Raw genomic sequence first — 60948 nt, forward strand, 5'->3', positions numbered from 1 at the left:
AAGAAAATAACATATAGGTCTAATAACAATGAAATAGTCATTGAATAAACTTTAAATCATACTCCATATTTCGACCGACTGGTGAACCCTTCTTACACACTTTATAATCACTAATGAACACTAACCACATGCAGAACGGACCAATAGTCGTTTTTTAAGTCACTCCTAATTAACGAACAGCTTTATGAAACGGCCCCCGATTCGGTTACTTCTCTCTCTCTTAATTACCCGCTCGTATGTTTTCTTGAACGGTTTTGAAGGGGGGGGGGGCGAATTGACTATATGCAAAAAAATCACAATCAGATGGTTATTTGTACGTTTTTCGAACACGGTTTATGAAGGGGGGGGGGGTCACCCCAGCCCCACCGGTTCTGCTGGCCCTGCAAGAGAATAACCAGTCTATTGTCTTATAAACGAACATTTTGAGGGCTACTATCAGATAAGGTGATTATGTCACCAGTTAGTAAAGGGCACCACAAAATTAAAAAAAAGGGGTTTGAGTCCGTTCCCCTATATTACTGGGCTTCTGAGAAGAACAGAGCCATTATATCAGTGGCTGTGAATAGAGTGATTCATCCGTATCTTTGTATTTATATATTCATATTAATACCTTGTGCAAAGTATTTTGTTGTGATAGGGTAAATAAAACCAAACTAAACCAATCAAATCTTGTCCGACACTCAATTTGGTTTCCGACAAAGCCATTCAACAACTCATGCCCTTCTTCTATTTTGGATAAAGTTTGCCGTGCAATTGACAATTCATTTAATTCTTGTGTAAGAACCTAGTTTGCCCAAAAGAATAAAAGTTTTAACGGTCCAAAATATTGGAACGCCCTCCATAATGAACTATTATATTCCTACCCTCAATATAATTATGCCTTTCGACAAAAGCTAAAATACCATCTACCCAAAGACTATTAGTATGAACACATTTGGGGATCTTTATACACTGTAAAAAATGAAGAGCTAATTTAGCACTTACAGTGCTTGTAAAGTGACTGCACTACAAGTGTTGATTTTCTAGTTTAAATTTTAAAATCAGCACTCGTAGTGCAGTCCTTATAAGCAATTAAGTGCTAAATTAGCACTTCATTTTTTTTACAGTGTATTAGTTATAGCCCATAGAGGTATACATCTCTATGTTATAGCCCTATTCCATTCGCTTTACTGGATTATCTTTAATTCAATTAAATGTTTTATTTGCTTATTGCTCCTTTATTATCATTGCACATGGAAGTTACGCCCTGCATGGCGCAGGGATCTTTGATCGGACGGGAGTTTAAAATGGGGTCTTTGGGTGGTACTCCTTTTTGAGCACCCCCCCCCCCCTTGTCGTCCCTTCCGCTCAGTGCTCCCTGATGCCATTGACCATTGATCTCCATTATTATGTACTCTTAAAATAATTACTTGCATAGCTCTTTCAGGTTTCACTTCAAATTTTTACACTTGACTCGTGTATCCCCCCTTTTTTCACAGTTTTTTGTTTACTTTTTATTTATTCCCCTATTTTTCATGTCATATTGATTTTTATGGGACTCTCACTGCACACTCATAGGAGCCTTCAACCAACAAGCTTTGTTTTTACTTTTTGCTCCCTCATTATCCACATCTCTCATTTCTTTCTTTGTCATTATTTTAGAACCAATTACAAGAATACTTTCTAGTATTTGTTTCTATTATTATATAATTATGTATGCATTTCATATTTTACGATACTTATTAAGGCTTAACTATGAAAATTTGCATTAGATAATACTATTGTTTGTATTGAGTTATTGGTGTTTGAAAATGTGAAATGTTGATATGAATAAACCTTGAATCTTGTAAGGGGCTTTTCTCATTTCATGCACATTGCCCTGTTTATTTTCTTATTCACCTTTTCTCCGTTTCTTAGCATATTTTTTTGGATCGTATAATGTCCGCTTATAAATAAAACAAAATAACTAACATCGAACAAAAAAACGGATCATTTACTTCCATGAACAAATGAATTTGATGGTTTTCTTTAGGAATGAGATACAAGATGAATACACGTGGAACGCCTCTGGCAGTCTCGCCTATATTACGCAATTTGATTAGCAGCAGTGCTTCCTTTGAACAGCTAATGTATAAATATTCACAGAAGAAAACGCTAACATGATAATATAATATTATGTCCATTGACAAAAAATGACCTTTGACCATGATTATGGGACCTAAGACATGTGCAAAACAATCAGTCATACTTGATTAACCTTAATGTCCATTGACAAAAAATGACCTTTGACCATGATCATGGGACCTAAGACATGTGCAAAACAATCAGTCATACTTGATTACCCTTAAGTCGATGTTTCATGAGATAGATCCACAAACCTTCAGCACATACTCCCAACACGGCCAGAGTTTATTCACCTTTGAAAACTTTTAAAGTTACATGTATGATGACAATTCCACAAAGACCCCCAATATTACCAAAGTTTGACTCTAAATGACCTTTGACCTTGGTCATGTGACCTGAAACTCGCACAGGATGTTGAAGGATACTTGATTGCTCTTTTGTCCAAGTTTCATAAACTAGATCCATAAAATTTCAAAGTTATGACATTTCCTCAAATACCCCTAACATGGCCAAAGTTCATTGACCCTAAATGACCTTTGACTTTGGTCATGTGACCTGAAAATCGCACATGATATTCAGTAATGCTGATTACCTTTTATGTCCAAATTTCATGAAAAGGTCCATATACTACAGAAGGTATGACTTTAAAAAAACCTAACCTTAGTTTAAAGGTATTGTTTAACTTTGTGAGCAGCTGATTTAAAAAATTCTCAAACCAAGATGAAACATGTGTACAAGTGCATGTATTAAAACTAACAAACCCTGAAAACAACCATTATTGAGAATGAAAAGCTAAAACTACAAGGCAAACCCCGATTTTGTAAATAAGCGTCTTATAGACACCTAAATAGTACACATAAGTGTATGGGATGAAATTAAGATGGTGTTTCCGGTCACTTTATATTTCAATTTTTGAAGCACTAAATAATTATTTTCGAACGCAATTTTTTCTGGGCTTCATTTTTGTAACACATCACAGACACAGGTGACAAGTGTGACCTTCTAGCTCAGATTTTTTAAAAGTCAAAGCAATGTTAACCAATCACTTTAAGATTTCAATGTTGACGACGCGGCCCCTGCAGGCGGAAAAACGGCGCCGAATAGTCTCACAATACTATATGATGGCAAAATCTCAATTTCTCTACAAAAAAAAAATAAAGTGAAAGTGATTTTATTTCAGTGGTGGATATATCATCAGATATACCAGTTTATCCACTTCTATCTCGTGGGGCGTTGTGGCCCAGTGGATAAGTCTTCTGACTTTGAAACAGAGGGTCGTGGGTTCGAATCCTAGCCATGGCGTAATTTCCCTCAGCAAGAAATGTATCCCCATTGTGCTGCACTCAACCCAGGTGAGGTGAATGGGTACCCGGCAGGATTAATTTTCTTGAATGCATGAGCGCTGAGAGGCAGCTCGAGCTAAAGCCGGGGTAGTAATAAGAACAACGCGCCTCGGAATAGAATATTTCTAGATAGATGGCGCTATATAAATGCCTATTATTATTATCTAGAAAATACTTATCATATTCCAAATTCATACTATACTGCGATTAATTCAAACAGCAACTCTTAAATCTATCTCATACATGTAATTCAATCTAACCTTACTATAAAGGCTTATTCATCAGGTTGACTTCCATGATTGGAAATGAGCAGAAAAGTAGTTTTGTCATACAGTTAGTTTTTAATAGCATTAGTTTAAAATTCACCCTAATATGCAAACTGAAATGGCTGGAAATTACTGTGTTAGCCTACATAATTATCAATAACCAATGCATTTTTTCAAATCAATGCACCTCGTGTGAAAGGTTATGGCACCTTTGGAAAGTATCAGAGCAAATTTATCTTACACTCAGATTCAAATGTCAGCACTATAAATCCTGATGTCAGCTTTTTTTCATAAAAGTTTTAATGAAATCATAGTATTCCATTCAAACCTGGTATCCATTAAAAAAATAATTCTTCTGTTGATTTATATTCTATTTATATCTAATTTATAGTCTCATCCCAGCCGTTCAACAATAGCCATTGTATCAGAAGTTCTTGCTTGAATCAATAAGCAGAAATGGCAGCACAATGAGCATATCAATCTTATACTATACAATAAATGATAGAATTCTATGTTGTTACACAGTAAAAAATATTTCATTTTCATTACTATTTATTAGATTTATTAGATAAAAGAAGTCACTGGTGAGAAGTACTATACATGTCATACTTGAAACCAAATTTTGAAATAAATTTAATACAGCTATTTATCAAATGTGGCAGTACATAAAGTAAACTGTTCAATCAACAAATACAATACAAAACAATACTATTAACGATATGCATGTAACTGTATTTTCCTCATAATAAAGCCTATATCAAATTATAAATACTTCTTTGGACTAAACAATTTACTGGCGAGAAATCACACATGAAAGTGAATGTTTTTGGTAGATCATCAATAAAACAGATAACTTGCAATGGTTCATAAAATATGAGTGCATTGTTATTAGTACAATAATTTCCGTCATTTTTAGCATTTACATGTAAAACAAAAATCAGAATTTGTAAACCTTGGATTACATGAAACCACCAAGCTCAAAGCTTTGAAAGACTTCACCGAATTTATATTTCTCTATTAATAGGCACTGATAGTGATGATAGCTGAAAGACCTTGATTTGACAATATTCCTCATATCATTTGAGCACAAAAATCAACCCATCAAGCATGTTTACATTATTTCAGGTTTAGTGCAGCGTAATAAAATGGTCATGATATTCTGAAAGTGCTGCCAGCAAAATAAAACTACATCAATGAATGCCTCATCTTTAGATACATTGCAATATTGATATTTCTTTGGCATTAATATCACAGAAAGTAAAATTCACTTTATATTACCAGTTTATTTTCAGAGAATGCCCAATGATAGTCTCAAAGCACAGACCTGCATTTGACATTTTAACAAATATACCATGACTATAGAGAAGACTAGATGACAGACTCTCAGGCCCGTATTCTGAAGTCAGGTTTAAGTTGTGGTTTAAGTATGGATAGCCAATTGTTACATGCATCCCTAACAGTAAAGATATCAAATTTCAGCTCATTTGACTCTCAAATCATGCATAATTGTCTAGGATGTATACATAGATGATTGTCTTCACCATTGAAGAAAGAGCACATTAAATATAAGAAACATACAACTTAATAAAAATTTTGATACTTTTGGCTTCCCATATTTTTTTAGCAGAGTTAGACCAAGGTCTAAGTTAAACCTGACTTCAGAATACGGGCCTCAGTGTCAAATAATACCCCTTTCATAAACCTATCCTCCAATTAGCCGCCTAAGAGTAATACGGATAATTCAATAAAAATTGCGTTCATAAACTCCGAAAATAATCCGCACTATTTTTACGAGCGCCCGTCCTGAAAAAGGATAATTGTCATGGCAACCGCACACACCCCCTCCGATGCGGTTGCGTTCGAAAAGGGTGACCTTGTGATCGCTCCATGGCAATTATCTGCATTACTTTTGCAATGCGTTCATAAAGTCAAAATCTGTCCCGATGCTGCTATTATGTGGATAATTGCAGCATCAAAATAATGCGGATAACTCTGGTCCTCCTCCGATTTTTACGATCAAATTATGCTGCTATTAGCCGCATAATTGGGTTTATGAAAGGGGTATAAGAGACAGAGAGGCAGCCACAGTACACAATGAATCTAGTCTCATTACTTCAGACTCCGCCTTATGCACTATGTGAGTTGTGAAATCAAAGGTCTGAGCATGCAGACTAGCCCAATGATATCAAAGACTCATGAAAGATACCATACAATAACAAAAAACAAATGGATGGAATAATGATAGCTATATACTGCATAAAATTAATATTTCCTGGGAATAATGATAGCTATACACTGCATAGAATGAATATTTCCTGGATACACTTGCAGCAAAGTAACATAAACATAATCATGTTTTCAAACTGAACATTACAAGTGTTTTTAACACACAAACATACAGAGAAATGGTGAAAGCATATGAAAGAAAGAATAATCAAAACCTCATTGAAAACCTGTCCCCCAAAATGTGGCATTTTACATGAAAATGAAGCCTGATCAAAATTAAATCTGCATGAATTTTTCTATTTCTTATAAAACCTTTTCAAAAGCAAGCATACAGTAAGTAGAAAATTTCAGGATACATGTATTAACATAAAATGAAAAACAAATATTAATGATAGAAGGCACTAAATACAGTATGTTTCATATGAATATTCATATTTTACAGAGAATTTGCTATTGATAAATATCCATGGCTACACGTTTTTGGACTGGAATGGTGATACTCAAATATGAATCAAATTATTGATCCCTCACCAAAACTACACAGTTTTTTTCAACCCAGAGCACAATAGGCAACCAGATTGCACAAAGATCCTATTTCAACAAGTTTCCTATCTCATCTAAGTGAAATCGCATTGAATGTCAGCACACACATTTCAACAGCTCTGCAGCGTGCTGAATTTCATGGCGCCTCTTCTTTTGTATGTATGTTGTCTGTGCTGTAGAAGCGCAGCAAACTGACTATGACATCAACGTCTAAGACAGATCTGATTGGATGAAATTAGCAAAATTGCAGAAAAATTGCAGAAAGATTTAGTCTACGATCCTACTGCAACAAAACAGGTGGCAGTTGCATCATGGTCGTAGGTTGGCTCACACTGTGATTTGGTTGCAAACAGATCTTGGAGCAATCACGTCAAATAGTGTGCACTGGGTTTGAAGCATGACAAGAAAAATTGATATGTCAAGGCAGTGACATTATTTAAGGGAAAGAGCTTTGGAATGCGCTTGCATGAAATCTAACAGCAAAACACGTATGATAACACTGCCATCACCATAATGTACATGTATGAAGCAGACAACTGCAAAATGGCCGCATATTCAGCAAAATTTCATTCGAACATAATCAATATATAGATATGAATAAAATATACTGTTCATGATATACATATATATTCATCTCTAAATTATATACATATGAGTAAGACAAAAATAACTTTCTTTTATAAAGATAGAAATTGAAACAATGATATGAAATAAAACTTTATATTTTTGAAGTTTCTTTTTCTTCAAAATCACTAGACAGGCACAAGGGAAATGAAGTGGAATAACATTTTCATGTTTTGCATGGTACAATTTCTTCCTTCAAAATCAGGAATTTGCATAGTCTGTATTCATAGATGTTTTATACTTGTCAATATTTCATTGCACTCTGATAAATGTGACCTTCACATTGATTTAATCTCATTTCATGTGATAAGATCTTCTTGATTAGAAAGGGTAGAATTCATGGTTCCACGACATTTGCTCCTGCGACAGTTGCTCCGATGGAAAATCTACACATGAAGTCAAACATAAAACCTAACCTCCAATACTCTAATCTTTATTCGAAACAAAAACTCCATTACAATCCTATCTCTAATCCTAATCCTATGCCCTCTGAAAAAAATAAGACAGGAGCAGTTGTCGCAGAAGCATATGACCGAGTTCTTATCTTGGGTAAAATTTATAGAGACGTACCAGTTTATTACTGACCCTTATCTTTCGCTTGTCTTACAAACCTTGATTACTTTGGTCACTTAGATTTAGGTGGGGTGTATGAAGTCAGTTACCAAGTTACACCAATTGGAAGACAGCAACTACGGGCTGGTTTCACTACACTTTTAAGGTCACATACAGGATTTGTTAAAGATGTTAGGCACATGATGATTTGTAGAACCAGGTCCAAGAATTTGTCTCTTTCTGCTTTATGGAAGAGGTATTGTTGTGGAGCCAAGTCCTGGAGAGCTGTTGCCATGTTAATGGTATGATTATAAGTAGTTATTACAGAAGTACTGTGATGATTAGAGAAGCACTGTTGATATCATTCATGTAAGTGAAGTCTGTCTAGGAAGAGATCAATGTACAGAAATATCAATCATAATTACAAAATCAAGAGGGAAATAGTAGTAGAAGTAGTACTACTACATGTATTACTACTACTACTACTACTACTACTTATACTACTACTACTACTACTACTACTACTACTACTACTACTACTACTACTACTACTACTACTACTACTACTACTACTACTACTACTTCTACTACTACTACTACTACTCCTACTACTACTACTACTACTTCTACTACTACTACTACTACTACTACTACTACTACTACTACTACTCCTCCTCCTCCTCCTACTACTACTACAACTACTTCTACTACAAAACAAACATTATCTGTTTTTAATTCAATAGTTATCATTCCAGCTCAGAAAGCAAACATGCAAAGAACCAACTCCACCACTAAATGAATACAATATTAAATGATCTGTGTAGGTTTGCATGGTGGAGTTTATTACGTTGAGAAGGTTTGAAGAAGGGAAGGAAATACAGGTAGAAAGATTGAAATGGAAAGACAAGATAAGATGAATAAGAAAATTAGAAGTATTCTTTTCTTGAAAGTGAGTGAAGTCCTGAAAAGGACTGTAAACCAGATGAGATGAGATGAATATAGCTTGAGTAGCGAGGTTTGAGTATAAGACTACTTCTAATTTTCTCTTTTCATCCTATCTCATCTTTCCATTTCAATAATCCTATCAACTTACTTTATTTAATACTTTCATAATCTGATCCACTGCTTCCTCCTCTACAGAGTCCAATGAGAAACATGAAACCATCCTGTAAATTACACAATAAAAGGAAAGACCTGGTTCAAAATTACATAAAAAGAGCTCTAATTTAGGAAAAATTACACATAGGCTCTGGGTTAACACGCCCCTGAAATGCACCACAAGTAAAAAAAACAAAACAATAAATAGCCCCTAAAATCCCAAAGGATTTAATATACTCTAGTAAATTTAGCTGACAAGCTTAAAAAGTCTCTCTTTCTCTTTGCTTTAATCTCCTAATCTCCGATTATATGCGAACCATTTGTGGAGGTCTTATTTTCAGGAATCATACCTAACTGCCATATTTTCACTCCCAACACAATTCTATGATGTGAATGAAAATGAAATGTTATGAAAATATACTGCCAGAAAATTCCTGTGTATATATTCAATAGAACATTTTTTTCTCTCTTCCATGATGTGCAGTTATGTCATTTTAAAAAACTTGGAAATATAAGCCCGACATCCCTATATGATTCAATATAATATAGCAATCTGGGTCCCGTAACACAAAGGTTAGCGATTGATTGTGTGCTTGATTTTCACGATTGATTGTACATTGTAGTCAATGCAATCAATAGTAGAAAATGTTCTACAATCATTGCTAAGCTTTGTGTTACATACTGGGCCCTGGTAGGCTGGTAAGCTAAAACAAGAAATCTCAAAAATGTGTGTATCCCATTTAATACTATCCTGTCTCTCTTTGTCTATTATCCCTCTCAATACACATGGTAAGCTGGACATTGAGCTCAAGTCAACACTGAACCTAAACCAGCTAAGAACATACGTGGAACGTACATCTTAAACTGAACAATAGTAAATAGTATAACACAGTTTATTCATATCATATCACGTTTTTGAGAAACAACCCAAATGCAGAGTCCATTCTTAAAGGACAAGTCCACCCCAACAAAAACTTGATTTGAATCAATAGAGAAAAAATCAACAAGCATAACACTGAAAATTTCATCAAAATCGGATGTAAAATAAGAAAGTTATGGCATTTTAAAGTTTCGCTTCATTTCACAAAATAGTTATATGCACATCTCGGTTGGTATCCAAATGAGGAATTGATGACATCACTCACTATTTCTTTTGTATTTCATTATATAAAATATGAAATATTTAATTTTTTCATCATTGTCATGTAAAATGAAGTTTCATTCCTCCCTGAACACGTGGAATTCCATTATTTTAACATTTTGTGCTTCAGGCAAGGAGGTCCTAATCGTCAAATTCATAAAAAATTGAAATTTGTAATTCAAACAATAAAATAACAAAAGAAATAGTGAGTGAGTGACATCATCGACTCTCTCATTTGGATGTAACTGGCTCGTTCATATAACTATTTTATTAAAAATAAGAGAAACTTTGAAATGTCATAACTTTATTTTACATCCAATTTTGATGAAATTTTCAGCATTGTGCTTGTCTGATTTTTCTATATTGATTCAAATCAACATTTTTCTGAGGTGGACTTGACCTTTAATTGCCAATCCTGTAGAAAATTAGGAGCAACCTTTGACTCTTAAATGAGTTTATTGAGAAATTATATTTCACAAAAATGTCGCAGTGCATCACATGCTTAATATTAAATAAGATTCCAAATTACTTGGATAAAGCTACAAATGAAAAATTAACCCTTGCATTTTGTCCTGTCACATGGATTTCTGTAATAGCCCAATTTTTGGTTTACAACAACCACAAAGAACAAAGGTACAGACTATCAACAATTCTGCGGCAAGATTAGTTACTCAAACTACATGTACAAGATAGGACTCAATTACTGAGTCTGTCCTACGGCACACATATCCCCCTAACGTTGCACTCAACAAAACAACCTATAGTTTAAATTCCAACAAGAGTATTTTTTTAGGAAAAACTACCAAGTACCAAACATATCCTAGCTACCAAATGTTTATAGGTTTTCATGATTAATTGAACATTGTTGTAAATGCATGCAATCAATCACCACCAGAAAGTCCTATCAATTCCTAAAGTTTGTGGTTACACAGCCCAAATTATCCTGCCACTGAAATATATGCTATTCACATACCTTTACTAAAATTGGGAAGTCTGTCCAGAAAGCATAGTTTGGAATCAATTCTTTTCCCGTTGCACCTCGATGGAATTTTTGAAAGAGGATTCCCCCGACAACGTACACAACCACTAGTACTGTAAACCTGCACAGGGGAGAAAAATATGGGAATGTAATACAACAATATATACCTTGCTCCCGTCTTACAAAGAGTTACGATTGATCCAATCAAACACAACTATGGAAAGCCAATAATGTCAACATCTAAAATGTGAATTTTGTAAAAATATTTTCTAGATATGACATATATTCATGGATTCACTATTTTCTTGACAATTCAGTATGCTCCTATTTGTGGAGCATTGTGGCCCAATGGCTTAGTCTTCTGACTTTAAAACAGAGGGTCATGGGTTCGAATCCCAGCCATGGCGTAATTTCCTTCAGCAAGAAATTTATCCACATTGTGCTGCACTCAACCCAGGTGAGGTGAATGGGTACCCAGTAGGAGGAAATTCCTTGAACGCTTGAGAGCCTAGGCAGCCCAGCTAAAGCTTGGGAAATAATTATAGCAGGGCACGCTGGTAGAACAGTTTTCAGAACTGAAGTGGCTTCCCTGGGTAAATATACCTATATTATTATTTGTTTTCCAAGGACATTGCACAAATTTCCTGAAGAAAAAATTGATTGATGGATTTCCATATACTTGAGGTTGATTGGATCAATCATAACTATTTTGTAAGACTGGGCTGTAAAAAACAATTATATCTGTTCTGATTGTCCCACATTAAATTCTTAACATCTGTCCTATAAGCTGGCTGAATGCATAACATCTCTACTCTAAATACATGTACATGGTTTTTTAATTTAAGTTTTGAATGACGGTTTAAATGGGGGTAGAGATAACACAGGACACTTGCGGTTTACTGTGTGATTTGCCTGGAGGGGGGGGGGGTGTACAAGAGTTTAAAGATTCAATTACCAGGCATGGGCTTTCACATCCTACCCAGTAGCCATTTAACCCTTTGAACCCGATAGGCCGGAATACCGTCCTGCCAGTAAACGCTCAAATACCCGATCGGCCTACACCCATGTGACTTCAAAAACATGGATTCTAAATGTCAGGTGATCTTCTAAAATGACGTCATCTTTCTAGTACATGTAGGAATATTTAGTCAATAATTTCTGTCAATGTCCGCAATGATTTTTGAAGGATTTAGCTTCAAAAATGGCCAAAATATGCTACTTTTTTGTGGTTGCTTGTGTCGTATGTGCGGTAACACACGGTGTAATACGCGGCAAGTCACGTGCTTACTATGGAAAAGCAATATGGTATATCTGACTTTGGTGAAAACAGTGATTTTAAGCCCAAAACACACTAAATTTGATATTTCTGTTTGTAGACTAGGTCTACGAGAAGCTAAACAACTTCAGCCGGCTCGGTCCGGGTAGTAGCGGGGGAAGATGCCGTTGGGTCTCGAATCATCGGGGATTGTGTGAATGTGGTCAATAAGTCATATATGTGCAAATAATTCAGGGTATAGGTCACAGCCGCCCCTAATAATTCCGGGTTCAAAGGGTTAACACCTTGGTAGAGAGTGGCAAAGTGTGGATTGACGCCTTGTCAAAGGACACTAGGCCATGATAGGATTCATACATACAGCCCTCTGATTACTTGATAGGTAAAAGCAAGAGACTGTACTGATTTGTTTTACAGCTCTTCCACAAATCTGGACATACTCTTCAAGCAAGAATTACCTGACATAAGATCTCCTCCAGCCATCCATGGGTCTGTTACTACATAAAGACTTTCAACTACAGTAAATTTGCAATTATTGTATAATGGGAACAGGGCTTAACAGCTTATCACAATTCATACCATAAAGTTACAATACTGGGGCCGCATTCTGAAAATTGTCTTAAGAGAAATATTCTTGTATCTTTGGAGTTACAATAAAATCTGTATTCTGAAAATTCTTGTATCTTTTCTTGTAACTTTCACTGAGTGCGTATGGTGTCAAGCATAAGTTAAAACCGGTGCCTAAATATCTATGTGCGCAAGATAATATTTCAATAAAAGGTATTCTGAAAATTCTCTTATCTTTGCGTTCTCTTAACTTCATTGCAAAAACACAAGAAAATTTACAAGAGGTAGGGGGCTATTGTAACTTAAAGTTGAATGCGATATTTCTCGGTCAACAATAATAATTTCCTGCTGCATCCCACAAGAGCATCATGTTTTACAAAAAGAGACATTCAAAGATGTTATTACGACAGATTGGCAGATTTTTTCAGAAATTTAAAATTGGCATTGCAGATGATTAATCTTTTCAGAAAAAATATGACTGAAAATTTTTTGTATTCTAGCGCAGTAGTGTACAAGCATAAGCGTCGGTGGCACAAAGGAAATTACGCTGCATGTCAACAATTCGCTTAATTATTTTTTTTAGAAGGGACGCTTATATTGGTTGATCAAAACATATAAACAGTTTGATTGGTTGATGATAAATATTAGGCATGTCAGAGATAAAATAGGGGATGTTCTTAATACAGAGATAAGACAATTTTCAGAATACTGATTTAAGACATTTTTAGCAAGCTGTTATCTTGCTAAGTTACAAGAAAAGTTACAAGAAAAGTTAAGACAATTTTCAGAATACCACCCCTGGTAATGTTACAATAGTTGTAAGTCTTTACAAGGGTGACATGTCATTTGCTCCTATGACAATTGCTCCAGTCTTAATATCTCAGAGGTCATAGGGTTCGAGTTAGGATTGCAATAGAGTTTTTGGTTCAGAATAATATAAAGATAAAGTTAGGGTTTATTCAGTTAAGGAGGTTCAGAGCAGTTGTTGCCCGAGCAAATGTCATGGTACCCTGTATGAAACTGCTCTGTATGTAAATTTTCCAAAGTATGCCAATGAATGGTTGCCAATTTACCTATAAATGAAAAGTGTGTACCTCTGCAATACTCACGTAATACATAAAGCTCCTCCAATAAACGAGTCTCCCCCTCCTGGTGGAGAAGTTGGAGAAATAGAATGACAGTTTGGTATATCAGTTAGACACGCAAGGCAGGTACCTATTGTAAATTTCTGCAACAAAATAGAACAATATGAAAGAAGAATAGGCAGGAAAAATAGTATGATAGAATAATAAGCAGGAAAATCTTTTAATTTCTATGGGGCTTCCTTTCACAGCTTACTGTCTAAATCTGCAACATTCCTAAGCTTTGACATTGAGAGGAATGGGGTTTCCAGGACAACTTTTTTTCTAGTTTCCAGGGCTCTTTTGAGTATTTCGGGGAGGGGGGGGGGGTTAGGGCTACATCACCCCCAGCCCCTATATTTTTCCCCTGAAGAAAAAGAATGGAGAAAGATAATTATTAGTAAGGAGGGGAATGTGTGAAGAGGCAGAACAGGGAAAAGTTTCACAAAATGCTTTTTGTCAGTGATAATTACTAATTTGCTCTCAGCCAGTAAGATGCTAGGATTTCAGTAGCTCATAATTTTTCACGACATACTTCCTAGGTCTGTAATCGCAATCCAAGGGTAATTAAATCATGCACTGCATCTTGAAAATGAAATAAGCACCACATACGACATAACAGGAAATCTGGTAAATGATAAGAGCAGAAAGCTACAGTGTATTTGAATCTTTGCTGTATCTATTTTTCTTTCATGTAGCCATCAAACAATATGCTACATGTATGGTAGGTAATATTTCTATTATCGCCCCAGGGGAATACAGTAGTTACTTAGAACAAAACAACACACAGATCACTGGTAATTGCACACTGCCTATGGGAAAGTTGTCCTCACCACATATCATACCCTACTGACAGTCTGAAATTTAGTAGTCATTTTCTTTTTTGCTTGTCCTATTTCTTTCAAACTGTTACCTTTCTGTTTTCTTATATTTCTCCTCTCTTGCACAGCATTTAATGACCAAGTTTGGAATCATCTTTAGATGGATAAGGTTTTTGTTTCATCTAAACAGCTCAATAACAGTCATAATAAATGATTGAAGACATCAGGGCCCAGTTGCATAAAACTCACTTTTATAGTAACTTTGACATCCAATGGTAACTTGCCTGAAATCCTTGATTCTGATTGGCTAATTAGCATTATTACCATGAAAATTATCATTAAATGGCAAAGTTACTATAATATTTACTTTCATGCATGGGCCCCTAAAGTATGATATTTATCTACTTCCAATCAGTTAATTCATCCCTGTAGAAGGATATACTTACAAAATCAGAACCTTGTTCACCAAGGGGAGTGTATGTTGCTTGCGTCAGTGCAGTTGCATCACAATGAAAATTAACAACAGCTGACCTGCATTAAAGGGAAAAACAAAACAAAGAGTAATTCAAAGTTAAGTTGACACAGAGAACAATTATTTGGGGGTACGACTTTGATATTAAATCAAGTTTGTTATCGTAATTATGTAAAGACAAATAAATGCATGAAATAGATTTTGATAAGTTTTGTTTCTTAAAATAATGCCTATATTTCCATAATTTCATGGAAGAAATGTTTTTTTATGGATAGCCTAATGTAACTTTTGTATGGTTAACAATATGTCTGGCTGATCATTAACATTGCAGTGTTGAGTAAATCAGACACCTATCCTGTGAAACTAAAATCAAAGAAAATCAATAAGACACAGAACTTTGTTATTCCTTGATCATTTTCTTTGACTAAGGTATTGTATTGGAGCATGAACTTTTGTGAAGTGATTTTTTTTTTGACGTTCAGATACTTGACTCTCCACCATATGAAGTTTTGCTAGCATTTCTTCAGACTCTATACACCCACTCCAGTCAGACTGCAGGTCCCAAGAAAGTGGCTTCTTTCATCCAAGTGATATTCATGACTTGAGATGTTTTGCATATTTAATGAGCTTGATGCGAACCAAAACACCTCTTTTCATTCGGTCATTGCTGCTCTAATTGTGCATCGAATTTCATGAATTTAGTACCATTGTAAAGAAGAAGAATCATTCTTTTAGGTCATGTGTTTAGATTTATTCAAAGATTTTGTAATTAATATAGGTTAAATTTTTGATCTAAAATATGCTACAAAATAAATATTTTCACCTGAAAAAAGCTACTTTTTTCATATTTTATTTATGTTTGAGCCTAAATTATTTTTATATCATGATAAAGCTGAATATGTATGCTTTGAAATGATATAGGTTTCAAAATAAGAATTGGTTTAATCGGGTCAAGATCACACTTTTCATTTGCCAAGTACATAAAGCAGTTTGAAAACAAGAATACTGCACTCTGATTGGTCAACGAGACCACCCAGTGGCAAATTCCAACGGTTCCAGTGCCTGGGTTCGTGGGAAGGCCACACTTCCCATGTGGTAATCTCCTCAAATACCCCGCGTCTGTTGTTCTGTGAACCTTATCCAGCCAATCAGGACTCTGGATTTCATGCAAGTACAACATTTCAGAAATCTCGTCTTGTACCTTGGTGGGAAAAGTGTGATCTTGACCCGATTAAAAGGTGCCGCATATCAAGAGTGGCATTGTGAGAGAGTACAGAAGTTCAGCTTTATGGTGATATAGATATCATTGAGGCTCAAAATAAATTAAGTTTTGCACAATTTGCAAAAGAAAACAGAGGAAGAAAATTCAGTTTTGAGGCACATTTTCAGGCCAGAAATTTACTTATTTAACAAAATATTGTATACAAAATAAATGACCAATATGAAAGAGTAACTTTTACTCTTTCCGATGGTGCAATAATATTTCATTTAACTTGAGGTTAAAACAGGTAAATTCTTAGAGAAAGAAAATCTCACGAATCACGAGATTTTGCAAGGGAGAGGATTCAGCCACGAGATGATTTGGATGAATCTGGCCTTTTTGCTCATTAGCATAGGGACCTGCGGTCTGACTCACTAATGCATGAAAGAATAATTGTCTAAAGTTATGTCAGATGAAAGAGTATAAGCTTTAGAATGAGAGATCAATACTTTGTCTATTGTATTTGTGATTAAGTTATGATACAGCATTGATAGATCTCAGTTATATATATTTTGGGAGGCACAGTTCTGTATATCAAAAGGTTCTGGCCTTTAAATGGAATTTATCTCATCAGCTCTACCAAATGGCTATTTAGCACATTATAATGCCTTTGATATAGCTATTAATATCCACATGTAACTACATATCATTTAAATATGACCTAATAATGGAATCGCCCATGTAATCTACATGTTATTGTATCTCTTTACATATTAAAGGTATTAAAATTCCAGTTCTGGTAATGATCTCAAAATGACTTTTGACAGAATCTTAATATAATGACCACCCAAGTGTTTGTTTGTATGAATAAAAAGTATGTGCCAAAGGATTCTGGAAGAAATTGTGTAAGTGCTGAGTAAAAAGCAAAATAAACGCGGAGTCAGGCACTTCCGTCGGGTCTTTATTCCAGCAATAATACACTGTTCCACGTGTGCCTATCTGTGTTGGCGATCTTCAGTGTGATCGTATTTCAGCTTAGATTTTATGATTTCACAAAGTTTATATTATGTAACTGTACCAGATCTAGATCCACGATGATATAGTCATACTTAACCTTGGTTTTACAGACTTTCTCACAAAATTAGTGTTTACTGCAACTACTATCATTTAGCTTTAATGTATGCAATCCAAGGTGCAGTAGATGATGGTTTGTGTTTCATAAAGACTTTCTATGATAACAAAATGTACTATTTCTTTAAACAACAATTTACTATCAACCAATCAGATTGGATGATTTCAGTAGCTTTTAACTGTTACTGCAATTTTGTTATTGTAACAGGTTTCATGAAACAGACAGAAAGACAAAGCTATGAATTGTCTTACCTCTCACTCACTGGAGCGTATGTGATGACAATATCTGAATTATCGGGATCTACTGTGTACGACACACTAGATGGGTCACCAATTGGGTAAATGTACTTCTCATCTTGTGATACCTGGCATGCCTATTGAGAGAAACAGAAAGGAAATGATTGGAACACAAAACACCCTTTATGCACTAGTACATAAAACATGAATTGCTCAATATTTTCATCATGTGACATGTTGTTAATGAATACATGTAGTTGCATACTATGCACAATAGAGGAGTTCCATGTTACATGTATTTGCTCGTGCGACAATCGCTCCACTGCATACACACTATTGGAATCGCCAACAACCTCGATTTAACACTACAACCTTCCCTAAACCAAACCATTAAAGATAATAATATTCCGCATTTATATAGCGCTTAATACATCGAACGACGTCTCTAAGCGCTTTACAGACATATTATTACCCCGGTCATCAGATCCTTGCATGCCCGCATACAATGTATGCACCTTCTCCACTCCCAGGGGAGCATTCCAACAAGAGTTCCAAGACTCAATTGCTAGGCATATATAGGCTTTCACATCCTACCGGGTACCCATTTAACACCCGGGTGGAGAGTGGCAAAGATAAAACCCTATTGCATCTCTAACCTTACATCTTCGACGAAATTAAGCCTGGAGCAATTGTCGCTGGACCGGATATTGTGCAATCCAATTAAGGAGTCAAAGTTTGATAGTTTTTATTGAGTAAACTGACTTTTTTGCCACATTCCTAATGACAGTACAAATGGGGAAAATTGAATAGGGCACAATAAATCTCCAAGGCCACTGACTAAGAGGGGCAATCAAATTGACTTCCAAGATCATGGCCAGGATTCTGGATAGGCCCTGTAAATTATATTTGCCTTTTCTTACAGCCCCCTTTCCTCACTCATATTCCCCTTTAGGCCTATATGTTTTCTCTTCAGGACTTTGGGAGAAGTACTTTATCAAGTTAAAATTTTCTGTCCTAACATTTCCACACAAATTTGCAACATTTCACATTCATACTTATTATATAAATTCAACAATTGTCATAATTAGTATTCTCCTACTTATATGACACCTAAATAGATCTTTATCATTTCATTTGTTGTTTGATTTCGAACATTCAGCCCATTTTACAATGACATCATCCATGCAATTTCGGTCTATATAATTTTGTTCATTGCACGCGCAAGCCAAACCACTGGAAGATCCATGTAAAAACACTCATGTTTACAGTGTGTGTATCCGTTATGACAATCAACAGAATGCATTTGTACTGAATGTACTTTTGCATTCAAATTTATAATTGCCAAATGACAAAGATCTACTTTTAGGTGACATTTATTCTTTTGATATATTCTTTTGATGGACAGAATACTTTATTCAGTGAAAGATATTAAAAATAAATGATGCATTTAATTCAGCTACGCCTGGTTGAATAGATTATTTCATCTTTCACCTCATGAAGTATTCTGTCCATTGCACTCATGAACATTGATTACTTGTACATGTATATTATCGTTGTACCAGTGAAACTTCATGAAAGCTACAAATGAACGATGCTATCAATGTTACAATATGGATAGAAAAATTCAAAGAAAAAAAAGATTTGTCATTATCATCAATTCAAACTCTCGTTCAGCATGAAAAGAAATTATTACTTTCCATTTCATCCCTTCAGTGCCTTTGAAATTGTATAAAGCTGATTGCAAGTCAACCTATGATAGGATTGCCAATTTACCATGCTCAGTGCTAACGATACTTTGGACTGGTATAATATAGTACCACATAGATGGTACCATACTATATCAACAGTGTATAAAACCCCATAGAAAAAGGCAATGACTTGCACTTGTCAGACATATATAGGTCTTTATGAATACACACAGCATGATCAATAAAATTTGACAACAATATGAACTTTATCCATCCAAAGACTAATGTAAGCACAATATCCTGGTTATTGGTTTCAACATGAATCACAAGTCACAACTTTATGGGATGTGTGGAATTGTACAATATACTAATCATATAAAAACCATCAACAGTACAAAGATATCAATTACTGTAAACCCTTGTATATATACCTTTGTATATACTTCTTCCTTTTTTCCCCCATAGGAGGGGGGGGGGTCCAGGGAAGAGATGCCCCTCTTCCTGAGGCTAGTACTGTACAGAATTTGAAAAAAGGGGGGGGGGTACTCATGAGTAAAAAAAATTCAGAATGTATAATTCTTTGAAATTTTAAGATCAATTCAAAAGTCTCTGTCCCCTCCTTCCCTAATGGCCATCATTATCAGCAGCACAACCACCTCTGGTATTATCATCATAATAATCATCAGCTAGTCACCATCATCATCATCACCATCATAATCCCAATCATCACCACCACCACTGTTCATCCTCATCGTCACCATCATAATCATCATGTGTATTCATATATTTAATTTAATCCTTAACTGTACATGATCTGATACTTTTTTGCATAATTTGTATTTCTCATCTCTTTTCTCACATTGATTTTCTGACTTTGTATTTTTTGTTTTAGTTCTGTGATTCTTGTAATTGACGTTAACGTCATATTGAACACAATTTGTCTTGTGATAAGTTCTTCTTTTTTTCATGTTTTGTACCATATTTGTTTCTTTATTGTATTATGTTTTTGTTGTTATATTCCACACTCTGCTAATTCCTTCTGATTTCAATCTTTCATATTGTAAAATCTTTTTGTATTAGGCTATGTGCTGCGATGGAAGTTTTTATGTGAATAAACTATTTTGAATTGAATCATCATCATCACCATCACCATCATCATCATCACCATCATCACCACCATCATCATCATCATCACCATCATCACCACCATCATCATCATCATCATCATCATCACCATCATCATCATCACCATCATCATCACCATCATCATCATCATCATCATCACCATCATCATCATCATCATCATCATCATCACCATCATCATCACCATCATCATCATCACCATCATCACCACCATCATCATCATCACCATCATCATCATCACCATCATCATCATCATCATCATCATCATCACCATCATCATCATCATCACCATCATCATCACCATCATCATCATCATCACCATCATCATCATCACCATCATCATCACCATCATCATCATCATCATCATCACCATCATCATCATCATCATCATCATCACCATCATCATCATCATCATCATCACCATCATCATCATCACCATCATCATCATCATCATCACCATCATCACCATCATCACCATCATCACCATCATCATCACCACCATCATCATCATCATCATCATCACCATCATCATCATCATCATCATCATCATCACCATCATCATCATCATCACCATCATCATCACCATCATCAACATCATCACCATCATCATCACCATCATCATCACCATCATCATCATCACCATCATCATCATCACCATCATCATCACCATCATCATCATCATCATCACCATCATCGCCATCATCATCATCATCATCATCATCACCATCATCATCATCACCATCATCAACATCATCATCTCCATCATCATCATCGTCAGCAGCATCATCATCGTCATATCATCATCATCATTACCATCATCATCACCATCATCACTGTCATCATCATCACACAACAATTCTTTATTTCCTATGGCTCATCTTAATATGTTGAATTCTTCACTATTTTTTCAAGAGAGGCAGAATTTCTTTACTAAACATAGAATCTTGAATCTTGAGAGATAAACATTCATATTCTTTTCTCTTTCCATGATACATGTTATCTTTAGCCTTGCCCTTTCTCTCAACACCATATTATAGTTGGATACATGTCTGTTTGGTGATGTTATATGTTATTTGGTTTACTTGGTTATAATACTCACTGCTGTGTCCTGGCAAAATTCGTCAGAAAATGGAAAGCATGGGTTGTATGCATACTTGTAATCTTCACTTTGTACATCCTTGTATGGGAATCTGGAAGGAAAGAATAAAGGATTTCATTGATAATTGCATTGACTAAAAATGGGCACCAGACAGAAAAGATTCTATCAAATGCAAAGTTACAAAATTTATCAAATAAAGTACTTAATTTCATATCTGTCATTATAATCTTTTTAGCATTTAGGGCAGACATATACTCTAGAAATAAATAAAAAAAATAAAAACTTTTCCCTTTTGGCCAGGGGATTTTGTACCTTTTGGCATACATATACAAAGCCTAAGTTTTTATATCTTCACCAATAGTGCAAACCATTCAGTTCAATTAATGCCTTTTGAGTTAAATATAACAAAGACAATATAAAAGACAGATGCGTTTTATGAAATGAATTTTTCAATTTTACAGGAAAATTATATTTTCATCAGGTATCCAACAACATATAACCACTTCATGCATGGAATGGGCTCTAAATTTCAGAATATAATCTGTGTTGCTTTCTGATAAACAAGGCATAATCCCGGAGGGGCCACTTACATTGACGAGTGGATACCATGCGCGACCAAAAAAACACGTAAAAAGTCTTTTTCACGACAGAGCACGTTACGTACGTAACGTGATAAGGGTGCCAAAAACACAAAAATAATGAAAAAAGGGTATCTATTTCGCTAGGAAAATTACGTGTTTAGGGTCTAATTTGCGGGGATGATAAAACAAAATTAAAATTTTTTATAAAGGATGTCATTTGCCCCAACACTTCGTGTTTAGAGTCCGATTTGCGCGAGGTGTAGAAGTGGGGTCGTACTAAACCAAATAAGGTAAAGCCGACGACCGAAGGAACCGTAACAATAAAACATTCCTGTACTTGTTTAGGGGTTCATTTCAGGGAATATTTGCCAAGAGTATCGTTTTTGTTTCCAATACTTGTTAAGGGTAGGGTTTCTCACTCCAATACTTGTTAAGGGGTTCGTTTTCAGAATATGGAAATTACGTGTTTAGGGTGCTTTTCGAGACCCCTTGGTCACGCATATCCACTAGTGAATGGAAGTGGCCCCCCCCCCCCCGGGGGCATAATCGATGTTGTGTCTCGCCCACTTGTGAAAGTAACCATGAATATGTTGTGATTTGCGAGGGCAGGCATCAGAAATGTATAAAGTTCATTGTAAAATAACTGGGAAGGAATAACATTTGTCACACAGAAAGAGTTTTGCATGTTAACTATAATGTTGACATCAAAATGACCTGACCTCACCATGTGACCTCTGAACACAATAACATATTACCAGTTCTCGTGAGTACAGCTACAACCCAAGTTTGGTTTAAAAGTGACTTGTGGTTGTAGAATTGAATAACACTTACCTCAATTGAAATGACCTTACCATGTGACCTCTGACTGCGACATGATATGCAGGTCTCCTACATGAAAGTATATCTACAACCAAAGTTTGGGTGGAAACTGAATTACGGTTGCAGAGTTATATGTCATACATGTAAGAGAGCTTGCAGCACGTACATGTAAACTGTAAACTTTCACGTTGACCTGAAAATGACCTTTGACCTTACCATGGGACCACTGACTGCATAATGACATGCAAGTCTCCTAAGTACATCTACAAATCAAATTTAGGTAGAAAGAAAGTGACTAACGGTTGCGAAGTTATGTGTGGTAAGTGTCTTGCACATAAACTTTTGGCAGTTCTGTGGCGGGGGGGGGGGTTGATTCAACCACCCCCTCCTCTTAGATTTCGGCTGCCGATCGCGTGAGCGCCGCAAAAATTTGCATATTGGGAGTGTGCGATGTAATCTACAAGGCTGTATGGTAAAATTTTCCAAAATGAGAATTTTATGCTAATTATGTAGGGTTGAAGAAAATAATAAGTTTGGAGAACAAAATAAATGAATCATCAAACTGAAGGGGAATAAGTGAAACTGAGACGTAAATAAAGAGAACTTAAACCGAAGGAGTCTGGTTGTACACTGCTATTTGCTGGGCTTCCTTGCCTCAATAAGACTTATACAAAATTAGCATATATATTTAAATTACACAAAATCAACCAATGAGAATAAAGAGAATGGAGAAGCCAACTGAAAGTGGAAAAGTCCAATTCATAAAAATAACCAATAAGAGATATAGGATTGAGAAGAATAAGATGTTGGGATGATTACCTGATAAGAATGTTGAACAAAAGAATCAGATGTGAGAATGTAATGAATGAACACATCTGAATAGGAAAGGAATGACAGGAGAAGCAGGTTGAAAGTCAAATGTAAATGGATGACAACAGAATCATGGAGAATTTAAACAAAGCTGAACTAAATACCAAAGCTTGAACTATAAATAACTAAACTATTAAAGGAAACCAATTGTCAAAATAACAGTCCTACATAAACATCCTTCTTTCAAAAATTGTCCTCAATTTTTAAAAAGTAAAGAACTAAAATAAACTGCAAAACCAGAATTTGACAAGTTGAACATCTAACATTATTTACATAAAAGTATTTAAAAATAACTAACGTAACCATGACATAATTCCATATTTACAATAAATGTGAAGACTAGGAGAGGATAGAAAAATTTCAGTGAAGAAAAAAAAATATATTTCATCAGAATTTTGAACTTTTCCTTTTGACATCATATGTGTAACTTCAATGGAAAATGAACATGCAAATAATTTCAGTGTATATCTTATACGTGCATGCCATGAAATGAAATACCATATCCATTAAGAAAAAAAATGAAAAAGAATTGAAATTTTTGTCTTGATTTTGGAAAAGAAAAAAGACATTGATAATCTTGAATATATATATACTGTTTTTGTTAAAATTATGCATGTCTTGCCAACTGGAAAAATGTATCTCCTGGACTAAAGCCCCAGTCACATAGAGACACGGATCAACACGGCAATGCCGGCATGATCCGGGGAGGTCCGGGGTAGTTTTGCCCCAGATGACTGTTAACACGGCACCAACACGGCAGCTTCACACAGATCTACACGGACCATGCCGGCAGAGCACGTCAGCAACACGGACCTACACGCCAGCTACACGGACCAACACGTCAGCTACACGGACCAACACGTCAGCTACATGGACGAACACATCAGCGACAAGGACCAACACGTCAGCAACACGGACCTACACGTCAGCAACACGGACCAACACATCAGCTACACGGATCAACACGTCAGCTACACGGACCAACACGTCAGCTCAAGGATCAACACGGCAGCTATATTGACCAGCACGGCAAAATAAATCTGCTCATAATAATGAGCTGATATACCTATTTATTCATTTTTTCTCATCCTTGTGGCAACATTATTTTATGTTTTTGAAAAAGATATCAAAACTCAAAACTTCCAATTTGTGATTGAAAACCTTTTTTTTTTTTGCTTGTCAATCTTTTTTCGGGTACGAAATCCTTTATTTGTGATTGAAAACCGTTTTTTATTAAATAGAAAAACTTTGGCTTGTCATTTTTTTTTGGCGGACGATTTTGCCCCCCCCCCCCCTGTGGAGAAAATCCTAGTTACGCCATTGATTTGATATCACTTTATTGAAATCACAATAAAGGAAAGAAATTTTCCAATTCAATTGAAAACATAATAAAACTTAAGATAGGCCCAGGTCATGACACATATCTGTCGATGAAGGGCAGTAGTAGGTACATAACATATACATATACCATATTTTAAAAAAATGAAATGTGAAATAATAATAACAGACAAAGTTGGGGGTAAATATTAGAAAAAAAAGAGAAAAAAATATTCATACATGCACTAAATAAATGAAGCATGTTTGTGTCAACTGTATAACAACTACTGAAAAGTTCATAAAGTAAATAGCGTTGTAATGATTTGATGGGAAAAAAGAACACGGACTGCCAAGGATACTCCAGGCAGCCACACGAACCTACACGGCAGCTACACGGACCTACACGGCAGCTACACGGACCTACACGGCAGCCACACGGACCATCCCGGATGTCTTTGCCAATCCGGCAGTCCACGGATGACGCCGGATGTTTTTGACAGTCAAAAACTGCCGTGTTGGCCTCCCGGACGTTCAAGGACCAACACGGATCTCTTCCCGGACCACCCCGGATCAGATCCGGGATGGTCCGGGCTCTATATGTGACTGGGGCTTTACAAAAAAAGAGAAAAACTTATGAGTGCACTACTAGACAAATAGATAAAAACAATTATGGTAGCTCAAAGGAATATTGAATAACATTGAAAAGTGCAAGATAAAATATTACTGAACTTTACAAAAATTAAACATATGATGTTCCGCAAATAACATAATTAACAGAAATTATGAAAAATCAAACATTTGAATTTATATAAAGCCATATTTTCTGAAATCATATGACAAAGTATATTAAGTTCAATCTTTGACTTTACTTAAAAAAACATTAAAATAGGGATATAAAAAATTTCGGAATTTTAACCGAATGTTGGAAAAAAAAATTGCTGAGTAAAACAAATAAAAAATAGACCTATTTCGCATAATATGTAAACTTACAATATGATGAAACTTCAATAGTAAACAAGTGGAATGACTCTGGCCGTCTCACCTGCATCACACGGTTCAATATAGCAGCAGTGCTGACTTTGAATACTACTCTAACTCGCACAAGATGTTCAGTGACACATGGTTACTCTTATGTCCACTTTTTATGAACTAGACCAATAAACTTACAGAGATATGATGGTTATTCAACAAAAAACCCCAACATGGCCAAAGTTCATTGACCTTACATGACCTTTGACCTTGATCATGTGACCTGAAACTCGAACAGGATGTTCAGTGATACTTGATTACTCCTATGTACAAGTTTCATGAATCAGATCCATAAACTTTCAAAGTTATGATGGTAATTCAACAGATACACCCAATTCGGCCAAAGTTCATTGACCTTTGACCTTGGTCATGTGACCTGAAATGCGCACAGGATGTTCAGTGATACTTGATTACTCTAATGTCCAAGTTTAATGAACTAGACCAATAAACTTTCAAAGTTATGATGGTAATTCAACAGATACCCCCCGATTCGGCCAAAGTTCATTGACCCTAAATGACCTTTGACCTTAATCATGAGACCTGAAACTTGCACAAAATTTTCAGTGATGCTTGGTTACTATTATGTCCAAGTTTCATGAATCAGATCCATAAACTTTCAAAGTTATGATGGGAATTCAACAGATATCCCCAATTCGGCCAAAGTTCATTGACCCTAAATGACCTTTGACCTTGATCATGTGACGTGAAACTCATGCAGGATGTTCAGTGATACTTGATTAACCTTATGTCCAAAGTTTCATGAACTAGGTCCACATATTTTCTAAGTTATGATGACATTTCAAAAACTTAACCTCAGGTTAAGATTTCGATGTTGATTCCTCCAACATGGTCTAAGTTCATTGACCCTAAATGACCTTTGACCTTGGTCATGTGACATGAAACTCTACTAGGATGTTCAGTAATACTTGATTAACCTTATGGCCAAGTTTTATTAACTAGGTCCATATACTTTCTAAGTTATGACGTCATTTCAAAAACTTAACCTCAGGTTAAGATTTGATGTTGACGCCGCCGCCGTCGTCGGAAAAGCGGCGCCTATAGTCTCACTTTGCTTCGCAGGTGAGACAAAAATGATGAGAAATGATTTACATTGAACATTTAACTAAGTCTGACTTTGTGCAATATCATTAATAAAACTCCAATAAATATAGTGATTAAAAATTGAAATAATTTTGAGCATTAAGGTGTACAAATGAAATATTTCAAAAATTTTGTTTGTCATAATCTCCTTTAGTTTTACAATTTCATATATTGCACTTAGTTCACATTATTTTCAGATTTAGAAATTGACAAAATTCAAATATTTAAACATCTCTAATATCAAAATATTAAAATGCATTCAGATTCAATATTGAGCTGAGAAAATTATAATTGATATATTGCACATTAATTGTAATCACTTGATCCATATTGACAAATCATAAATATATTTCAATTCATGTACATTTAAGACACCAATTTAAGACAATATTATTACCTAAAGAAATTATCTGATTCACTAAACAAATATATATTTTTGTAGAATTTGAATGATCTTGCTGAAAGAAAATGTTTCTATTTATAAGCCTAACATTAAATCAAAATAAGGCATGTGATTCATTCCATTAAAGAATCAAATATATGTATATGGGTTTTTGCTAAAAAAGTGAATATTGATTGCTTTTTTTTAATCGAATTTATTTGTGTATAAGAAAACACTCAAGTATAAATAAAATACTGGAATTTGTGTATCATATGCCTTTTACAGTATATCAAGAAATAGACCAGTTTGGATACATAATCTATCTAAAAATTGATAAAATGTTATCAAATTGAATTTAGAATTTGGCTATCATACATGTAGTAAATATCTATCGTTTTTATATGAAACCGATTGAATAGAACTTATTAATACATTTGGCAAGATTATTCCATAGATCAAACTGATACAAAATTATTGAATAAACAAAAATTGCATAAATCTAAAGTAAAGGGAATTTAATGATCACAGAAATGTCTTGATCAAAATTTTTTAACAAATTTAAAATCTGTGACAAAATTGTTTAGTGTTCTCACCATCAGGGAAATAAATTGTCCAAAAGTTCCAATTAAAGTTTAAGAGTTTGAGAGAAAAATGTAGTTTGGTGGTAAAATGGAGACATCAAGTTCAAGTTGCTGAATATCGGACTTTCTTAGGGGGCGAAAAGTTTTCACTGTATGCATGAAAACCAGGGAACAGCATCATCTACTCGTGGGCTGGAGTAACTGAAGAGCAAACGGTGGTGACTGGCTTCGAAGATCAAAGCAGAGCATCATCAACTCTAGATGCGCAGGCGACAGTGTAACAGGCGAGAGGCCGGAAGGTGTCATGCATCGAGCGAAGATAGAGGGACAAAGCAACATGAAGACCAAAAGGCAGCATCATCCACTCGACGAAGAGAAGCAAGGCGAGAGGCTAGAAGGCATCATGAGGCATAGGTGGGAGACTGTTGAGCCGAAGAGACTGAATGAAAAAAAATAGGCAGCGACATCATCCACTCCATGTAGTCGGGCAATGATTGTAGTTAAAAGGCGAGAGGCTGACTCGCAGGCAGAACTTTCATCTACTCACGTTGATTAAAAGGCGAAGGTTGGCTGGTAATCAGGCAGAACGTTCATCCACTCAAGAAGAGCAATGAAGATCCGAGCTGGTACTCAGGCAAGGCTTTCATCCACTCACGTAGAGCTAAAGGCGAAGACCAGCTGGTACTACATGTAGCATCATCCTACTAGACAAGCCACAGCATTGACGTTGAAGTTGAAGGCGAGCTGCTGGCTAGCATCAATCAGGCAAGAGGTAACGGCTGAACAGAAGTGTGAAGGGCTTAATGTTTCTCCAACAGGAACATAATGACGATAAAGTTGACGAAATATGATTGAAAGTTTGTGGCGAACAGATAAGCGAGGCATGAGGTTCGAACACCGCTGCTACCAGTTGTAGGGTTGAAGAAAATTAAAAGTTTGGAGTTGAAAATAAATGAAGTTCTAAATCATCAAACTGAAGGGGAATAAGTGAAACTGAGACGCAAATAAAGAGAACTTAAACTGAAGGAGTCTGGTTGTACACTGCTATTTGCTGGGCTTCCTTGCCTCAATAAGACTCATACAAAATTAAATTACACAAAATCAACTAATGAAAATAAAGAGAATGGAGAAGCCAACTGAAAGTGGAAAAGTCCAATTCATAAAAATAACCAATAAGAGATAGAGGATGGAGATGAATAAGATGTTGGGATGATTACATAATAAGAATGTTGAACAAAAGAATCAGATGTGGGAATGTAATGAATGAACACATCTGAATAGGAAAGGAATGACAGGAGAAGCAGGTTGAAAGTCAAATGTAAATGGATGACAACAGAATCATGGAGAATTTAAACAAAGCTGAACTAAATACCAAAGCTTGAACTATAAATAACTAAACTATTAAAGGAAACCAAATGTCAAAATAACAGTCCTACACTATTTTATGCATAAATCATACTTTTTGCTCTCATTCACTAAATAACATTCCTAGAATGCTAATCTAGATTGCTAATTTTTGGTAAAAATATTTTGTAGCATTCTTAACAATCACAATTGAAAAAACTTCAGTTTGAAAATCAATTTCTTATGTATTTCATTGTTTTAGTAATTTCTTATGGGCTATTCCACGGTTACTTACGTTACATTTGGAGACACCTTGACTCATACTTGGAGCTGTAACTCCATTATTATTGATAGGAACTTAACATCTTCTTATCACAACAAAGTACACAGTCTGACTATCCTTCGTATAAAAACAAACTTGGGAAATTCTATTATGCTCCTGGCAAATCTTTGGAATGTGTCGGTTACTCACGTTACATGATTTGGACATGCATAAAATGAAAAGTCGACATAAGTGAAAAGTCTCCTCATACAAGGCTTTTATGAAAGTTGATTATATCCATTTCAAAGAAGTATATTAGGGAGACAAACTTTGTATATAATTAAAAAAATAAAGAACACATGGTTTTTACTTGGGGTGCAGATAATATGGTTACTCACGTTACATTTTGTCCATGTATGGTTAACAACACACATGTCATTAAAAATTCAATAATGTGTATAAAATTCATTGCTAGGAACATCTAAAAGATATTTTATACCAAAAATTGGAACAATTGGAGCTTTATTAGGGAGTAGGAGGGAAAAGTATGATTTCGCTTACTAATTATGCATAAATTAGCATAATCGCTTAATACCAATTTGCATGAAATAAATTACTGTATAGTATTGTAGATTATGTCCAAGACAACCTGCACACAAATTTTCGGCGTGATCGTGCAGCCAATGGCCGAGATCTCAAGGGGGGCCTGGGAGCCCCCCCCCCCCCTCCCCGGGCCATATCAACTCCAAAAATATCCCGGCCTAGATAGGGTTACAGGTAAGGGCATTCAATGTGTTGTTCGAACACTCTTTAAAGTTTGGTTAATCAAAACCAAGTCTTACTAATGCACTCTCGCATTGTGAATACTTCTACTAATATTCAATTTTTTGTGTGATTGTATGACCACTGATATTTTGATGAACAAAGAGTCGCATCAAAGAGATGTACCCTCATTTTGCTTTTAATTAATCAAAAATAACTTCACAACTCACCATGAGAATTAAAACTTGACATCCCACAGAAAATGTTACCGAACTGAATAATTTTTACTGGTTACTCACATTACATGATGGTTACTCACGTTACAAAGTTACTCACGTTACAGTTTTTCTTCATCATTTTTATAAAAAAAATTGTACTTTTTAATGATTTTGATAGTCATCACTGTGTCAAAGATTGTTTGAAGGAAGAGAATTTAAAATCCCACCAATTAACTGTGAAGAATTTTTCTCTCAGAAAACAAAGTCATTTTTTTCGGTTACGTTACATCACCTGAGCAGGTTGCAATATTCATTTTTGAATGAGTACTACAAATTTACTTGAAAAGCAGTTGTGTATTTTAAGTAATTTGACTCTTCTAAACTTCAGAAATATGTAAAGTGGTATGTTGTTGCAACAACAAAATGGTAATAAGGCATATTTCATTTTTCACTATTTTTCTTGTATTTTGGTACACAATGGAAGACACAACTTTTGACCATTTTTTTCCAAAGTATACATATGAAAAACTTTTTATTTCTTGTTCCTGAAACTATCATGTATGAAGGACTTAAAGTATAAAAAAATTCAAGAAAATAATTTGAATTTTAAGCTCATGTCCACCAACCTGTGGAATTGCCCTTATGTATTTATTTGTTTTTCAGCCATATGTGTTATTTTTCCACCAACCTTTTTTTAATTATAATCATGCTAAAATCAATTGATTTCAGATGTTTAAAGTAAAATATAATCATATCTTTATGAATAAGATGAGAAAATTCAATTTGCACTGACTTTGTACACAAAATCACATTTTGAAAAAAATTTTGGTCTGACATGCACTTACGAAATGTTGCGTAATTTAGGAACCGCGTACCCGGGAGTCGTGAATTTAGTCTCAAAAGATGCGCGAGACTTATAAGTATAAACTCTGCCAGTGGAGTGGTCAAAAAATTTCGTGCGGCGGAAAGATCGTAGAAAATAGTGAGGGGGGTTGATTCAACCCAATGATAGGTAAAGGTAAAACCGACGACTGACGTCCGTGACATAACTAAAATATCGCTGTACACTTGTTTAAAGGGTTCAATTCAGGGAATACTTGTCAAGGGTATTGTTTTGTTTCAGAGCTACCAAGTCTCACGCATTATGCGTGAGACTCAAGCATTTTGGACTCTTGTTACATCCCCTCAAATCTCTGTCTCACGCAACTATCACAGCCTATCCCCATATACATTGTACACAATGTCTGTGATCTCACTCAGATTCACAGAAAATCTCACGCATAGCTGGTCTTTTAACTTGGCATCTCTATTGTTTCCAATACTTGTTAAGGGTACAGCTCCACATGCCGATACTTGTGAAGGGTTGCATTTCCAGAATGTGGAAAATACTTGTTTAGGGTGCTTTCGAGACCTCATGGTCGCGCATGGTATCCACCCCTTCAATGAAAGTTTCACCACTTTCGAATGGTTGACAATAGACCTTACCCATGACTGATCGTCAACAAAATGTAGTGTCAATTAAGTCTGAAAGCTAGCCTGTAAAACCTAAGACCAAAAGCTTTGGTCTCTGTTATTTGTTGTTCCGCTGAACTCCGTTGGCTCCACTCACCAATTACAGAGACCAAAGTTCTAACTCGGTGTACAGTGATTCAATTGCCACATGTTTATGTATTAAGTTCGGATAAACCAGGGAAGTGGGAGTTACGAGACAGCTGACGTAAAGGTAATTCACTGTTTTTTCCTTTTAATATTTTTCCCCATTTTGGTGCATTTCACACCAAAACGGAATGATTATCATTATTTTGGTCCAGTTCTTTTATATATTTTTATGAAATAAAGACAAAAATCGATGAGCCCCGTTGGGGAATTTTGCATTGTTAACCCCCCTTTCACGGCTGCATGATTGCTAGCCATCTGTGTATGAGAATTTAAAAATACAAAATGTTATAAAACTCCTAGAAACAGATGGCTGCCAGCTAGGAAGACCTCTCAATTTCATGAAATTATTGAAATTCAAGCCTTATTTCAATATGACAGAACTTTCTTGATTGAGGTATCAAATTAAGGAACAGTCTATAGGGAGTACAGATATTATTGAGTATTTAAAAACTGTTATTTTCTTTTTGAAACCCAGATACCATCTGCCAAGTGACCTTTTGGTATCCTTTCTACAAATTGTTTTAATGACTCTCATCATGCTCATGGCTAGACCAAAAGCTACGGTCTCTGTTATGTTGGTTGTTCCGCTGAACCCCACTCACCAAATACAGAGACGTAAGTTCTAGCTCGATCTGTACAGGGACTCAATTGCAGGTATTAAGTTTGGATAATACTGGAAAGTGAAGTTGAGCAACAGCCGAAGTAAGTCACCGTTTTTCCCCTTTTAAGTTTATTTTCCATGTTTTGGAACATTTCAGGCCAAAATGGAATAATAATCTTTATTTTGGTACAATTCTTTTTCTATATTTTAACTCTTCATGCGTTACGTTCGCATTATTGCACATCTGTAGGCGTGTTTCGTTCGCATTTTTGCACAACCACACATTTCCCATAGACGTCCCCTGTCCCATTGTTTTTCGAACAATTGCATGCCCCGGAGCGTGCCTAGCTACAATGTATAGCCTGGCGTTTGTGTATACCGTACATGTGTACCGATCGATCGCGCGTGCGACATTAGTTTAGCGTTCGACGGATCATCCCAGTTTACAAATTGCAGAATCGTTGAGTTTTCAAAAAAATCAATACATCCTGATCACAGCCAGGAAGTTCATTGAAAAAGGAGAGGAGAAAATCAATAAAACCCTCCTCACAAACAATACCATGGCCAGGTTTATTGTTAGGAGTCTGTGACTCATGGCACGAATGTGAATGAGACCCTTTCAATGGAGTACAGTACCTTGACCAGGCAAAAATTTACTCTCTTTTATTTTCCACTATATATGGGCTATTTTTATCAGATTATCATGATTTTGGTATCAATACAAAGCTTATGTAATGAACAGTCCAAGTGGATAAATAAAAATCATGCCACTAACACAAGAACCAAAGTAAAAGGGGGGCTAAATTTTGTTGGAAGTATTAGGAGAAAGCATTTAGAAAATGTAATTTACTATACATTTTTCCATAATTTATCCAATAAATTTATATACGATAAGAAAGCCCAGGAAACACTCTACAAATTTGCTACACAACATTTCTTTCAAAATGATCAGATAAAAAGTTATGGCACTCTGAATAACAGAGCGTATTATACTGCGTAGAGGGGATCACTGCTAAAATAATGCAATTACACACAGGGAGTTTACAGGTGAACGCATGAAGAGTTAATGAAATAATATCAATGAGCCCCGACGGGGGGATTTTGCATTGTTTACCCCCAATGGTGGTTGCACGATAGCGAGCAGTCTGTGTATGAGGAATGAAAAAAAAATGTTAACAAATCTCCTCGAAACAGACAGCTGCCAACTGTCTAGCTCATATGGCATACGTAAATGAGAAATCTTTTAGAATCTAGTTCTACAATGTTCCAGTCCAAATGAAAGAGGGGACTAAGCTTTACAATTTCATAGCATAGATCTAGGCCCCTGGGTCATTTGTTTATTGAAGTTTGCTCATGTCTTGTCACGACTGTATTTGTGATTTAATAATAGGTGTATTATTTCAAGCATCGCGATTGGCCAATATGCGTCACATGACATTCAACTTTTTTTGGTGCACTGCATGGCAGTGCAAAAGGTGCACTTAACCACTCATTCAATGAACAAGGTTATGATATAACCTTGTTCTCAGTTACATCTCCATCTGTGGCAAAATAAGGGTGGCAATGTTTGGCTTATTTTCTCTTTTTGTATGGGACAAATGCTTGATTTTCTTTATACACTATCAGTTTTCACTACAGCTATTCATCATATAACTTGGCTCTTATGTAAATTTAATTCTTTTTGGCTCTTATGTAAATTTAATTCTTTTTGGCTCTTATGTAAATATAATTCTTTCAATTATTTTTTCTAAATTAAAAATAGAAAAAAAAGAATAAAAAATTTTCTTGCCATATTACTTTCCACCAATAGAGGGCGTACACAAATATATGCCCCAAAATCAAGTTTTTGAGCGCTCTGGCGAATACAAAAATTATTCCCAACTTACTAATGAAAAATAAATTGCAACTGTATGGAAATAAGTAATTTTTGTCACAAAAGTGATATTTTAATGATTTTTTAAAGGGTGTGCTATGTACAACATTGGCATACCATAGCCCTACCTGTAGCAGTGAACAAGTGCACTCAACGAAACTTGACATTGCAAGCTCCAGCAAACCAGTGTCAGTCAGACTGCAGGTTCCAAGAAAGTGGCTTCTTTCATCCAAGTGATATTCATGACTTGAGTTGTTTTGCATATTTAATTAGCTTGATGCGGACCAAAACACCTCTTTTCATTCGGTTATTGCTGCTCTAATTGTGCATCGAATTTCATGAATTTGGTACCATTGTAAAGAAGAAGAATCATTCTTTCAGGTCATGTGTTTGGATTTATTCAAAAATTTTGTAATATAGGTTGAAATTTTGATCTAATATATGCTACAAAATAAATATTTTCACCTGAGAAAAGCTGCTATTTTCAAGCTTTATTTTTGAGCCCAAATGATTTTCATATCATGATAAAGCTGAATATATATGCTTTGAAATGATATACCGGTAGGTTTCAAAATAAGAATTGGTTTAATCGGGTCAAGATCACACTTTTCATTTGCCAAGTACATAAGCAGTTTGAAAACAAGAATACTGCACTCTGATTGGTCAAAGAGACCACCCAGTGGCAAATTCCAACGGTTCCAGTGCCTGGGTTCGTGGGAAGGTCATACTTCCCATGTGGTAATCTCCTCAAATACCCCGTGCCTGTTGTTCTGTGAACCTTATCCAGCCAATCAGGACTCTGGATTTCATGCAAGTACAGAATTTCAGAAATCTCGTCTTGTACCTTGGTGGGAAAAGTGTGATCTTGACCCGATTAAAAGGTGCCGCATATCAAGAGTGGCATTGTGAGAAAGTACAGAAGTTCAGCTTTATGGTGATATAGATATCATTGAGGCTCAAAATAAAAAGTTTTGCACAATTTGCAAAAGAAAACAGAGGAAGAAAATTCATTTTTGAGGCACACTTTCAGGCCAGAAATTTACTTTTTTAACAAAATATTGTATACAAAATAAATGACCAATATGAAAGAGTAACTTTTACTCTATCTGATGGTGCAATAATATTTCATTTAACTTGAGGTTAAAACAGGTAAATTCTTAGAGAAAGAAAATCTCACGAATCACAAGATTTTGCAAGGATTCAGCCACGAGATGATTTGGATGAATCTGGCCTTTTTGCTCATTAGCATAGGGACCTGCGGTCTGACTGGTGAGGTAGAAGTCCCAGGAGAAGTCCAACAAAACTGTCCTGTAACTTTTAAAGAATTTATTTCTGTGCTGCTATTTTATAAAACAAATAATGCACTTGCTCTGTCGTGCATTATAAATGCAGAGAAAGCTTGGTTTGTTCAGATGGTGCACAATCACTGACACTGGGCACTTGCCGCAAGCGGCTCGTGCACAGTGCGGCCAAGGTGCAGCACCTAAATAAATAAAAAGTTTTGCACAATTTGCAAAAGAAAACAGAGGAAGAAAATTCATTTTTGAGGCACACTTTCAGGCCAGAAATTTACTTTTTTAACAAAATATTGTATTCAAAATAAATGACCAATATGAAAGAGTAAGTTTTACTCTATCTGATGGTGCAATAATATTTCATTTAACTTGAGGTTAAAACAGGTAAATTCTTAGAGAAAGAAAATCTCACGAATCACAAGATTTTGCAAGGATTCAGCCACGAGATGATTTGGATGAATCTTGCCTTTTTGCTCATTAGCATAGGGACCTGCAGTCTGACTGGTGAGGTAGAAATCCCAGGAGAAGTCCAACAAAACTGTCCTGTAACTTTTAAAGAATTTATTTCTGTGCTGCTATTTTATAAAACAAATAATGCACTTGCTCTGTTGTGCATTATAAATGCAGAGAAAGCTTGGTTTGTTCAGATGGTGCACAATCACTGACACTGGGCACTTGCCGCAAGCGGCTCGTGCACAGTGCGGCCAAGGTGCAGCACCTATCTAATGAAACCTCGCGTGCTCCACTTCACTTGTTCACTTAACTACCACCCTGCCTGTGGGGAATCTAACTTTAAAAAATCATTAAAATATCACTTTTGAGACCAAAATTACTAATTTCCATACAGTTGCAATTTATTTTTCATTAGTAACTTGGGAATGATTTTTGTATTCACCAGAGCGCTCAAAAACTTGAATTTGGGGCATATTTTTTGTACGCCCTCTATTGGTGGAAAGATATGGTAAGAAAATTTTCATTTTTTTATCTCTATTTTTAATTAAGAAAAAAATTATTTAAAGAATCAAATTTAAATAAGAGTCAAGTTGTATGAATAATAGGTGTAATGGAAATTGTCAGTGCAAAAAAATCAAGCATTTGCCCCAAAGAAAAAGAGAAAATAAGCCAAACATTGCCACCCTTCGTGTTTTTTACGCACTGTATTGCCTTTTTATTTTTATACTGGCTTCATAAAAAATTCTACCACCAAATCCTAAAATATTCTGGGCCGGGTGAGCCTGGACTGCCACGCCCACACGGCAATCTGACGTGACTGTACTTACGCGGGCCCTGGCCCGCTGCATTCGCCAGTGGAGTGAAGTCTATAAATTTTGAGGTACCGGTACTCCCGTCCTGGTATGTGCAAGCGCATTTCTTGGTCGTTCCAGCTAACGGTTGGCAAGACTGACTTTCTACGTCCTCAAAGTAAACGACAACCATTAGAAAGAACAAAATCATAAAGCATCTTTGACGAGCCGTCATTGTTGATCGTAGAGGTTTACAATACTTTAGTCTCCACTCTCCACTCCAGTTCTGATTTTCGGTTTCTAGCTACCGTTGTATTTTCGCTGTCTAATAATGTCATGTGATTTGCAGGCATGTATGGAACGCCAATAGAGGACATACACGTACACCGGTATCAATCATAATATGGGGGGGGGGGGCAATCATTCTATGGACAAGGTTAATGATATCTTACTCCTCCCCGTGTGTTGAAATAAAGGTTGGCAATGTTTGGCTTATTTTCTCATTTTCTCTATTTCTTTGGGACAAATGCTTGACTTTTTGACACTGTCAGGTTCCATTACAGCTATTCATAACTTGGCTATTTAAATTAATTTTTCTTGATTAAAAATAGAAATCGGAAAACTGAAATTGTCTTGCCATTTTACTTTCCACCAGTACACGGCGTACACAAAAATATACCCCAAAACACAAGTTTTTTAAAGGAAAAGTCCACCTCAACAAAAACTTGTTTTGAATAAAAACAGAAAAATTCAACAAGCATAAAAGAACACTGAAAATTTCATCAAAATCAGATGTAAAATAAGAAAGTTATGGCATTTTGCATGAGTTTCGCTTATTTTCAACAAAATAGTTATATGAACGAGCCAGTTACATCCAAATGAGAGAGTTGATGACATCACTCACTCACTATTTCTTTTGTATTTTATTATATGAAATATTTTTATTTTCTCGTCATTGTCATGTGAAATGAAGTTTCATTCCCGTCTGAACACGTGAAATTCCATTATTTTAACATTTTGTGCTTCAGGCAAGGAGGTCCTAATCATCAAATTCGTAAAAATTGAAATATTGTATAATTCAAACAATAAAAAACAAAAGAAATAGTGAGAGAGTGACATCATCGACTCTCTCATTTGGATGTAACTGGCTCGTTCATATAACTATTTTGTTGAAAATAAGCGAAACTTTGAAATGTCATAACTTTCTTATGACATCCGATTTTGATGAAATTTTCAGCATTGTGCTTGTCTGATTTTTCTCTATTGATTCGAACCAACATTTTTCTGAGGTGGACTTGACCTTTAAGCGCTCTGGTGAATACAAAAATTACCCTCAAGTGTGCTCTATACAGCATTGGCATATAGTCCTAGCGGTAGATTCCCCACAGGCAGGATGGTAATGAACCCTGGGGAGAGGGGGGGGGGTGACCATCCTTCATGAATTTTCACTTAGTCAGAAAAAATGGGAGAAAAAGGAAAAGATTAAGAGACAGGAAGAACAAGAGCACAAATAGGGAATCCTTATTATGTAACCTATTACCCCTGTGCTCAATTGAGGAAAACCGAGTCTGGCTTGCGCCCTGGCTCTATCAGTCCCCTCGACAGCCCCTGTTGTAATATTTATTTGAATTATTCATCCGTTTCAAACATTCATATATTCAATTCATCCCAATGCCATAGGCTTATGTGATGATCCTTTTCTTATGTTTGTCAGTTTGACAATTGAATTTATATTTGATGCCTGATCAATTGAGTAATACCGTACTTTCATCTACTTGGTTTATATCTCTCTGATTCATTTCCAGTTTACATACATAATCATCTTATATAAATGTTTGTCTTGTCAACATAATCTCCTATTTTATTCATTATTTTAGTAATTGAATCTTTATTCAATTGATGACATCTCTCATGTTCATCTTTTCAATGTGTCTGTCTTTCAAAAGAGGGAGGCTGAATTAGACATGCATAAAATCATTCATGGTCATTTTCCAAACCATGCACGTAGTTAAGCCCCACACCCGGCCCCCTCCACGGTTCCTCTGACCCTGTGTTAGTCTTTTTTTTTAATTATATTTCCATTTACAAAATACATTGTATTTTAAAAAAAAGAAAAATGAGCGACACTGAACAGTACACCCAAAATTTTGTCAAAGACAAATGTAAAATAAGAAAGTTATGACAATTTTTGCTTAATTTATTAATCTAATAAAAACAGTTATCCTGCTTAAAGGCCACTCATCATTTCTTTTTTTATGAAATGCTAAAGGGGGAAGTTGTACAGGACATGGGACATCACTGATCTTGTTGCCAATGGGAGAATCTCCATTATTTAATACAAGTATAGCAATATAGGCCTGAATTCTCGAAGGGTGGCTAACTTATCTCGGGCTAAATGACGTCAAATGATGCGATTTAGCCCATGGGCGAAGTTAGCCACCTTATAAGAATTCGGGCCATAGTGTTCTTGGCATTCAAAATGCTCATAACTTTTTTTATTGCTTGTCCAATTTTACTAAGTTTTGATGATTTCATTCTTTCAATGTTTACTCTCACACATGCTTACTTGTTCCATGAGTTTCATACCCTTTAATCTATTGTGGTTGAAACAAGAGGGTCCTTGCTGTCAAATATGTAAAAACTGAAATATTGTATAATTCATAGTTTTTCTACTAATAAAAAAATAATGAGTGATATCATTGACTTATCACTATTAAAGCTGTGCATTTACCGGTAACTGTTTGTGAAAAATAAGCAATGTCATATAATTACATCTCATTTGAAAAAAAATCAGTGTTATGACTGTTGTCCTGGAAACTTTTTTAAAAGCCACCGCATACCTTATGAATTAACTGACTGGTCTACGTCTGGTCTGCGACTGAATGAGTAGAGATAAATTGCAAGGTAGTTACTACTGCGCATGCATATTGAATATCATGTACATATCGGAATAAAGTGTGACTCTGCTGTCTGATTGGCTAGAAGTTGGATTGAGCTTGCGATCCAGTTGTAAGGATTCAACATGTCAAATCCTTAAAGGGGAATCCAGCCTTGGCCATAAAATGTTATGTTGGGAAGGAGAAAAATAAATTAAACAGAATGGTGAAAGTTTGAAAGAAATCGGACAAGCAATGAGAAAGTTATAGCTGCTTTAAAATTGAGATCACTAATACTATGTAGATTTCAAATTGGCAACTATGTATGTAAATTATGACAAGGGGCAAGGACAACTTTCTCATAGGCCATGTACTTTATTATCAGGGATTTGTGGTTTTCTCCTAAGTACCCATTACCCTGGGGCAGTAATCTAAATATAACCCAGGTAGTATATTGTAGTATGTCCTCATGAAAGAAAAATATAATTTGAAATAAAACTTTTGGGAAAAATGACATTTTAGCCATAATATGTATTGGAGTACATGGAAGAGTAGTCCTTGCCTTACATCACTATGACATCCCATATGCGGCCAATTTGAAGTCTCCATGGGTATAGTGATTACCAATATTTACGACTTTTAAAAATTCATAACTTTCTTGTCGTTTGTCCAATTTTGTTCAAACTTTCACCTATCAACTTGTCTGATTTTTCTTTTCCTTATAAAAACAAGTTTTTATTTGGGTTGGATTCCCCTTTAAGGGCTTTCCTTTCGCTTTGTCTCTGACTGGTCTGTGACTATCAAGCTAATGTGACGTCACATTTCCCTCTACTCAATCAGACCAGTCGGGTCGTAAGGTGTGCAGTTGCCTTAACAATAACAGTCAGTCAATTCTTGAGACCACACACAAGGTTTAGTTTGGACTTGTTTTAATGGCTTCTGTATTTGAAGCAATGTTTCAGTCCCGTGTAAAGCCATGTAGTACAAACAGCCTTATGAAGCACCCATCAGGACATAATTAACATTCACATAATTAAAAAAAAAAGGAGCTTTTTTTCAGAGAATATTGAGCAAATTGCCATGCATATTGAATACAGAGAAGGCGGCCAAGAATATTTGCCCTTGCTTTCAGAACATGTCCAAGGTAATGTCTTCCACTACAAGTAACAAGATTATTAAATGTTCCTAACAATGAGACCTTCAAATCTGAACTAAAGACCCATCTTTTCCAGCAACTTTGTGAATATTGTGTGACATATTGGGGAGCTGGCGCATTTGAATGTTTTTGTTTTTTTACAGATAAATGCTGTTCATCATCATCATAAACACTAACTTATTGGTGGATAATCCTTTTTTCGAATGAATATGCATACATGTATCTTGTTAGCCTTTCAACATTGTAAATAAGCTTTAAAATAACATTTAAAAATAATTCAAGATACAAGTAACAATTATGAATAGCATGTAGGTACAACTGACCCTTAATGGCCCCCATTGCACGGAGTGTTCATGTCTACCTATGAGATTATACACCTGTCCATGTTTTGAAGACCCATTATTAATGGGTCTTCAAAACATGGACAGGTGTATAATCTCATAGGTAGACATGAACACTCAAAGTAATGGGAGCGCTTAGTTTACGAGCTAAGAAGAATAATCACTTCACAATGTTTGTCATACAATGTACCATTGATGCCACTTCAACAATGCAGCATATTTTGAAATTCACGATCGAATCATAGACAAATGCATAAAGGAAGTACCAAACACATAATACAGATGTATGATACATGTACGTACCTGTCTTTTGGCACCTTACAAAATTCTTTGCCCCATGTTTTATCTTATAAAGGCATCAATCATTTCTGTTTTCCTGCATAACATGTTGTTTTGACTTCAAAATGAAAAGTAAGGATTGGCAAATATTTATCTTAAAGGGATATTTACTTAACTTTGTGATGTTATATTTGCGAGCAGCTCTCCCATAATCTTTTGGTATATTGAATAATTGTCATTTCGCAAAAAAAAGGAAGTGATTTTACCAGTGCATTCAATAATGTCCCTGAATACATTATTTCATACAAGCTTCAATGGATTATTATTTTTCCAGTCATCAAGAATCATTAAACTGCTGCTCACACATGAAATCATAGAATCAAAACTTAATAATTCTTTACTCTCATTAGATTTTCATTGTTACTGTTGACAATGTTGTTCTCATATTTTGTTTTTGCTTTTCTAAATCGAAACAAATCATTGTCAGAGTGATATGAAAGGTAGGAATAGGTATGTACTTCTTTCCACTATCACAGAAAGGTGTCTTGCTTATGCAATCAAGTTAATTTTGACAACTAAACTTACCAAACATGGAAATGAAGAATCTCTTCATTACAATATCAAAGCCATGAAGATTTTACAGATGCAAAGGAAGCCTGGATTTTATATTATTGGAATGAAAATATGAACAAAAGATAAATAGTACATATTTGACATGATCAACTTCAATGATATGCCAGAGCTACCAAACCCAATTGGTAAAAACCTTATCTCTTTTATTTCTTATTACCCTGCTTTCAAGCATAAAATCCTTCTAAATTGGAGAAATTTCAAAAAACATAAAAACTTAACAATTACAAATTAAGAAGATCTTACTTAACAGGATAAATTCCTACCATTAAACTGGCAGCTCTGGGGTGCATAAAGACTTGCTTACCATTAATGTAATAGCAACATTAAAATATTTAAACTTTGCAATTCTTTATTTCAATGTACTTAAAAGTTCTTGGTTTTCATTTGTACTCTTTATTTTAATTAATATCATTTTCATGATACAGTATCCCTTCAGTAGTAGCAGGTTCTATTCGTATAAACATAGGACAAATGAGACTGATCTTTTACTCAGCTGCCTGTATCCATTCATAAACGTCTCGTAACATGATCAAATCAATTAGGTCTCATAGAGGCGAATGGTTCTTGATAATGACCATACAACTGGTTTATTGTCAAATGGATTTGAGAACATGGAGTACCCTAGAATGGATCCATTCACATATGACATTATTTCATAATTAATATTTATCTAATGTTATAGAAATAATTTCCACTATAACCGGTGTATCGTATCATGGTCTTGGAAGCTCTTCACATCTTCTAGTTTGGTCCACCATTTTGGAATGAGTAGATGGCGGGAAATCTTAGCAAACCACGGGCTGACTTTCTTCTCTTCCTTGTCTCCTGCACATAACAGCTCCTCTAACTGTGTGGGATTGACATAGCGTACTTCTTGGACCTCGTTAGGTTCAGGGTTCAAATCTACATCACCTTGGAAGACGAGAACATGGTCTATTTCATGCTCACCCCATACACCTTCATTAGAAGCAGCCTGGTAGTGAACTCTGGTCAAGTATGTAAAGCCTTCTATAGGTACCTGAAAGTAAATAAAATGACCATGGGGGGAAGCATAACAACACACATTAAACGAAGAGTTTAACTAAATTTGATTCATACTCCTATCCTTTCATGCTTCTCATTTTAGCAAAGGCCAAATTTCTGTGACGTTTTCACACAGTGTACGGACAATAAATGTATTGAACCTTGAATTTTAATTGCTTTTAGACACTTCTCTCAAGGAGAACAGAACAGTAACCACTGATCAGTACTGCCACATTCAACAAGATACAACAAACTCATATTTACCAAAGTGCTACTTTATTTGTTACATAATTTCTATGAATTTGAAGAACTATAGTAATTTGCATGCTTATAAACGAGACTTATTATTTTTAAGTGAGTAAGCATATTGCATATTACAAAACACAATTGTAAGAATCCTCATTTTCCAAACAATTTGAAACATTCTCTTTCACTATTGAATCTAATGAACTTGGCTCCACACCACAAAGGTTTGGCCAATCAAGAATAATGTTACACGATGATTTTCTTGATGACACTGATCAGGAACCAATCACAAGTGATCTTTCATTATCTTCAAATCTTAATACCTGTTCTGGTTCTATTCCTAATTCATGTTTGAGTTTTCTGCGAGCCGCTGTCTTCACTCCAAGGGCATCTTTGAGCTCCATTTCTTCATCAAAATGAAGAGGATGACTGCAACAGGTATTAGCCCAGAAACCTATACAAAAAAGTAATCGAACTAAATTATGAAAAGGAGCAGCCTTTAATAACACACTACCAGTGGCATACAGATGAAGGAGGGTGGCTTGCCCCCCCCCCCCCCCCAAAAAAAGAACACACAACCAACAAAAAATATACAAGGAAAGAGAAGGTTTAAATATGATACTATTATCTAAATATTAAGTAAAAAATCTTTCAGAAAAATTTGATTTTTTTGTAATAAATATGTCAACAAATTTTCTTGCTCACTTCGCTACCTTGCAACTTCTTATAGATTTTGCCCGATACGCCATGACTGCCCCCCCCCCATTATGCCGCCGCACATGACCCATTCCAAAAAGCAAAACTAAGCTCAGCAGCACAATGAAATGCCCTATTGCAATCACACACATCTGTATGTATGCAGGAACAAGTATAAGTGGTGATTTGGGACAAACTAAAACTCTGTTAACGTGCACTGAAGAAGATGGTTATAAAAAAGAGCACTCTGAGGATATCACGTGGAAGAAGTGGGGGTAAGAACAAGACAGGAAAAGGAGAAAGGCATGAGAAGAAGGAGAGGATAAAGAGAAGGATACAAACAAATAGAGAATTAGGCATTTTCAAAAGGATGATAAAGAAGGACAACAGCAAGGAGAAGGAACAAGAGAAGGATGAGTACCGGATGAAGATGAAAGAAGAAAAATGCAGGAGGGAGCATAGCAGGATGGGGGGTAGGGTGGGAGGAGTATAGAAGCATACATGTAAGATGAATAAGACAGCTAGAAGATGAAGAAAAAAAACAACAGAACAAGAAGAGGGAGAAAGAAGTGGAATGAGTGGAATGAGAGGGATAAGGATGCAGAATAAAATGGATTAGAAGATACATTTGAAAAATATACAGAAAAAGAGAAGGAAGAGCAGAAGGGAGAGGATAATCTTACCTGGGAATGTTATTTTAGCATCTGATCTCTGCTGTAGTAGTAACTCTCCTTTGGTGTTGAATAGAAACACACTGAAGGCTCTATGAAGCATACCTAGAAAAAAAAATAATTAAGATTAATTTACACATCAACTGCATAATCTTATAATCACATTTTCCATACAATATAACATAACCTGACATTTTCATGATGTACATTGACAATTTAACTAGTATAAGCATGAAATTATACATGTATATACAAAAGACAGTAGTTTGCTGCACAGATCTTTTCGCATCGAGGACAGTTGGTCTGACTTTAGAGCCTAAATGTCCTGTGTAGCATTTGTGTGAATTCAAGGCCCCTCTCAGTTGCTAGCAGCTAGACTCAAAAGAAGAGAAAAGTTCTGAGGCGACAGACTGAGAGGTTCTCTCTCTTACTTTACAATATAATTCATTGTGAAATGTCAGCTGAATCAGGCCCCCAGTTGTTGAAGGGTTAACAATAGTCTGCATTGGCTTCCCCTCCCCCTCCTTTATTTCCTTCTTTCAATCAGCTTTGCATACTATTATGGCAATTCATTGGTGCTATTTTAATCGAAATAATAATCCAAACTTTGAAGACAAATATTCAAAGATTATTGAACATAATTCAAATTTGGAATAGATTGGAAAGACTTCAATCATCCTTTTATTGTTATATTATTGTTACTTACTGAAGAAATAATCAATAATACAAGTTGGGTTGGAAGTTTGGTCTTAGATTTGGTTAAAAATATATTTGGTTTTAGGTTTAGTATTGTACTTGTAAGTTACCTAGAGAGGAGCAAATACTCACCATTTTGGATATTTTCATACAAGTGGCAGTCTTTCTTAGTAGCTGCTCCAATAACATTGTCATCTCTATCTACCAGAATACATTGCTCAGCAAGCAGCTTGACTTGGGTATCGTCCAAACCATCAGTTGTTGCCTGGCTCATTATCAATCTTTATTAAAAGAAATAAATACATGGAAATGGAAAAATGTATTCTAAATGTCAAACATTAATTGGTACTACTGGTTCATAGTAATTAACACACTCAATTATTGAGAATCATAAATTACAATGGGTAGATCATGTAAATTATCTTCTTTTCATGTAAGGTATTGATTTCTTTGTTACTTACTACTTTATCACAAAAGAAGACCCTTTAGATTTTTGTATCAATAAGGTTAAAGTATTTGCTTGCTCTGTGCTTTTTTGTCAATTGCCTCCATATTCAACCTCATTAATTTTTACCTCATCAATTTAACGGAAGGCCGAAGGCAGGGAGGAGAAAAAGTTTAATTTCCCCAAGTCAAACTTCTAAATCATGACTACAGTGACTTGAACATACAACTTACTCAACTTAATGCAGCATACTCAACTTAACGCAGCTGGGCAACTGCTGGCCTATGGCCTACTTTGGCCACAAATTGACCAAGGTTTCATGATGGTCATCTAACTTTGAACTTAACCCTCAAATTAAACTCAACTTAATTCCCAAAATAACTTTCAATTTAACTTCCAACATAACTCCCAACAACTTCCATTGAAGTACATGTAACCAATACCTTTTTAAATATGTTCCAAAAACAAAACATCAGATGGTGGCCTCTGTACTATTTCTAGAAGATGCCATGTCTGAAAGTATTATCTGCTAATCAATTCCCGTGCTTAAACGTGCATGTACATGTAGAAAGTAGACCCTATGATGAAAATTAATTTATGAAAATTAATTTAATGCATGGTGTCATGGTGATATGCCATTTTGGGGAGGATCCTTCTAATTCCTCTAAATGTCACTATGGCATTGATTGTTCTCCAAACTTACGTACAAAATACTGGTAACTCTCTCATCCACTCTCCGGACTCGTAGTCTCACTACTGATAGTTCTTTAAATAGTGGAGGGGACATATAGAACTTGGTCTAGACAGCAGTCTTTCCAAATTTCTTATTCCAGTGAAAATATTGAAGTCAGAAAGAAAGATAAATTGAAAAAAACTGTTTGACCTGGGGCAGAATTCTGAAAATGTTATAATCTAAAATATGTTCTTATCTATATCACAATCTCAAATTGGTATTCTGAAAATATTCTTATCTTTTTCTTATCTTTTCTAACTTTACAGCCAATGCTGAGCATGAAAATATATAACTTGCGCATAAGCGCGCTATAACTCACTATGCTTGAATGAGATAAATGCATGGTATTCTGAAAATGTTCTGAGGTGGGCAAGCTATATAAATGAGAGATATTGCAAAACCAAGATTTATAAACCATATGAAGCAGATTGTTGTCCTGATCGATATGACACCATGTTAAAGAAAATCGGTTAAAAAACGGAAAGTGCGGACCAATAAACAATTTTCATGGGGCATGGCCTAAAGTGCCGAGAATATTTCAATATTTTGAAAATACCAATGGATTTATCAGGCTAGTATGAAAAGACAACCAGAATCAGCTCGATAGGCCTTCAAATAAAAATAAGGATGTTTTTCATTCTCAAGAGATGATGACTCAGTACTTTTAGCCTTTCAGGCCTCAAAATTGTTTACTGGCCCACATTGTCCCCTTTTTCGACCGATTTTCTTAAAAATTGTGCCACATCGATCCGTTCAACATTCTGCTTCAAATGAGATATGTAAAACTTGGCCCTGAAATATCATAATCGCCCATTTTTTACCCCTGTATAAGCCCACCTCTATTCTTATCTTTCATATGTATGGTATTTTAAATAGCGTGTGGGTTATCACATCTCATAATGGCCGCCTTCTTTTTTTGCTCAAAATTGGCAGCCACTGCTAATAATAATAACTCAGTTCTTGTGTCATAACGTCCCTATGCGCTTCCAAAGGACTTGGATATTATTATCTTGTCTTGTCTTGTGAATACTGCACTTGAACGCCTCAAAGAGGCTATAGACGTGCAGGCCATTCATGCAAACGCTGCCGCTATACTTTTAGTTAGCATGTTTTTGCTTAGCTGTTTCTTAAATGCAGCTAGATCAGGTGCATTTTTAGTAGTGGGAGAAAGTGAATTCCACTCTACAATTGTACGAGGGTAGAGGGAATATTTGTAGCAATCCTTTTTTGCTCTGATTATATTGAAGTTTAAGTCATGAGACTGTCTGGTTATTCTAGTTGTTGGCCTGGAGGATGCTTTGGAAGTGATTTGATTTATATTACATGGAGTTATATTGTGTATTTCTTTAAACAAAAATATGAGCCGGCTACTTGTTCTCCTGTCTTGGAGAGTATCCCATTTTAGAATACTCATAATTTCAGTAACACTACTTGTGCGTTGATACATGTACATGTACTTGTTAGATACAGATCGTGCTGCTCTTCTTTAAGTTTTTTAAGATTATCTTGAAGATTTTTCTGGTGGGGATCCCACACGGAGCTACAATATTCCAGCATAGGCCGCACAAGAGTCTTGTAGGTGATATGTTTAGTTTGAGTTGAACAATTCCATAGATTGCGTTTCAACAATCCAAGTATACTGTTTGCTTTGTTTACAGTTGTATCAATATGATTAGTCCAAGACAAATTATTTGACAAATGAAAACCTAGATAAAGATAGCCGTCAACGATGCCCAGTTCAGAGTTCCCCAGATGGTATTTATATGGAGTGATTTTCTTCTTGTGTGTAACATGCATAATAAAACACTTTGATGTGATAAATTGCATTTGCCAGATATTTTGCCTTTCACACAATTTGTTAATGTCACTTTGAAGAAGATCAGTCTTGCCCCACAGCTTTTTCTACCATGGTGACATTTCAAAGAATTAATTCCTGCCAGGTATCCATTCACCTCACCTGGGTAGAGTGCAGCACAATGTGGATAAATTTCTTGCTGAAGGAAATTACGCCATGGCTAGGATTCGACCCTGTTTCAAAGTTAGAAGACTAATCCACTGGGCCACAATGCACCACAGAGGGTATGGTAATTGGTATTCCTTCCATCCTTCCTTTCTTTCACCCTTTATCTTGTATATAATTTTTAATTTTTCTATTCATTTATTTCTTCTCTGTATCTTCTATTCCGTCTATCTTTCTGTCTTTCCCCTCTTACTTCAATTTTTTTTTCGAATTGGTTTCTTTATTCTTTCCATTTCTTCTTTTGCTTTTTCTTTCTTCCTTCCTTTCTTTTCTTTCTTCCTTCCTTTTTCTTTCTTTCTTTCTTTCTTTCTTTTTTTCTTTCTTCCTTTCTTTATCTTTCTGTCTTTCCTTCCTTTAGGGTTCGAAAGATAAATAAAATCAAGAGAAACAAACCAATTTCACCCTCTACTTATGGATTTCCTAAGGGTAAGGAAATCCATCTTTGTTGGCATGCATGGCCATGGAAAAGTCTCACTTAGTTATTTGGCAAGCAATGAACAGGAATCAGGATGAAGAGTAACCCAGGGATCGTACGTGCAATTTGGCATACTCACCTGACAAGCGTGAAGTATGGTCTAAATAATTCTCCGAATAAATAGTTAAAACAGAAATCAAGCACTTACCACGATTATATGGATGATGGTCTAACGAGTGGCAGTTTTTCTGACATCTGGGCACAGACTGGAACCTCAAAAAACAAAAAGTTCTCTCCTTCTACCCCTGTCTCGATCGGCCATTTTGTTACAATTCATATAAAAAATGGCTGATCGAGACGGGGGTAGAAGGAGAGAACTTTTTGTTTTTTGAGGTTCCAGTCTGTGCCCAGATGTCAGAAAAACTGCCACTAGTTAGACCATCATCCATATAATCGTGGTAAGTGCTTGATTTCCGTTTTAACTATTTATTGGGAGAATTATTTTGACCATACTTCACGCTTGTCAGGTGAGTATGCCAAATTGCACTATGATCCTGGGCTCCGGCCCGCGTAGCGGGCGGGAGTTCCCTGGGTTAGATGAAGAGCAGACTCCTCCATCAGTAGAGGCGCTGGTCCAAAAATTGGGATTGTCCCAGAAAACAAGGATATCCTCATAAACCAAGACAAATCATGTCTTCACAGTCAGTCGGCAAGCTCTGAAAAAGTAGCTTCTTTTATCCAAGTGATATTCATGACTATAGGGTTTTTGCATTATTAATGAGCTTGGTGCGAACCAGAACACCTCTTTTTATTCTGCCATTGCTGCTTTAAATATTAAACAAATTTCATGTTTTTGGTATATTTGTAAAGAAGAATCATTCTTTCAGGTCATGTGTTTGGAATTTTTAAAAAATGTTGTAATATAGGGAAAACTTTTGATATAAAACATGAAACAAAATGATTTTTTTCATGCAACAAATGTTGTTGTTTTCACACTTGATTTCTGTTTGAGCACGAATGATATTTAGATCATAATAAAGCGGAAGATCTACGCTTTAAAATGATATAATTTGTATATGAAGATGTATCTTAGATGGGTCAGCAGCCAGCTTTTCATAGGCCAAGTACATTTAGCAGCTCAAAAACAAGAATACTGCACTCTGATTGGTCACAGAGACCACACACCCATGCAAATCCCAATGTTCCCCACACTGGGCCTCTACGAGGTCACACTCACCATGTGGTAATCTCTTCAAATAACCCGCGCCTGTTGTTGTGAAAACATTATTCAGCCAATCAGACCTCTGGAATTTATGTTACTCAGAAATTTTAGAAATCTCGTCTTGCATCTTGATGGAAAAAGCTGGCTGCTGACCCATCTAAAAGATGCCACATATCAAGAGTGACATTGTAAGAAAGTATAGAGTTTGAGCTTTCTGATGATATAAATAATGTTGGTGCCTAAAACACAAAATGTTGCACAATTTGCAAGTGAAAACAGAGGAAGAAAATTCTGTTTGATGCATCTTTTCTGGTAAAAAATTCACTTATTTATCAAAATATTTTATTCAAAAGAAATAACAAATATGAAAGAGTAACATTTATTCTTCCCAATGGTACAAAAATAATCAATTTTACTCCAAGAGAAAGTGGTTAAATTCTTTGAGAAAGAAAGTCTCACAATTCACGAGATTTTGCAGGGACATACATTCAACCACGAGAGGACTTGGACAAATCTTGCCCATTTGCTCATTAACACAGGGGCTTGCCGACTGACTGTTCATAAATTGAGACTGTCCTTGTTTATGGGGACGTTTTTTTTCACTTCCCCCTACGGGACAAAGACGGCAATTACGGAAATTGAGAGTGCTAAAAATAGATTCAGTGACCTCAATTCCCCCAGTTCACCATCTATTTTTCATGACTTACCGTCTTCCAATATTAAAAATAATCTTGTTATGAAACCTGATATGTTTACATTGACTAGCACACTTGATTGGTGTCGGCACTTGACAGGTGAATGAACTTTCTTAGATTTCTTATGTGAAGAAATCCTTATAAACTGAGACAGTCCCTGTAATTTGTAAACTGGGACGATCCCAATTTTCTGACCAGCGCCTCTACTGATGCATTTGCATGATCATGAAAAAGGATATGGAAAAATATTACAGAGTCCTCAAGGCTAAATGATTTTAGCATCTTCCTATCTCAATAAGATAACATAAAAGATAACGGAGATAAGGTCTCCAGAATACCACCCGATTATTTGACATGCGATATCCGAGGCAGCGCGTTGAAACCGACTATCAACGGAGCGTAGCTCTCTGCTAGCGGTGGAGCTCCGGCGGGAGAGTTTCCTCGATTTATGCTGGTCTTGACCTTGGCTCAGTTTCCTTTTAATTTTGTTCAGCAACCGGCGGGAATATACAGCAAGAGAAACGTTATATGATGCATAGATCGAATTGGACTTACCTTGATAATTGATCCCCCTTCGATGATAATATCCTGGTAAATGGCTGAAATGCCGGCACAAAAGGCAAAATTCTCCTCAACATAGGCTGATTCATCAGGGGAAAGGCACTGATCTCTGGGGAAAGGTCGAAGCATTATATTTATAATGTACTTGTCGTTGAGGTCGTCAACAGTTTGTTTTTACTTTGACAGAATGGGCTTGAGCTTCTTTCGATCGCCTCGCTGCCGCGCCGCGCTCTTCAATACTTTCCGTTTGTTGGATATAGGGGGGGGGGGGGGGGGGGGCGGATAAATTTTCAAACAGAGTGGGTCTTTTCAATTGTAACTGTTCCAAAAATAAAAGTGACATAGGTCTATTTTGTAAAACCTACGTTGATGGCAGCATAAGTGGCGCCGAAATGCAAATCAAGGAGAACTTAACAATTGAGAATAAAAGAGAGACTATTATTGGAATTTTTTAAAGAATATTCTCCTCTCTTAAGTTCCCGCGCGTTTGCCTAATCCTAATACCCGAGTCCCATTTGCTCTACGATGGCCGTACGTCGAGTCGCAAACAGCCGTTTTAAATAATTTTGTTCTAGCTGCAAAAAATAGGTGATTTAAATAAAAATGAATAAAACGGCTTTTCGACTCGCCGTACAGCTTCGCAAAATGTGACTTTGGTATCTAAAGATTTTTTTTTCATTTGAATTGGTGTTCATCATTACTTTATGTCATTACGGACCTCTCTTTATTATGCGCCTTCTCATCCTCAAATCATTTCATTTCTGAACAATATACCCCCCCCCTCCTAGTTTTTTTTTTTGCTACTTGAAAAATCATAGGGATGACCATATAGCCGCGCTACCTGCCGGGGGAGGGGGCGGCATTCTCTACAAGATCTGCCACGCAACCGCGTTCAGAAAATAAAAGCATTGAAAATAATCTCGTTTTAGTAACGCCGTTTTGGTAGCGCGCAATGAGCCAAAAATTTTGAGGGGTATAAACGAGGCGTATAATGATATGAGTCAAACTAAATTTGTGACCTTAAAAAAAACGAATTCTTTGATAGATTTCGACCTATTTCAGACAATAAACTATTATGTTGGCACCAACGTGAGGAGAATACCTTGCTGTCGGCTTAGCATGGGTTGCTGCATGACGACGATGAAATGGTTTTGTTTCACTCTTTTCCTTTCCTTTTCCTCCTCAGTGGCCGCGTAGCTAGGATTATTTTTCATGGGGGCACTGGGGGTTCCCTGCTTTTTCAGGGGGGCAACATTTTTTTTCTATGTGTGTGTATGTGTCACAAGGGCGGGAACCGACTTTCGCCAATTGGGTGTGGGGTCTGAAATTATATTCACCTATACATTTCCCCCGAGGCCCGATCATACTTCTAATATAACTTTATTCCTATAAAACAACAACGATATGAAATAATCTTATAAGCTATATATTAAAGTGCAAGCGCGAAGCGCGAGCGAATATCTTTTAACCTTCATGTATTTTGCCCGAAGTCAAGATGCGTATGTAAATACTACGAACGCCAAGCGCGAGCAGAAATCTTTTCTTGCATGATCGAAAAGGCATGTGCACCTGTTAAGGACTGTTAAGTTACCAATGAAGACGGTGTATTCAATAAGGGGAGCGCGAAGCGCGAGCTAATTTTTTTTTTGACATTCCGACCTAAAAAAATGTCATTCTGTAAGCAATTTTTTACAGTCATAAATGGGATATGTTTCATCATATAGATTTAGATCGAGCTTTCGCCAAATAGTCGCACTAAGAATTGAATTGAAATAAGGAGAGGGTATTCCCCTATCGGCTGCTCAAAGTTGATTTTTTTTTCTTTCTATCTTTTTGAAGGGGTTGTTAGAACAGTGACTTCTAAGCTTTATTCTTATAAACAGGGCTAGTTATGTATTCATGAGGACATATCTCAGGCCCCCATGGATCCATTCTCACAAAATTTTGATAGAGAAGTAAGGGGCGGGGGGTTATCATGCTTCACCAAAATATTGTATAAAAATGCAAAATTGGCAAATTAATGACGTCACAATTGGGTACTCCCACGGAAATTAACCGTGACCCCCATATTATCTGTCTGTGTTGGCTGACTCCGCCCCCCTCTCTCTCTCTCCCCCCTCCTTTCCCTTTCCCCCATTTCTCACTGTCCACCCCTCTCTTGCTCCTGTCTTCGCCAATCATTTATTTTCAAAAAGGAGTGCTCATATCGATTTACCACAATTAGCCAAGGTCCACATTATCCACGATCATAACATAATTCCGCTGCGCACTGGACAATAAAAAGAAAAGTCAGCTCTTTGTTCTAATGAAACCATGCCCCTTCGATACTGTTTGGGGATTTCCCCTCGACAATCCCTAACGGGAGGCGCCATAGTCATGACAATTAGGAAGCGATAGTGAGACCGCCCTCTTTAGATTTTTTTTAATCAGTGGAGAAGAGATGAGAAAAAAGAAAGAAAAAGAGTTAGAAAGGGACGAAAGTAGTAATAAAGAAGGGTATAAAAAACGTGGAGGTCTGTCGATCTGGCCAAAGTTGAAAATCAATCATCACTTTTCGGGCGTTGATCTTGTCCCCATGTCCTGGCGCCGCTCTTATACAGTGAACCTTTTATTAACGAGATCATTCCATGGTTCATCCTACATTATTCAAGGGGTTATGTAAATACAAAAAAGAATCCCTATAAACAGTCTTTAAATCTGGATCCAAATGTTTTTTTTTTCATACGTAATACGATTGGAATGCAAGTTTGGTTTTATGTGTAAATAAAGTTCGAATATTCGCTATATTGCTGGCCAAATAACATTTCCATATTAAAGATGAGATGATTAAAATGATGAATACTTGCCAATTCGGGGGTGTACGGGGAAGTTTAATGAGGTACCACTTTACAATCGGTTGTACATAAATAGCTTGCCATAAATTGTAACGTTTAACTGAACAATATTGATACTTTACTGGTATGACCCTATATTTCCTAGAAAATGTAGAATAATAAAAAAATAATTTGCATTGTTTAAATAATATGAAAATAAGTTTCGTAACATTTATAGAAATAGAAAATAGCACGATTTGGAAACAATCACACCCTAACCAAATACTCGTATATAATTGCAACTGAGGAATATTGAATAATTTAAAGATGACAAAAAATATTAGAAAACTGCCTTTTCGATTTTAACATTTTTCAAAGATTTTATCTCAAAGTCAATATTCAGAAGCTGTAGTAAGTGAGTGGCGTCTTTTTAAGAGAATGTGAATTGTGAAACTGAAATATATTTCTATTCAGCATCCAATTCTCATGAAATACTCAATGTTTTGCTTGAATTTTTTGGTTTGCAATTGCGATTTTTATTTGAATTAACTCATCAATGATTACTCAGCTTCCCTCTACAGTACCCCCCCCCAACAAAAAAGTAATAATAATGAGGGGCCATATGATGGCATGAAGAAGAAAAGCTCTGAACAACATGCGAGTGAGTGAAGCGAGTGAGAAATAATCTTTACATTTTAAATGCAAATTCTTATGTTTAATGTATCGTGAAATAGATAATTTGTTAAAGAATATGATATATTTCACTCTTTCGATTTTCTATTTTTTTCTTGGTCGTGAAACTTTTACTGTTAAGTTTGAATTTTATTTAAAAGTACACAAAATAGGAATGATAATAGTTTACATAAGACAACTGATAGAGAAGGCTAACTATGTTCACATCCTTTCGAGTCAACCCCCTTGCTGACTATTTCCTCCTTTCTCACTTAAACCATGTTAACCTGTTAACGGTGTACAATCCCTCTAACCCACTCTAAACCCAATGTACCCTTTTCTAATTAGGGCAATATGTACTACCTTCTAGCTCATCGTCGGACACCTGGAATGCCTGGCATAGCACGATAACAAATGCACCGTGTGAAAATGATTTCTTTTCAATTCTAATCAAATTGGTTAGAAATTACTGCGCTCATTCTAATAAAAAGGGGAAATCTTTTAAAAAAGAAGAAATAATATTGTCTTATAAACATCAAAATCTTTCAGACCATGACCATGATGACAATATTATGATGGTCAACCTTCATCTGTGAACATTTTCTGGGAAACTGGTCAAAGCATAATAAACAGTCGGTTGGATAATTTGTCTTTTGCATAATGTCATGCAGTATGGCGGTTAGTTAGAAAACGACCTCAGGAAGGATGACGGTTCTGGAATTTCTCTATACCTACATCTCACCATGCATTTCAAAACTTCACTAAAGGTGGGATGCCTCAGTGCATATATGATTGGATTGACGCAAGAGTTGAGCAGAAAGAGAATAGTAAGCCAAGGTATAGCTGGACCCGTGGATGGTATAGGGAAGATGATGGCTGATGGCATCACGCAGATGGTATAGACACAGACAACGATGAACATATTGATGGTTATCTGACGTTGTTGCCTGAAGCGACTAATCTCCTGTTCTCTGGCTATAGTGTCGACAGTGTTTGGCTTAGCTCTTCTTTGAACCGAGCTGGTCGATGATCCAGTTGTCTTACTGCGTTTCAGCTTCGACAATTCTAGAGATTTGGGAGAATGCTCTTCGTTTTTCTTTACAACTTGATTGTCTTCAGGAAGTTCTTCTGCGTCAAAAGGTTCGGCTAAGACTTCTAGATCGTCAGGGGGTGCCACTTTCGTACCGTCGAAATCATCGAAACCTATGTTGATGTTCCCATTACTAGCCACTTCCGGATCTTCAATCGGTATGTCCTCAATGATTGTAATATTACTTTCCCTGTTTGACAAGGTAGAGGATTGTCTGTAGGGAGAGGGCGCCATCATGGCGTTCATTTCTCTTTGGTGACGACTGAACATTTTAAAAATATAGAAGTAGCAGACGATGATGACGACGAAGGCTGGAATCTGAACGAGGAGACAAACTATCAGGGTTAGATAGTCCGAGTCATGACTGGCTGTATTTTGCGCACACACTTTATACTGGATGGCATAACCAAGAGATCCAACGTCCAACGGAAGTAAAATAAACATGAGAATAATCGGATAAAGCCAAGCGAATGCAACCATTAGCGCAACATTTCGGCTGCTGAATGTGTTGGTGAATTTTGGTGTTGGTTGTAAGACGGAGTATAGGACTGTGAAGCGATAGAAAGCCACCATTGCCAGGGTAACTATACTACAACCAAGGGTGGTCAGTGTGGCAGCTGCTACAAACTGACAGAGCAAATCAGGAATGTAACAACTTGATTTACTTAGGAGTGTGGAAGCATGAACAGGAAGGAACATAGCAGTTAAGAAATCTGCAACAGCCAGATTGATGACGAAAACATTTGTCTTGTTCTGAAGACGCCTGCAGAGGACGACGGCGGCGACGACGAAGAGATTGCCAAGGGTGCCGATGAGGAAGATGAGAAGAACTATGAAAGCTAAGACGACACGTGTAGGGTAGTCTTGAAGAATGAAGTCGTCTTTTTCAACGAAGAATGTTATATTGCAAAGAGTGATGTTGTGATACCATATTCCTTCAGCTGTTCCAGAAGAAAAAGAATTGAAATCAGCCATGATGAATGATTCGGAAGAAATAACGATCTACCTTTAGTTCGATCGCCTAGTACAAGTCTTCGACTTGTCCGCCTGTACGCCTGTCAGTAATGATATTGCCTCGGGAGAAGTTCTTGTGTAGAATTGCCGACTTGAGCTATTTGAAGATATCACCTGGGAATGTACGCTTCAGGTACTCCGATGTGCATGGACATAAATTTATCTTGATGCAATCAATAGGGTGTCAGCAGGCACAGATGAGTATCTGTAAGATAAAAAATAGGTTGTTAGAACTTTAACATTTTTCTCGCTATAGCCTTTTGACCGGCCTTATGATTTATTTGAGAGGTCCACATATTACAACTATTTGCTTTTCAGTCGATCCCTAGCTCCATTGTCTCTGATCTTTATAATGTTTATATTAGTTTGATTTTATATGATACTTTGTTAAACCTATGGTAAAAAATGTCATACTTACCGCGATTTACATATTTTTTTGTATATAACCCCATTCGCAAATGTCATTTACCATTTATTTTGTTCTGTTCAAAATGAAATACGGTAAAACAATTTTAACAATTCGAATTTTACATACAAAACGTCTATGCCGTTTCTTCACAATCATGACAATGCCTTGCTGGCAAGTTTTGTCAGCCAATAACTGATTATATATAGTGATTCACTGAATCATTATCATAATACTTTTTGGTGGAAATTTGATTTGATTTGATTTTATTCATATAATTTATATATACACACACCATTTTCAATATTACATGATATTCATATAAGTATAATCATTTATGATTGGAGCATCTTAAGCTCTATGAGCTTGAGAATGATGTTCAATGAGAAAAAAAATTACTTCATGCACCAACAGCATGACCAGTCCACTACCACCACCAGCCCCATCGGTGGATCCAGGGGGGGGGGGCGATCCGCCCTCTTGAGAGCCATACAAACATGGGTGTCGATCGGTATTCTTAGTGGGGGGGGGGTGATCGACACAAAAGTTCTTGTGGATGGGGATCTTTCAACACTACCCCCACTAAAATCACAAGTTGGGACATTTGGGAGTGATCGATATGCATGGTGTTCTTGGAAATTCCTTCATTGTTGTAGTGTACTGTACTTATATAGTTTTTTTTTTTGAAAATTCAATTTGTCTTACAAGTAATCCTATTCTAAACTCATTAGAAAGAAAAAATGACAAAAATTGTCTGGACCATGTATCTCACTAGAAAAATATTCTGACGTGAAAGCTTGATATTCTAAGCATTTTTGGTACCAATGATTAAGATGGGTATCTATAGATGCGAGCACAAAGCGCCAGCTGAACATTTTGATATTTCGATCTGGAAAACAGGACAGTTTAATGGACGCTTTTAATAAAGAACAAGATATGTATCCAACAAAAGATTATTGCAAATCTAAGCTTTAGTTCTTTTGAGGTATAGAACTGAAAACGGAACATTCTATCTATTTAATCATGAAAAGTATGGGGTTTTGGTACAGAAATGATGCGAGCGCGAAGCGCGAGCTGAAAATTTTTATATTCCAATCTGAAAAGCAGACATTTTGAGCACGATTTTAAATCAAAATCGAGTTGGTATCTCAATCTCGTTTGCTGGTTTCAGTGTAGCATTACAATCTTATTTTATTTTTTAGTTGCACATGCGGAATTATTGGGAGGGGGGCATTGGTGGGGCGATCGCCCCCTGCCCCCCCGGATCGACGCCTCTGTGTATTCAACTTCTCTCTTAAATCTAACCCGACTGGCAATATCTTTTTTCTTAATGCATGATGATAACATGCAGATTCGGACAAATTAAGACTAGTACAAATTACAAACTGTGTGGCTTCTCGTGCGCCATCGGGCTTACCGTCATTAGACGATTTATCTTGCCACCATTTTACTCCCGTTTATTTTTCCACCCTTTTGAATTAATTGATTTATTAAGATTAATTTATTCACCACTGGAGGGATGGAACACCCTATCAACAAAAGTTGTTTTTCATTGGGGTCCTTTTATGTCATGTGTTAAAAATATCATATACATAAACATTTCATTCTTTTTCATCTTGAACCTCCACCCATCTGTTTAATAGTCCTGAAAAAGAATGTTTTTATTTAATAACAATATACACAAATTGCGAGGTAAACAAACTGATTGATGGCATACTATAATCATCATGACCAAATTTTTCACTTTTTCATCATCATTATTATAATTTTTCTACCCTAAATTATTGGGGGGATGATAATACAGGCCACCCCCCACTTGAAATATTGGAAGGGATATATCCCCCCATCCCTCCCCCCCGTGATCGACACCCATGACATGCATACAAATATAAAGTTAAAACTGCCGTATTTAAGTGACGACTCCCTCTTGTTTTTGCATGTTATTCACTTATCTGGGAGGGGGGTGATGACATAGGTTAATCATGATTCGGGGCAAAAACCTCTTTTTTCGCCTGTCAAAGCCTTTGAATAAATTTTCCCCCGTTTGGAAAATCCAGGATACGCCCGGCCCGGACCAGCCCCATGACAACTATCTATCTATCTATCTATCCATTTATTAATCTATCTATCTACACTGTTAGAAAATGTCTACTTAAAAAAACATTCCTGCACCAAAGTCTCGAGAACACCTGTCATCTTAATGTGTATCATACATGCATTTGTGTAAAATTATCTATCTTATCTACCATTTATATATCTTTATTCATGCTTAAATGATTAGAAGGAAATATACTCGAATTTGCTTTAACGAATTTGGCGAATAATATACAGTATAGACAAAAAGTGAAATATATATATAAACATTATGTTCTTACCGTCATTTTCGGCTTATTTCTTCTTTTATACAGCTAATATGCGCCAGGCAAACATTTATGTACGATGTCAAGATCAAAGAAGAAGCAAATGATAACACCTTTGACCTGGTCGACAAGCACGGCCGATAATTCCACTTTGTAACAAGTACATATCATAAGCCGGATATAGAGGATGGCTTCGCTTTACAAAATTATGCGATAAAGTCGCTTGCATTATGACCATGAGCATGATACCGCATTTATAACAATGTGTTTGTTAAAGCGTATGTTTATGGTTCAGCTACATATTCTCGCAAAGCAAATA

The 60948-nt window shown here is 36.0% G+C and overlaps 3 protein-coding genes across 4 annotated transcripts; all 3 read right to left on the reverse strand.

The window, feature by feature from the left end:
• Window positions 1–7474: 7474 nt before the first annotated feature.
• LOC121426313 lies at window positions 7475–37896 on the reverse strand. Of its 2 annotated transcripts, none has more exons than XM_041622567.1 (8): window positions 37603–37896; window positions 21629–21719; window positions 17714–17835; window positions 15104–15188; window positions 13825–13943; window positions 10870–10996; window positions 8751–8823; window positions 7475–8037 (listed from the first exon to the last, which is right to left on the reverse strand). In XM_041622567.1, the coding sequence occupies exons 1-7, from the start codon at window positions 37689–37691 to the stop codon at window positions 8752–8754; spliced, it is 705 nt and encodes a 234-aa protein (XP_041478501.1). In that variant the 5' UTR covers window positions 37692–37896; the 3' UTR covers window positions 7475–8037; window position 8751. The 2 variants fall into 2 exon arrangements, with proteins under 2 accessions (XP_041478501.1, XP_041478499.1); XM_041622565.1 differs by having other exon boundaries at window positions 7475–8041; window positions 37603–37894.
• A 4658-nt stretch (window positions 37897–42554) lies between these two features.
• Window positions 42555–52368, reverse strand: LOC121426206 (isopentenyl-diphosphate Delta-isomerase 1-like). Its single transcript, XM_041622420.1, has 5 exons — window positions 52269–52368; window positions 46316–46464; window positions 45500–45592; window positions 44444–44574; window positions 42555–43869 (listed from the first exon to the last, which is right to left on the reverse strand). The coding sequence occupies exons 1-5, from the start codon at window positions 52361–52363 to the stop codon at window positions 43546–43548; spliced, it is 792 nt and encodes a 263-aa protein (XP_041478354.1). The 5' UTR covers window positions 52364–52368; the 3' UTR covers window positions 42555–43545.
• Window positions 52369–55131: 2763 nt separating this feature from the next.
• Window positions 55132–60727, reverse strand: LOC121426205 (5-hydroxytryptamine receptor 1F-like). Its single transcript, XM_041622419.1, has 2 exons — window positions 60645–60727; window positions 55132–58068 (listed from the first exon to the last, which is right to left on the reverse strand). Exon 2 carries the CDS (start codon window positions 57822–57824, stop codon window positions 56439–56441), a length of 1386 nt encoding a protein of 461 aa, XP_041478353.1. The 5' UTR covers window positions 57825–58068; window positions 60645–60727; the 3' UTR covers window positions 55132–56438.
• Between the last annotated feature and the right edge of the window lie 221 nt (window positions 60728–60948).

The sequence above is a fragment of the Lytechinus variegatus genome, chromosome 13 (assembly GCF_018143015.1).
Source record: "Lytechinus variegatus isolate NC3 chromosome 13, Lvar_3.0, whole genome shotgun sequence".
NCBI lineage: Eukaryota > Metazoa > Echinodermata > Echinoidea > Temnopleuroida > Toxopneustidae > Lytechinus > Lytechinus variegatus.

Bases quoted from the DNA above. Each gene is read 5' to 3' on its own strand.
- LOC121426313 (XM_041622567.1), bottom strand. From the start codon at position 37,691: ATGCGCTTGCACATACCAGGACGGGAGTACCGGTACCTCAAAATTTAT. The intron at 15,189-17,713 runs GTAAGACAATTC...CCTTTAATGCAG, and splicing joins TACGCTCCAGTGAGTGAGAG to GTCAGCTGTTGTTAATTTTC. The intron at 13,944-15,103 runs GTAAGTATATCC...ATTTTGTTGCAG, and splicing joins GTGAACAAGGTTCTGATTTT to AAATTTACAATAGGTACCTG.
- LOC121426206 (XM_041622420.1), bottom strand. From the start codon at position 52,363: ATGAATCAGCCTATGTTGAGGAGAATTTTGCCTTTTGTGCCGGCATTT. The intron at 45,593-46,315 runs GTGAGTATTTGC...TTTTTTTTCTAG, and splicing joins GTATGAAAATATCCAAAATG to GTATGCTTCATAGAGCCTTC. The intron at 44,575-45,499 runs GTAAGATTATCC...TTTTTTGTATAG, and splicing joins TGCTAAAATAACATTCCCAG to GTTTCTGGGCTAATACCTGT.
- LOC121426205 (XM_041622419.1), bottom strand. From the start codon at position 57,824: ATGGCTGATTTCAATTCTTTTTCTTCTGGAACAGCTGAAGGAATATGG.